The sequence below is a fragment of the Equus przewalskii genome, chromosome 19 (assembly GCF_037783145.1).
Source record: "Equus przewalskii isolate Varuska chromosome 19, EquPr2, whole genome shotgun sequence".
NCBI lineage: Eukaryota > Metazoa > Chordata > Mammalia > Perissodactyla > Equidae > Equus > Equus przewalskii.
The window spans coordinates 31,176,976-31,248,058 of record NC_091849.1 but is presented as its reverse complement, the minus strand read 5'-3'; the positions used below and the strand labels follow the sequence as shown (position 1 = coordinate 31,248,058).

General features: G+C 47.3%; 1 protein-coding gene, 1 long non-coding RNA gene and 2 pseudogenes across 7 annotated transcripts; all 4 read right to left on the bottom strand.

Moving 5' to 3' along the window:
• Positions 1-12,388: 12,388 nt before the first annotated feature.
• Positions 12,389-29,678, bottom strand: LOC139077190 (patr class I histocompatibility antigen, B-2 alpha chain-like; annotated as a pseudogene).
• A 2,210-nt stretch (positions 29,679-31,888) lies between these two features.
• Positions 31,889-48,008, bottom strand: LOC103545592 (MHC class I polypeptide-related sequence B-like). 6 transcript variants are annotated; one of them, XM_070585655.1, is made up of 7 exons: positions 47,595-47,946; positions 37,940-38,203; positions 37,383-37,670; positions 36,928-37,032; positions 36,531-36,809; positions 36,267-36,410; positions 31,889-33,609 (listed from the first exon to the last, which is right to left on the bottom strand). In XM_070585655.1, the coding sequence occupies exons 1-7, from the start codon at positions 47,809-47,811 to the stop codon at positions 33,515-33,517; spliced, it is 1,392 nt and encodes a 463-aa protein (XP_070441756.1). In that variant the 5' UTR covers positions 47,812-47,946; the 3' UTR covers positions 31,889-33,514. The 6 variants fall into 6 exon arrangements, with proteins under 6 accessions (XP_070441756.1, XP_070441759.1, XP_070441753.1 ...); XM_070585658.1 differs by lacking the exon at positions 36,928-37,032 and having other exon boundaries at positions 47,595-48,008; XM_070585652.1 differs by lacking the exon at positions 47,595-47,946 and having other exon boundaries at positions 37,940-40,741.
• An 18,185-nt stretch (positions 48,009-66,193) lies between these two features.
• On the bottom strand, positions 66,194-70,420 carry LOC103545729 (class I histocompatibility antigen, Gogo-B*0201 alpha chain-like; annotated as a pseudogene).
• Positions 67,439-67,844, bottom strand: LOC139077474 (uncharacterized). The gene is made up of 2 exons (XR_011530041.1): positions 67,718-67,844; positions 67,439-67,631 (listed from the first exon to the last, which is right to left on the bottom strand). It is a non-coding gene; the product is annotated as an uncharacterized lncRNA (long non-coding RNA).
• Positions 70,421-71,083: the final 663 nt, after the last annotated feature.

Here is a 71,083-nt window from a genome sequence, read left to right as displayed (position 1 = left end):
TTACAGCCTACCGGGAACATCTCTTCCAAAGGCCTGTGAAACGCAGTTTCTTTGCAGGCCTGATCTGGCTGAAGTAGGACTTCTGCTCTGGGTGTGCTACTTTGCCCTAGAGCTGAAAGGCACAACGTGCAGGCTTCTTTCCAAAGGGCGAGTTGGGCCCCACAGCATCTTGCTTCCAGCTCTTTGGGAAGCTAAGAAACAACTCGCTCTGCACAGTGCTCTTACAGCCTACCGGGAACATCTCTTCCAAAGGCCTGTGAAACGCAGTTTCTTTGCAGGCCTGATCTGGCTGAAGTAGGACTTCTGCTCTGGGTGTGCTACTTTGCCCTAGAGCTGAAAGGCACAACGTGCAGGCTTCTTTCCAAAGGGCGAGTTGGGCCCCACAGCATCTTGCTTCCAGCTCTTTGGGAAGCTAAGAAACAACTCGCTCTGCACAGTGCTCTTACAGCCTACCGGGAACATCTCTTCCAAAGGCCTGTGAACGCAGTTTCTTTGCAGGCCTCATCTGGCTGAAGTAGGACTTCTGCTCTGGGTGTGCTACTTTGCCCTAGAGCTGAAAGGCACAACGTGCAGGCTTCTTTCCAAAGGGCGAGTTGGGCCCCACAGCATCTTGCTTCCAGCTCTTTGGGAAGCTAAGAAACAACTCGCTCTGCACAGTGCTCTTACAGCCTACCGGGAACATCTCTTCCAAAGGCCTGTGAAACGCAGTTTCTTTGCAGGCCTGATCTGGCTGAAGTAGGACTTCTGCTCTGGGTGTGCTACTTTGCCCTAGAGCTGAAAGGCACAACGTGCAGGCTTCTTTCCAAAGGGCGAGTTGGGCCCCACAGCATCTTGCTTCCAGCTCTTTGGGAAGCTAAGAAACAACTCGCTCTGCACAGTGCCCTTACAGCCTACCGGGAACATCTCTTCCAAAGGCCTGTGAAACGCAGTTTCTTTGCAGGCCTGATCTGGCTGAAGTAGGACTTCTGCTCTGGGTGTGCTACTGTGCCCTAGAGCTGAAAGGCACAACGTGCAGGCTTCTTTCCAAAGGGCGAGTTGGGCCCCACAGCATCTTGCTTCCAGCTCTTTGGGAAGCTAAGAAACAACTCGCTCTGCACAGTGCTCTTACAGCCTACCGGGAACATCTCTTCCAAAGGCCTGTGAAACGCAGTTTCTTTGCAGGCCTGATCTGGCTGAAGTAGGACTTCTGCTCTGGGTGTGCTACTTTGCCCTAGAGCTGAAAGGCACAACGTGCAGGCTTCTTTCCAAAGGGCGAGTTGGGCCCCACAGCATCTTGCTTCCAGCTCTTTGGGAAGCTAAGAAACAACTCGCTCTGCACAGTGCTCTTACAGCCTAGTGGGAACATCTCTTCCAAAGGCCTGTGAAACGCAGTTTCTTTGCAGGCCTGATCTGGCTGAAGTAGGACTTCTGCTCTGGGTGTGCTACTTTGCCCTAGAGCTGAAAGGCACAACGTGCAGGCTTCTTTCCAAAGGGCGAGTTGGGCCCCACAGCATCTTGCTTCCAGCTCTTTGGGAAGCTAAGAAACAACTCGCTCTGCACAGTGCTCTTACAGCCTACCGGGAACATCTCTTCCAAAGGCCTGTGAAACGCAGTTTCTTTGCAGGCCTGATCTGGCTGAAGTAGGACTTCTGCTCTGGGTGTGCTACTTTGCCCTAGAGCTGAAAGGCACAACGTGCAGGCTTCTTTCCAAAGGGCGAGTTGGGCCCCACAGCATCTTGCTTCCAGCTCTTTGGGAAGCTAAGAAACAACTCGCTCTGCACAGTGCTCTTACAGCCTAGTGGGAACATCTCTTCCAAAGGCCTGTGAAACGCAGTTTCTTTGCAGGCCTGATCTGGCTGAAGTAGGACTTCTGCTCTGGGTGTGCTACTTTGCCCTAGAGCTGAAAGGCACAACGTGCAGGCTTCTTTCCAAAGGGCGAGTTGGGCCCCACAGCATCTTGCTTCCAGCTCTCTGGGAAGCTAAGAAACAACTCGCTCTGCACAGTGCTCTTACAGCCTAGTGGGAACATCCTCTTCCAAAGGCCTGTGAAACGCAGTTTCTTTGCAGGCCTGATCTGGCTCGAAGTAGGACTTCTGCTCTGGGTGTGCTACTTTGCCCTAGAGCTGAAAGGCACAACGTGCAGGCTTCTTTCCAAAGGGCGAGTTGGGCCCCACAGCATCTTGCTTCCAGCTCTTTGGGAAGCTAAGAAACAACTCGCTCTGCACAGTGCTCTTACAGCCTACCGGGAACATCTCTTCCAAAGGCCTGTGAAACGCAGTTTCTTTGCAGGCCTGATCTGGCTGAAGTAGGACTTCTGCTCTGGGTGTGCTACTTTGCCCTAGAGCTGAAAGGCACAACGTGCAGGCTTCTTTCCAAGGGCGAGTTGGGCCCCACAGCATCTTGCTTCCAGCTCTTTGGGAAGCTAAGAAACAACTCGCTCTGCACAGTGCTCTTACAGCCTACCGGGAACATCTCTTCCAAAGGCCTGTGAAACGCAGTTTCTTTGCAGGCCTGATCTGGCTGAAGTAGGACTTCTGCTCTGGGTGTGCTACTTTGCCCTAGAGCTGAAAGGCACAACGTGCAGGCTTCTTTCCAAAGGGCGAGTTGGGCCCCACAGCATCTTGCTTCCAGCTCTTTGGGAAGCTAAGAAACAACTCGCTCTGCACAGTGCTCTTACAGCCTACCGGGAACATCTCTTCCAAAGGCCTGTGAAACGCAGTTTCTTTGCAGGCCTGATCTGGCTGAAGTAGGACTTCTGCTCTGGGTGTGCTACTTTGCCCTAGAGCTGAAAGGCACAACGTGCAGGCTTCTTTCCAAAGGGCGAGTTGGGCCCCACAGCATCTTGCTTCCAGCTCTTTGGGAAGCTAAGAAACAACTCGCTCTGCACAGTGCTCTTACAGCCTACGGGAACATCTCTTCCAAAGGCCTGTGAAACGCAGTTTCTTTGCAGGCTGATCTGGCTGAAGTAGGACTTCTGCTCTGGGTGTGCTACTTTGCCCTAGAGCTGAAAGGCACAACGTGCAGGCTTCTTTCCAAAGGGCGAGTTGGGCCCCACAGCATCTTGCTTCCAGCTCTTTGGGAAGCTAAGAAACAACTCGCTCTGCACAGTGCTCTTACAGCCTACCGGGAACATCTCTTCCAAAGGCCTGTGAAACGCAGTTTCTTTGCAGGCCTGATCTGGCTGAAGTAGGACTTCTGCTCTGGGTGTGCTACTTTGCCCTAGAGCTGAAAGGCACAACGTGCAGGCTTCTTTCCAAAGGGCGAGTTGGGCCCCACAGCATCTTGCTTCCAGCTCTTTGGGAAGCTAAGAAACAACTCGCTCTGCACAGTGCTCTTACAGCCTACTGGGAACATCTCTTCCAAAGGCCTGTGAAACGCAGTTTCTTTGCAGGCCTGATCTGGCTGAAGTAGGACTTCTGCTCTGGGTGTGCTACTTTGCCCTAGAGCTGAAAGGCACAACGTGCAGGCTTCTTTCCAAAGGGCGAGTTGGGCCCCACAGCATCTTGCTTCCAGCTCTTTGGGAAGCTAAGAAACAACTCGCTCTGCACAGTGCTCTTACAGCCTAGTGGGAACATCTCTTCCAAAGGCCTGTGAAACGCAGTTTCTTTGCAGGCCTGATCTGGCTGAAGTAGGACTTCTGCTCTGGGTGTGCTACTTTGCCCTAGAGCTGAAAGGCACAACGTGCAGGCTTCTTTCCAAAGGGCGAGTTGGGCCCCACAGCATCTTGCTTCCAGCTCTTTGGGAAGCTAAGAAACAACTCGCTCTGCACAGTGCTCTTACAGCCTACCGGGAACATCTCTTCCAAAGGCCTGTGAAACGCAGTTTCTTTGCAGGCCTGATCTGGCCTGAAGTAGGACTTCTGCTCTGGGTGTGCTACTTTGCCCTAGAGCTGAAAGGCACAACGTGCAGGCTTCTTTCCAAAGGGCGAGTTGGGCCCCACAGCATCTTGCTTCCAGCTCTTTGGGAAGCTAAGAAACAACTCGCTCTGCACAGTGCTCTTACAGCCTACCGGGGAACATCTCCTTCCAAAGGCCTGTGAAAACGCAGTTTCTTTGCAGGCCTGATCTGGCTGAAGTAGGACTTCTGCTCTGGGTGTGCTACTTTGCCCTAGAGCTGAAAGGCACAACGTGCAGGCTTCTTTCCAAAGGGCGAGTTGGGCCCCACAGCATCTTGCTTCCAGCTCTTTGGGGAAGCTAAGAAACAACTCGCTCTGCACAGTGCTCTTACCAGCCTACCGGGAACATCTCTTCCAAAGGCCTGTGAAACGCAGTTTCTTTGCAGGCCTGATCTGGCTGAAGTAGGACTTCTGCTCTGGGTGTGCTACTTTGCCCTAGAGCTGAAAGGCACAACGTGCAGGCTTCTTTCCAAGGGCGAGTTGGGCCCCACAGCATCTTGCTTCCAGCTCTTTGGGAAGCTAAGAAACAACTCGCTCTGCACAGTGCTCTTACAGCCTACCGGGAACATCTCTTCCAAAGGCCTGTGAAACGCAGTTTCTCTTGCAGGCCTGATCTGGCCTGAAGTAGGACTTCTGCTCTGGGTGTGCTACTTTGCCCTAGAGCTGAAAGGCACAACGTGCAGGCTTCTTTCCAAAGGGCGAGTTGGGCCCCACAGCATCTTGCTTCCAGCTCTTTGGGAAGCTAAGAAACACACTCGCTCTGCACAGTGCTCTTGGACAGCCTAGTGGGAACATCTCTTCCAAAGGCCTGTGAGAACGCAGTTTCTTTGCAGGCCTGATCTGGCTGAAGTAGGACTTCTGCTCTGGGTGTGCTACTTTGCCCTAGAGCTGAAAGGCACAACGTGCAGGCTTCTTTCCAAAGGGCGAGTTGGGCCCCACAGCATCTTGCTTCCAGCTCTTTGGGAAGCTAAGAAACAACTCGCTCTGCACAGTGCTCTTACAGCCTACCGGGAACATCTCTTCCAAAGGCCTGTGAAACGCAGTTTCTTTGCAGGCCTGATCTGGCTGAAGTAGGACTTCTGCTCTGGGTGTGCTACTTTGCCCTAGAGCTGAAAGGCACAACGTGCAGGCTTCTTTCCAAAGGGCGAGTTGGGCCCCACAGCATCTTGCTTCCAGCTCTTTGGGAGCTAAGAAACAACTCGCTCTGCACAGTGCTCTTACAGCCTAGTGGGAACATCTCTTCCAAAGGCCTGTGAAACGCAGTTTCTTTGCAGGCCTGATCTGGCTGAAGTAGGACTTCTGCTCTGGGTGTGCTACTTTGCCCTAGAGCTGAAAGGCACAACGTGCAGGCTTCTTTCCAAAGGGCGAGTTGGGCCCCACAGCATCTTGCTTCCAGCTCTTTGGGAAGCTAAGAAACAACTCGCTCTGCACAGTGCTCTTACAGCCTACCGGGAACATCTCTTCCAAAGGCCTGTGAAACGCAGTTTCTTTGCAGGCCTGATCTGGCTGAAGTAGGACTTCTGCTCTGGGTGTGCTACTTTGCCCTAGAGCTGAAAGGCACAACGTGCAGGCTTCTTTCCAAAGGGCGAGTTGGGCCCCACAGCATCTTGCTTCCAGCTCTTTGGGAAGCTAAGAAACAACTCGCTCTGCACAGTGCTCTTACAGCCTAGTGGGAACATCTCTTCCAAAGGCCTGTGAAACGCAGTTTCTTTGCAGGCCTGATCTGGCTGAAGTAGGACTTCTGCTCTGGGTGTGCTACTTTGCCCTAGAGCTGAAAGGCACAACGTGCAGGCTTCTTTCCAAAGGGCGAGTTGGGCCCCACAGCATCTTGCTTCCAGCTCTTTGGGAAGCTAAGAAACAACTCGCTCTGCACAGTGCTCTTACAGCCTACGGGGAACATCTCTTCCAAAGGCCTGTGAAACGCAGTTTCTTTGCAGGCCTGATCTGGCTGAAGTAGGACTTCTGCTCTGGGTGTGCTACTTTGCCCTAGAGCTGAAAGGCACAACGTGCAGGCTTCTTTCCAAAGGGCGAGTTGGGCCCCACAGCATCTTGCTTCCAGCTCTTTGGGAAGCTAAGAAACAACTCGCTCTGCACAGTGCTCTTACAGCCTACTGGGAACATCTCTTCCAAAGGCCTGTGAAACGCAGTTTCTTTGCAGGCCTGATCTGGCTGAAGTAGGACTTCTGCTCTGGGTGTGCTACTTTGCCCTAGAGCTGAAAGGCACAACGTGCAGGCTTCTTTCCAAAGGGCGAGTTGGGCCCCACAGCATCTTGCTTCCAGCTCTTTGGGAAGCTAAGAAACAACTCGCTCTGCACAGTGCTCTTACAGCCTACTGGGAACATCTCTTCCAAAGGCCTGTGAAACGCAGTTTCTTTGCAGGCCTGATCTGGCTGAAGTAGGACTTCTGCTCTGGGTGTGCTACTTTGCCCTAGAGCTGAAAGGCACAACGTGCAGGCTTCTTAGCAATACGTAACTGAACGAGTAGACAAACAGAAAGATTACTGGGTTAAGTGTATGAGACATAAAGATGAACCAAGTAAGTGTGCAGAAACATAAACGATGAGTCTTGCCCCAAAAGAAAAATTGGTTAAGTGTGTGTAGTAAAAAAAAATCGACCAGAGAGGACAGATGACCAAGTAGAGGGAGAAGAAAATGATGCGTGGCGAGTGTACAGAGCATGGCGAGGCTAACAAGAACATGTCCAGAGGAGCCATGGCCGGTGTAGGAGAGAGATGGCCAGAGATGCAGAAACATAAGCGTGGCGAAGAAGAATAAAACATTGCCCTGGCAGAAAAATATGGCCCCAGAAACATTTCCTTGGGGACATTGCCGAGGTGTAGGCGTGGCCGGTGGGCAGGCGGCGGGAGGCAGGCACCGCCGGTGAGGCGCTGCGAGTGGTGAGCAGCGACGTGTAGGCAGGCGTGGCGAGGCGAGGTAGAGAGCGCTGCGGTGGCGGGTAGGCAGGCGTCGGCGTGTAGGCAGGCGGCGGTGTGAAGGGGCGGCGAGTGGTGCTGTAGGGGTAGATGGCGAGGTAAGCCATTGCGCGGGGAGCAGGCGGCGCCTTGTGGGCGTGGCGCTGTGGCGTGCGAGGCCTAGGGGCTAGTTGCTGTGTGTAGAAAGAAAGAAAGAAAACAAAACGTTTCCTTTGGGTGCCTGGCTTTAAAAAAAAAATTGGGTTAGGTGTTGCAATAAAAGTTGGGTTGTTTCCCAGTAAACATTGCCTTTGTCCCAGTAAAGATGTCATTGCCCTTGTGTGTCTGGCAAAACATAGCCTTGAAGGAAAAGCTTTATTGCAAGGTTGGCATGAAAGGAGACAGGAGACAAACTCTCTCAAATCTGTCTACCTGATTCAGGATTTGGGGTGAAACTTAGAGGTCAGGGAGAACAGGCCAGTACACGGAAATGCTGCAGGGGCAGCTTCCGACTGGTGGGCTTTAAACATCATGGTAAAGCGCGGAGGGGGCTTGAATGCCTGATCTTCCTACACAAGTGATGCCTCACTTCTGATGAGTCCAGACTTTCAAGTTCTGGTCATGTCCTGGTTCTTTGGTTCTGTGGGGTGAGGAGAATCTTTAGTTCTCAGATCTTTTCTGGTCAAGATTTTCTCCTCTGTGCATGCTCTGGCTAGGTAACTTGCAAATTTTTGGCTTGCCCCTGAAAAAACTTCTGTTGATAAGAGGGGATAAGTTTGAACTGGTCCTAGAGGGCCCATGGTTCCATTTCCTTTTAGATGGCCTGCTCTTTCTTTTGGGATCATCGTATGTCTTTACCGTATGATGTTCCAGTGAAATATGAATCAATGTGGGTCTCTTTTTGTTCTTATTATTCTCTATATATTTGCTTAATCCTTAGCCATGATCTCTTTACAGAATACCTCCCTCCATTTACTCCCTTTTCAGCTTCTGGGACTTTAAGTAGACTAATATAAACCTCTTCATTCAATCACTGTATATAATGTGGTAGGTGGAATAATGGCCCCACAAATATGTCCAAAGCCTAATTTCTAGAACCTGTGAATATGTTACTTTATATAGCAAAAGAGACCTTGCAGATGTTACTAAAGGCATGGAACTTGGAATGAAGAGATGATCCTGATTTGGGAGGGAGAGTTAATCTAATACATGGGTTCTTAAAGGTGGAAGACACTGAAGAAGAAGTGTGAGTCAGATGGAGTGTTGAATTTCATCTGTATTACTTTCTACATCTTCTAAGCTATGATCATCCCTTGTCTTTGTTTATTCTTGAGTTAATTGGTGAGTTGCATTGAAAGATTTAAAGTTTAAATGCCACTGCATTCTTGGTATATGAACTTGGTCAAGGGATTTAATTGCTGTAAAGTGTATCTCTGGATACAGTCTACCTTTTTTCTCACGATTTTTTCATCTGAATTCTTAAAGGTGATTTTCCTATAGTGTTTTTTTCCTTATTGTTCCCTAACTGGTTTTAGGATCAATGTTACTCATGTCTAATCAAATCAGGTGTTTGACTTTCCCATTATTTCTCCATTTCCTTGAATATTTGATATAAGATCAGGAAGCCGCCTTGAAGGTTTGGTAGAACTTACCTGCAAAACATTCTGGATATGTCTGAAGTGAAGCAGAACTTTTACAACTGCTTTAACTTCTCTACTTGCAGAAAGTCTTTTCCAGTGCTGATAATTTCTTCACAGGTTTAAGACTGTTGAACTCTCCCCATATCTGCAATGACACATTTATCTCAGATAACTCTGTTTTCTTCTTAATTAATTTTGAATATTTTATTTCTCTTTTTCTTTTTTTAAAGATTGGCAACATCTGTTGCTAATCTTTTTTTTTTCCCCTTCTTCTCCCCAAAGCCTCCCAGTACATAGTTGAGTATTATAGTTGTGAGTGCCTCTGGTTGACGCCACCTCAGCATGGCCTAATGAGCGGTGCTACGTCTGCGCCCAGGATCTGAACTGACGAAACCTTGGCCGCCAAAGCAAAGTGGGCAAACTTAACCACTCGGCCATTGGGCTGGCCTCTTTATTTGTCTTTTGAAAGAAACATGTGGTATCAGCAGGCTAGGCGATCAGCAGTGGCAGGTGCCTGATCAGCCTTGGTAAGTGGAGAGCCACAGTACTGTGCATGTGCAGTCTCCATCCCAGTCATCACGGCCACTTTGCACAGGACTCCCTGAGCAAGCCCTGTCGTCTTGGGGAGAGGCTGAGTGACAATCTCCATCAAGTCACCTCCCCCGCTCGATTACAAGCAGCCCCTACCACCTGGATACCCTCTGCTGTAACACATGCACATCAATAGCTTCACCCACTCAGCCCTAGGCAAAAGGTCTGTGAAAACATTTCTCCTCCATCTCTCAATTTTCCACCTTTATTTTTCTCAAGTTCCTAACCAGCCAACCAACACATTAGCCACTGTCCATGACTCCTTCATGCACTGCTTACGGGAATCTTTCACATTCTCCACCTCCCAGGGGCCTGTTTGGGTTTTGATACCCAGTTCCTGACTTGATAACCATTCTCAAAGCTGTTCAGGTGTCAGCTCCTAGGCTTACTACTTTTGCTTTAGATTCTCCTGTTTATATCTGAATCAGAGGCACGTATTCCCTTGGACTTTTTAAAATTGCAGTGATTTTTCAATTTAGCATTTCTAAGGGCTTTCAGTAAGAAGTCAATGTCAGCTTAGAAAAAATTGTTTCAAAAATCCAGAAAAGTCAGGGGCCGGCCTGGTGGCAGAGTGGTTAAGTTCCCACGCTCCACTGTGGCGGCCCAGGGTTTCGCCGGTTCAAATCTTGGGTGTGGACATGGCACCACTCATCAAGCCATGCTGAGGGGCTTCCCACATGCCACAACTAGAAGGACCCATAACTAAAAACATACAACTATGTACCGGGAGGCTTTGGGGAGAAAAAGGAACAATAAAATCTTAAAGAAAAATCCAGAAAAGTATATTTTTATGAAGCGCCACACCCATAGAGACAGGTGGACAAATCATAAGTGTGCAGTGGATTTTCACAAAATAAACATTGGGATAAGCAACAACCACATCAAGAAACATTTCCAGCATCTCAGGAAACCCCCTTGAATCCTATTCAGTCATACACTAACCCTCTTCCCCAAAGGCATCATTCTCTTGATTTTTAATACCATAGATGAGTTGGGTCAGTTTTTGATAGAATGGAATTGTACAGTGGATGTCCCTCTGTTCTGGCTCTCTCACCCAACAATATGTCATGGGGCCTCATCCTCATTGCTGTGTGTGTTTAGTTTATTCACCGTCATGTTTATACGGTGTTCCATTGTATGACTAGACCATACTTCCCGTCCTCTACTGTTCATGGGCATTTGTGTTATAATCAGATTTTACAAATTGTGCTGCTATGGATAATTTTTTCATGTATTTTGCACACATACGTGTACAGGTCTCTCGGGTACATACCTAGGAGTGGAAATGCTGGGTCATAGGGTGAGCTAATGTTTGCCTTTAGTAGGTACCACTAAAGAAGTTTTTTAAGTATTTGAATCAATTTACTCTCCCACTAGCAATATCTAAGAGATCAAATTAGTCCAAATTCTTGCCAACAATTGACTTTGTCTGACTTTTTCATTTTAGCCATTCTGGGAGGTATACAGTGATACCACATCATGGTGTCGTTTGAATTTCCCCTCTGATTAAAACTGTTGAGCCATTTTTCATGAATTTATTTGCCGTGTAAATGTCCTCTTTTCTGAAACCCACGTACAAAAACATTGATCATGTTTCTCTTAGATTATCTATTACATTGTCTCTTAACTGATTTGTTGAGTTCCTAAACCTGTGTGATATTTTTAATTAGAACGAAGCTAAATACTTAAGCAGGTTACACTTTCAGAAAAATGTCTTTTCATCCAAAAAGAAATAACTTTATGGAAATTTCTGATTGTAATGCATTCAGGATCATTATTTTTAACGGTGATGCACATATATCAGTTCGATTTTTCACAATTTATACGGATAAAAATCTGGGGAATATGTGTGGGAATGGATATTAAGGGCGTAGGACAATGGTGGAAGAAGATAAAGTTGAATGAGGCTAAATTTTCTGTTATGAGCCCACTTAGCCCAGATCCTGCACTTAATGTTGCAGCTCCCCTCAGAAAGGGCTCGAGTAGTTTCTTTGGTTGGTTGGCTGAAACGTGGACCAAAACTTGGCTCACAGTGAGTGAGCTAGAAATGTTGGACCTGCCTTGGTTTACTGTAGAGGAAGGATTCAAAGACTTAGGGAGATTGGAATGTTAGAGTGGATTTGTCTTTTAAGACCTACCCACTCACCCTGGAGGGGTCTGGATGACACAGCTTTCATAATAAACAGTGAGAAAGAATTTTGCAAGGGGAGCCCTAGCATCCTTAAAGAGTCCTGGGATCTCTCTTCTCTTTAGGCCAGGCCTTACACTGATAACTGCAGCCACTGAAATGGGAAACCTAAATGCGATGCAAGTAATTGGATCCTAGTGTTGCAGGGGCCCGTTGGCACACTCAACTGCCAAACGTAAGGAGAGTGTAGTTAGCAGAATGGACAGCAGAGTCAAAGCAGCAATCAGAACAGTCTGACCTAAGGAGACCTATGGTGTTGCCTAGTTGATCATGGTGTTCCTAGAACTGAAATATAGGAAGCCAACTAAATCCTTCATTGATGTGTAGAAGCAGAAGATTTTAGGTCCAGTGAACAGAAGTCTAACTGAATCAAAAATAGAGTCATGGCTGGCCCCTCAGTCAATTCCCAGACTTGAACCAGTTTACAGGCTCAGCACCCAATGAATGAAGGGGAGGCAGGGTCAACAAGAACAGACATAATCCTCTATAGAAACAAAGAAATAACCAATAAACAACCAAAAGATGGGGGCTGAGCCCTCAATGCCCACGGTCCTGGAGACAAGCTAGGGGCGATGTCCCAGTCCCTGTGATCACCGGGCCTGGTGGCACAAGTTTCTACTGAATGGACAAGGACAAAGGAGCAGTGAAGATGACCCAGCTGAGGACTGACTACAGTAAAGTCCATGACACGCTGGGCACCGACTGGGCAAAGGTCCTATCTACACTCTGCTGCTCAGAGCTTTCTCCCGTCCCCACCTGCAACAGACTCAGCAAACATGCAGATTCTGGAAGGTTTCAGTGCTTCCATTTATTCCTTCTCTCAAATTTTAGAAATCTTTTCCTTTCACTGACCCATCAATTACTCACAGCAAGAATTTAAATACAAATATTGACATCCAGATTCTTATTTTCAGTGAGGAAGAAGTTGCAGCTCAGTGCATCAAGAAGTTAAGACAGGGATGGAGAAAACCCAGCTCCGCCTGTTGGAACAAGAAAGCTGATCAGGGAAAAAACAGGTCAGTGTGGGGAGGGGTCCTGGGGGAGACCAGTCACCCCACAGCCTCACATTTTACTAATAGAAATGCAGACACATTCAGATGCCCTTTGCAGAAAGAGAAGTCAGAGGTTCTTGAAGTCACAATGGGAGATGGGACATGAACAAATCTTGCATCACTCAGTTCCCAACAAGGCAGCTGTCTCACACTATGGAAGAAATAATTATGAACAAATTCACGTCAGTTGCTATAAGCGGTGACATTCTGAACAGCCCATTGCATGCTCAAAAGGTCTCAAAAACTCCCCATAACCCAGTTCTGCTCCTTCTGCCCCAACCTCTCTCCCTCTTCAGGCTTCTAGCATCTCACCTGCAGTGAGAGACACATCAGAGCCCTGGGCACTGTCGCCTGCAGTAGAACAAAACCAGACGTGGTCAGAGTCTACAGGACAGGAGACTAAAGAAGGAACTGTGGGGTGGGGGAGCTCCCGCCATGGGCTCCCATCTACACTATTCCAAGGGTCTCAGGGATCACATCCCGCCACTCCATACATACTTGCAGCCTGAGTGTGGTTCCCTCCATTTCTACCTGTGGGAAGAAAACATCCTGTGAGAAAACAGAGAAGAGTTTCTAAAGGAACCTCCTAGTCATGGACTCTAGGGAAATTTCCAGAACTGTGACTACGGACTTAGGGCAGGATTAGGAAACACGAGGACAGTACACGTGGGGGGACTGGACCAACTGCCCGCCTGGAGGTCTGTCCTCAACAGTGACCCTCACCTCTGACCTGTACTCCTTGGAATCACGTCCCCCTGACCAGATGCATCAAAGTGATAAATTTGTGCTTCATTTTCACATGTGCTTTACTAAAGAGTAAGTGTTAGCACATAGGAGCCCAGACCAGGAAAGCACATGTGGCTGTGAATGGGATTTCCCATTAAGAAGGCAGGACAAACTTTTGCCTGGGCCTAAAACCCCCCAGTGGGACAAAAATACTGAGCCCACCCCTTCCCTACCTGAACGCTTCTTCCTTCAGATCACAGCTCCAGTGACCACAAGGGGAATCAGGCCAGCAATGATGGCCACAATGGGGATGATAGACTGCGGAGGTGGTGCTGACAGAAGGGAAGGGAAGAGAAGGGAAAGTGAGGGCCCCGACCCTTGGGCCTCAGCCTTGACCCTGCTAAAGGTCTCCAGAAGGGCTCCTGATTTCCCTGAGAAGAGGCTCTGAGCCCACATCCCCCTTCTTACCCCATCTCAGGGTGATTGACTAGGGCAGCCCCTCATGCTGCACATGACATGTGTATCTCAGCTCCTGCCCTGAAGGCACCACCACAGCTGCCACTTCTGGAAGGTCCCGTCCCCTGCAGGCCTGGTCTCCACAAGCTCTGTGTCCTGGGCCAGGTCCTCCCCATCACGCTGCCAGGTCAGGGTGATCTCCCAAGGGTGGAAGTCCAGCACCCAGCACCTTAGAGTGACTTCATGGTCAGAGATGGGGTGGTGGGTCACATGTGTCTTTGAGGGGTCTGAGGAGAAGGATCAGAAAATTCAGGAACATTACATTTGTCTTGGGCCACTGAAGCAGCGCTCATGTGAACATCCTGAGAATGGACAGGACAATCTGGGTGGGGAAGGGAGCACAAAATCCACACACCAACCTGAAAACAGGAAGCTGGGATAGTCTGTATTCTTCGGAAATTTCTAGAATCAAAGAGAGCCATCCTAGGGTAGGAGGCAGGTTTCTGAAAGGGACAAAAGGGATTAAGGTCATGACCTGGGTAGAGGACAAGCGACTACAAAAGCTACAGTCAGACCCTAAACATATAGGGTGTGGGACAGAGGACAAAGCCTGAGAGATAAGGTCCCCCATGCTTCCCAGAGCTGTTGCCAGAGTCAAAGGGAACCACTGATCAGCTGTTTCAGGGACGGCTTCCTCCTCCATCCCCAGAGGCACTGCATCCTTTAATCCTCTACAGAGAAGGAGGCACTCTGGGCTAGTCGGGCTCTGGTAGCCAATCTGAACACCTGGGTGTATTCCTCACTCTCCCCACCCATCGCAGGGACAGTATTCCAGCTTAGATCCCATTTTCGTCCCCTACTAGGCAGACACTACCTTCAGCCCAAGGGGAGATCAGGAAGGCATCCTCGGCCTCTGGTACCCCCGCGCTGCAGCGTCTCCTTCCCGTTCTCCAGGTATCTGAGGAGCCACTCCACGCACGTGACCTCCAGGTAGTTCCTGAGGCCCTCTGCCTCACCGGCCGCCTCCCACTTGTGCCAGGAGATCTGAGCTGCCTTGTGGGCCGCGGTCCAGGAGGGCAGGTCCTCTTTCAGGGCGAGGTAGTCAGCGCCCTCACAGGCGAACTGACTGTACTGCGGGGGAGGCGCCTGTCCTGTCCCAGGGCGCATCCAAAAGCCACCGGAGGGAGGGTGTGAGACTCTGGCCCCGCCCACACAGTTAGCTGGTCCACTTAGCCCCGCTCCCTCGAGAGACCTATGGGCTGTGACTGGTCAGTGCCTTTTCAGCAAAACTCGAAAACAATCCCAAAACCCAAGCGAATCTCCGCGGGCTCTTCCCGGATCGAGGGCCCTGATGGCGTACCTCCGGGTGACCCTGGGGGATGGAAGTCGCGCCCTGGACCCCGGGACCCTCTCTCACTAGCCTTGCTTTGGGTGTAGTAGCCGCGCAGGGTGTTCAGACTCCCACGGAAGCTCTGTGCGGTGTCCTCATAGATGCGCATTTTCCGGTGCCAATACTCGGGCTCCTCCTGCCCCACCCACGGCGCCCGCGGCTCCATCCTCGGACTCGCGGCGTCGCTGTCGAACCGCACGAACTGCGTGTCGTCCACGTAGCCGACGGAGATGAAGCGGGGCTCCCCGCGGCCAGGGCCGGGACAGGGCGGTGTAGAAATACCTCCTGGAGTGGGAGCCTGGGGGCGGGGAGGGGCTGAGACCTGGCTCAACTCCCGGGTCTCCATGTCCAGGGTTGATGGGGCCAGGAGTGGACTGGGGGCGAGAGGCTTGTGAGACGGAGAAGGGGCGGCGGGAGACTCAAGTGGGTGAGAGGAGTGGGCAGGAGGCTAAGGAGGGACAGGGAAGGGGTCAGCACGGGGCCGGACCAAGGTTGTGGGGAGGCTTGCTTTCGGAGGGTGGAGATGTGCCTTCAACAGGAAGGGTGGGGAGGGGAGCCTGCGGGCTGTCCCCTCACGCTTTCCCCTGTGAGGCCATTTGGCCATGTCTTCCCAACGCCGCACTCACGGCCCAGGTTTCCCTGAGGGCCAGGGTACGGGAGAACAGCTAGAGGAAGGTTTGGGGTCGCCTGACCCAGACCGTGAGGGTCTGGGGACAGAGTTGGGCTAGTGGGTGAGGACTTTATAACCAGGCACTTCAGTGAAGCTGAAGGACTTCCATGGAAACCAGTGGGACTGAGACCCTGGGCAGCATCACGTGTGTCCAGGAAGAGGGACCAGACACAGTTGTGAGAGAGAAGTGAAACTCTGTGGAGAAGGGTAAAAAGTCATTAAATGATTTCAGTGCAGATGGGGTCTGGTTATTGTGCGGTCATATAACTTGAGACACGAATCTGGTCGTATAGATCGGCATGTAGGTGAGGATGCCCTGGGCTTCTCTCCCTGGGGCAGCCTTAATCCACATCACGGGGACTCCCCAGTACTTGGCGTCCCCAACCAACACACCATCCTTGGGGTCTGAGACCCTGAAAGCCATGCTCAGCAACCTCCTCCTGCATGAGGGCTCTTTGTCACACCGTTTCCCTGAGTCCTGGCCCAGGGGCTGTCTGAGGAAACCAGGGAGAGACCCCCAGGCTGGGCTCAACCCTTTTTCCTCCTCTCCTTTTCCTGGATTCCCTCTACCTGAGCTGGACTCCTACTCCTTAAGCCTTTCCCTGGACTTTTCTAGAAGAAAACTCGCCCCCAGGGAATATGTTGCAGAGAGTGAGCTGGTCTTGGTTAAGTGGGTGAAGAAACAGTGGTTTCCTCTTTAAAGCTGGGGCAGTTGTGCCTGGGGCACCACATAGAGATTCCCATAGAGACCAGTTTCCTTTTTGTTTATAAACTATAGTGGGTAGCACAATCTTGATAACCCCTGAGTGATCAGGAGCTTATCTGTAAAAGTAGTGATTTTACCCTTCACATGTAAACGTGTCTAAACAGCCCTGCAATAACCAAACAAAGCTCATCATTTTCACTTTTCAAACCGTGACTCCAGGTTCTTGTATTTTCAAAGGATCTTCATTCCATAGCCCTGGGTTTGCCTGTGTGAGACCCCACATATCCTCAGTACAGTGGAAGCACAGGGAGGCACTATTTGTTACTGTGTGTGAGCTGTACCTGGCCCTTAATTTATAAAGGTGACTGAGTCACGGTGGCAGAGGCTAATGCCATTGAAAGAAGGTTTTCTGTTTCTTACATTTCCTGAGAGGAGGCGCAGGGTGCACCACACAGGGCCACATGGGGAAGCACCAAGGTGGGCAAGAGGCAGAAGGAGAAGAAAGCATGGCTCAGAGCCCCTATCATGTTTTGCTTGAAAAGGGCAAGGTGGGGCTGGGGAAACATCTTAGAATTGACTAGTTTGAATAATGTCTTTGGTGGGCTCTGGGTTGTAGGGGTGGTCTCTAGCTGACTGGTACCTGGCTCTAGGTAATCAGGGCAGAGGAATATTGACTCCTGGAGTGTAAGAATCTGATAGAAGAGGTGGTTCAGAATATGGGCTCTGGATTGCTTAGTGCAAAGGAAAGGCATGTTCCTGGGCACGCCCTTGACTATCTCTGAGAGTTGGCTAGCCCTGGGAGGGGCAGACTCTCCCCAGTTATCACATCCACAAATGCCACAACATCAAGAATACAGAAAATAAGAAAGTGTCATGAATACAGTACATTTCAGGCAGACTGTACAAACTCTAATCACTTCAAAGTTGCAAGCATTCAGTGCAGTCAGAATGCCCTTCACCAATGCTCATGCATCGCCTGTGTTTGTGAATTAACACCTAAGGGATGTGCATGTTTTTTCTTGGGGCACTTGGCATTATTTCCTTTGACTGAATTAGCATAGGGAGGCAATTGACTTTTAGGGAGCTCCCCAGAATGTAGTCAATACTAGATGCAAAGAATATCCTGCTAAGCCCCGTAAAACTGTCTCTAACAGTGGATTTAAATCTGAGAATTCCACTGCTATAGAATTCTTTCCCTCTGCTTCTTCTCCTCACCCCTGCTCCTCCAGCCCTTCTCTCTGTCCTCTCACCCCTCAGGCCCTCTTCTCCCCTTAGTCTCCACCACCCCCACACACCTGAATTGTGGCACCAGCACCACTCCCTCCCTCACCGGCCACCCATGGACTATTCTCTCCACAGGAGTCAGTGATCTTGCTTGTGTGAGACAGGTGTTGTCATTTCTTCCCTCAGAATGCTCCAATGGCTCTATCTCACTCTTGGGAAGCCTCTAGAAAGTAAGGCACGTGAGCCCAGGGGCTTTGAGCTGTTTTGCTTAAAGCCGTGTTCCCAGCATGTAGAGCCATCCCTGGTACATAGTGTGAGCACTGAATTAATTGTTGAATGAATGAATAACAAATCTGATTGTATTAAAGGTTAATTGCATCACGTAAAATCTCAAAATGAAAAATACGAAAACAAAAATTAGAAAAGACTTTATTTCATGCAACTAGTGTGCATGACAATTCATAGATTCATTCCCGTGGAGTAAAAGCTTTTGTGCTTATCCGTTGTTGCACAGGTGAGCCTGTGTATTAGTTTCCTACTGCTGCATAAAACCACAAATACTGTGGCTTAAAATGACACCCGTCTATATGCTCACAGTTTTGTAGTTCAGACGTGCACGCGTGGTGTGGAGGGCTTCTCCGCTCAGCATTTCAACAGGCTGTGTTTGCAATCGGAGCTCCATGTCCTCCTCCAAGCTCATACAGAGCTGTTGGCAGAATTCTGTTTCTTGTAGTTGTGCGACTGAGGTCCCCATTTCCTTGCTCGATGTCAATGGGATGCTGCTCCCAGCTCCTGTGGCTGCCAGCATTTCTTGCCATGTGGCCCCCTCCATTGTCAAGCCCCCCCTCACAGTGAATCTCTCTCACTCTTCCGATCTGTTTTCTCAGGTAGAACATAGTCCTATTAAGGATTCACTTGATTAGGTCAGGATGACCTGGGATAATCCCCCTGTTTTAAATTCACCTGAAACGTGCCTTAATTACATGTGTGAAACCCCTTCACAGTAGCACCGGATTAGTGTTTGATTAAATGACTGGGAGAAGGGGAATAACCAGCAGTTGGTTATTGCAGGCCGTCTTAGAATCAGCCTAGCATGGCCTGGTTCTTCCTTTTCTGTTTAATTTGGTCACACTTGGAAACTGAACTTCAAATAAATAGATTTGTGAATGTTAATAACATTCATTCTGTCCACTTAGCCATGGACGTTCTTCTTATATCTTAAAGCCAAATGATATGTTTAATATCTCACAGTTAATTTAGAGCAAATCAAAATTAAAGCGCAAGAATTCATTCTCTTCTGCGGACTCTATTCGTCGTGTACGTGTATGGCTGTGTAACAAATTACGTAAATCTTTACAGTTAAAAACAACAAATGTTGGGGCTGGCCCCGTGGCCGAGTGGTTAAGTTCGCGCGCTCTGCTGCAGGCGGCCCAGTGTTTCGTTGGTTCGAATCCTGGGCGCGGACATGGCACTGCTCATCAAACCACGCTGAGGCAGCGTCCCACATACCACAACTAGAAGAACCCACAACGAAGAATATACAACTATGTAACGGGGGCTTTGGGGAGAAAAAGGAAAAAATAAAATCTTCAAAAAAACAACAACAAATGTTTATTATCTCCCATGGTTTCCCAGAGTCAGAAATCCAGGAGAAGTTTCCCTGAATGCTCCTGACTCATGGTCTCTCTCAAGGTTGCAGTCAAGTTATCAGCCAGCGCTGCTGCATCTGATGGTTGACTGGTGCTGGGAGATTCACATAAAACATGGCTCTTTCATATGCCTGTTGGAAGGGGCCTTATTTCCTCCCTAGATGGTCCCAGGAGGCTCAGTTCCTAGCCATGTGGACTTTTCCATAAGGTGGCTAATGACTGGGCAGCAGGCTTCTCCCAAAGCAAGTGATCCAAGAGAGAGAGCAACCAAGATGGAAGCTGCAGTGTGTTTTATGTGCTAGACCCAGAGTCACACACCATTCCATCAGCCTTACTCTGTCAGTTAGGAGTGAGTCACGAAGTGCAGCCCACACCCAGGAGGAGAGAATTGAGCTCCACTTCTGGAAGGGAGGAGTATCAAAGAATTTGCACACATGTTAAAACCAAAATTAACTTAAATATTGTCTCAGGATTTTATAAATCAAATGCCTCTTTTATTTGATTATTTTTCTTAAGTGCTTTAAATTTCTCTTTTGATAAGTAATTATTAAAAATTTGACCCCAGAGAAAGGAGATACAGAAATATTTGGAAGATATTTTGCAAGTTGAGAATACATAGTAGCTAGATCAAATAGTTCCATGACATAGGTGCCATAACAGTAATGCCTTTAAAATAATAACTGGTTTTTTTCCTTAAGAAGTTTCAAATTTAGTTTGTTAAGAATTTCCAAAGTATTGGCCAAATCCAATTTTCTTACTCAACATCATCTTCCAAAAGTATTTATCTAATGAAATTGCTTTTCAGTTAGAAAAATGTGAATCTCGGGGGCGGCTCCAAGCTAGTCTTCCCCACCCTCCAAAAAAAAAAGTGTTACTAGCTAATGTGAGAGCCTCTGCAGTGGCTTACAGAGAGGCCTTTATCTCATGTACAGGAAGCGCAGATAAAGTTGAATGGCAGCTGAAGACAACATGGTGAGGGCTGTAGAACTCTGGAGATGTCTGGGCAGTGAGCAAAGCAGGCTTGTTGTGTGAAAGTCAGGGACCAGGTGGAGAAACCCTAAGATTCTGCAAACTGGAACAAATTTATCTTGATGGATGCCCTCTGGACCCTGTGTGCATGCAGAGGAGTCTCACCCTTCTCTAGCAATGGTTAGCAATTCCACTATGCTAGAAGATGCTGCAGAAGTCCAACTCCTACGAGACAATGGATATCTTTGCAACAAGTAGCCAGCATGTACTTCTAGGAGCCCAAGGAGCACTTTGCAGATGGGATTTTTGTTTTTTCAGGAAGATTAGCCTTGTGCTAACATCTGCTGCACTTAACCACTCTGCCACCAGCCCGGCCCCTAGCCAGTAATGATTTTGTAACAATCCTTGGATTCTCATTATCCTTCTATAGGCCATCAATACAGTTTAGCAGTATCCAGCCAACTCCACTGTCTTTGTAGGCAATCCTCCCTCTCTTGATTTTTCAAAGGCTTCTATCTTCACATTGCCCTAGCAGTCCCTCAAACCAGGGCATTCTCTGCGGTCACCACCAGCGAACTCTACAGCAGTTCAGCTGCCACCATGAGCCCCACCTACCAACCTGGATGGCATCCTCTTGGCCATTGGGTGAGCTAATCCCCAATGCTTATCTTTTTGCCTGTATTCTTGGACTGTTCCTGATACCACTTGTGTTAGTGTCCTGTGAGGAGAAGACACTAATACAATGTTAAACAAAGGAGGATATTATTAGGGGAAAGACCTGTGGAAGACAATGGAGAGGGAGGAAGAAAACGTTGGGAGAGCCATCAAATCTTGATGTAAGTCTGAACCCAAAAGAAGGAGAGAGAGAAGGAAGGTGGGTGGAAGTGTCCTTGACCCAGTGCAGTTTAAGGAAAGTTCAGTAAAGGTGTCAGGGAGCCCTGGAGCCTAAGTCAGCCTTCAGAGGAGGAATGACACTGAGTAGTTTTCTTGCTCTTCTCAATCACTGACTGGGAGGAGCCCATGGGAAGTGTGGTCCCGGCATAATATGGCAATAGATTTCAGGCTGCCACAACTGGGCCATCAATCAATTGTGCTTCTTCCAGCTAAGAGTCTGGGATGTGCATTTTCATGGTGTCCACTGTGATGTAGTTGGGAACAAATAATTAATGATAATGGAGAGAAAAGGCGAAGAATTGTGGGACCAACCGCTTTAAATAGATGGGAGAGGATGAGGTCTGGGGGATAGCAGAGAGACTAGCTCTGGCTGGAACGTGGATGGTTCAGCTATGAGCAAGGACTAGAAAGCCCACCATGAGCGTGCAGATGCCAGTATGTGAGTAGATGGTGGTCAGAATCGATAAAAGTTGTCTTCCAATGTTTTCAGTTTTCTCAGTGAAGCAGGAAGCAATGTGATTGGCCTAATAAGAATGGGGAAGGAGCTGGAGCCAGCCCAGTGGCATAGCGGTCGAGTGGGCACTCTACTTCACCGAGGTGAATTTTGTGGGTTCGGATCCTGGGTGCGGACCTACACCATTCATCAAGCCGTGCTGTGGTGGGGTCTCACATTCAAAATAGAAGAAAATTGGCACAGATGTTAGGTCAGGGGTCAGGGCCAATCTTCTTCACTGCCCCCCCCACCCCCCCACAAAAAAGAAGGGGGAAAGGCTGTTGGATTTTTGAGCAGAGAGAGAAGGTGAGTAATCATCATCCAGGATACCAGGAGACTGAGTGGACCATGCAAAGATGGGATGATTGCTGGGAAATGGCAGGGGTTCCCCTTGTGGGTTGGGTCAAAACATTAAAGTGAGAGCAGTCAGTGTGGCTGTGTTGTCCTCCAGCCTCCCGTAGCTGCGTGGGGGCAGGTGCAGGGTAGGCAGAGGTAGAATCACCAGCTGTGTGGTTTGGTCAATCAAGTGTGACAAAGCAAGTGAGAAGCAAGGGAGGGATTCAAATGATCTTCTACAGACTTTACAATGAGTAAGGAGGGAGGACAGGACGTCATGGATGAGGGAAACTGAAAGATGGTAGGATCAACGGTCTGCAAACGCAAGTGTAGTCGAAGGATTGTCAGAATTGAAATACAACAGGGTGGACTCCAGTCCCGGAAAACAGGCACATTTGCAATCAAAGTTTTACTGATCTTACAATATATAGCAAAATAATAGTATCAGTGTCTCCTAAGCTTTGGCCACCCTGCAAGGAGACGAGTAGGAGAGGTGGAGGTCAGAGAGTGGGAAGCTGAAGCGGAGACCATGGAAGGGCTGGGTTATTGGCAATGACAAGGTCTAGGGGTACAAGGGAGTGGGGGCCCAGGGAGAGCAAAGTAGAAGGTCCTGGAGGAGAGGAATTCAGGGAACTGAGGGGCCAGGGAGTGAGAGCATCCTCTCTGCTGTGTGGGTTTCTATGGGGGCCATAAAGATTCCCACAGACCTAGTGGCTTTAAACAATGCCTGACGCGGGGTCGGTGAGCCGAGGAGTCGAAAGAAAGATTTCTTAGACTCTCAAGATCTGGCAGTAGTGCTCTTTTATTTAGAGAATAGTATAGAATAGCATGGGGACAGGACCCATGGGCAGGCAGAGCTGGTGCGTGGGGACAGGACCCACGGGCAGTCAGAGCTCCTGCTGCTGCCCCGAGTTGAGGGTTAGGGCTAATTTTATAAGGCATAGGTATATGATTCATCTCTTTACAAGACAAAGGAAAGAACATGAAAAAAAGTTAAAATGGTATCAGTGCGGGTGGGGTCTGGTCATTGGGTGATCCCATGACTTTTAGATAAGAATCAAATCGGATTAAGTAAAGGTTAGAAAGGTTAGACGCCACCATCCTAAACCAGTTACATGAGATTGCCAGACAGCAACCAACTTAAGTTCTTGCCTTCCCCATTAAGAGCTTCTAGAGATAAGACCATTCCCCCTTCTTCCTGGCACAGAGAGGGAGACATCTTCACAGATAGAGGTTTCCCTTAGAAATGTAAATGTTTCCCAACAAAGGGGCAAACAAATTCCACTCCTTGGAGCCTGAATCTCATCTGTAGTTTTAAAACTAACCAGCCTAAAAATCCTCATCATAAACTGTTTTAAAATTAAGCAGTCTAAAAATCCTCATCAATGCCCATTTACTATCTCATGGTTATGTAGGAAACAAGTCTGACATAATCTCACTGGGCTAAGATAAAGGTGCTGGCAGGGCCACGTTCCTTGCTGGGGGCTCTGGAAGAATCCATTTCCAAGCTCATTCAGGTTCTTGTCTGAATTCAGATTGTTGCACATGTAGCACTGAGGTCTTCATTTCTTTGCTGGCTGTCAACTGGAACCACCTTCAGCTCCTACAGGCCTTTGAGGTCTCACTTGTGGCCGTCAGCATCTCACAGCCAGCAGTAGTAACAATCCTTCCCATGTTGGACTTTCTCTGATTTCCCTTCTGCTGCATCTCTCTGACTCCAACCGGAGAAAATTTTTTGGTTTTAAGGATTTATGTGATTTGATTAGCCAACCCAGATAATCCAGGATAAGCTCTGTATTTTAAAGTCCTTTACCTTAAGTATAGCAGGAAAGCCTCTTTTACCATGTAAGACAACCTACTCACAGGTTCCAAGGATTAGAGCATGAAAACCTTTGGGGTCCATTCTCTATCTACCACATGTGCTTATGTTGAAATCACCCAGGATCAAGGTGATAACACTGCTAGAGAGCGTGTTGGTGAGCCAGGAGCTAAAACAGTGGAGGAATGAGGGGAATGGCCTGGGGGTCCATAGGGAATATCTTCAAGGAGGGGCAGGCAGGCTCTAATCTGATGACAGAAGATTCACATCTGAAGATGTTTGGGAAAGAGGGAGGAACCAAGGTCTGAGAGGGGAAATGAGGAGCAAGGACCCCACCCACCTCCAGGTCCAGAGGTAAAAGTTCTGTAGGAGAGGAAACACTCCGTGGGAGAGCGCTTCAGAGGGAGCCCTGTCCTCAGGGAGACCTAGATTTTTGTCTGAGCTGCGGCATGAAGGGAACCTCCTGAGGGAGTAGTTTGGAGATTTTGCTGATCATGGGCTGAGAACTGCAGGGGGCACAGTTGAAAGGTTTCAGGATTTGGGGAGGGCATGTGAGAGGAGACAGAATAAGGGTGTGCAGAGCCTTGTGGAGATGAGAGTGCAGGATATTTAGGGGACCAGGGGTGACTGACACAAAGAAGAGAAAGAACATAATGAGATTAGTCCTGGTGGATTCAAGGCAGATAATAGTGGTGAGTCTGTGAGAGATGAAGCAGGGAGGAGCAGGGGTTTGGGGCTCTTACCTGGGCTCTGTCAATGGAGGTGAGGAAGTTTGGTGTGATTGGGTCTTAGTTCCAGTCTGTGGACACTTTCTCTGCCCCCTGACTATGGGGTGCAGTCCCTGGGGGAAGAGGAGTATTAAATGAAGTCCATGGGTTCACTCTTGACGCTTGTGGGGTGGGAGTGCGCTCACGTCAGGTCTCAGGTCTGCCTGGCACCTACTTGAGGAGAAACTTCTGGGGCACCAGGTGCTTCCTCTGGCCCAGGGACTCTCTTCTGCCTTGATGACGGGGCAGGAGGCCTGGGGAGCTGTAATGCTCATCCCAATTGTGCCAAAGTGCACATCCACACTGTGGAATATTATATAGACTTCAAAAATCACTTCAAAATAAGAGATGATACTTTCAAAAACACTGATATGAAATTACAGTTTTCACATGACATCCTCATAGGGGGATAATTAAGATAATTTTATATGACGTTGAAATTTGACAATATTTATGAATTATAATTATTTTCCTCAATGTGATAGTAATATTATGCTTTGGAGGAAAGTGTTCTTATCTTTCAGAGATGAATGCTGAAATATTTAGGGATGTGCACTGTAATGCTTGCAAGTGACTTTCAAGTGATTTGGGGAAAACTATACAAATAATGTATTATACACATGAAGCAAATATGGCAAAATGTTAAAACTTTTGAATCTAAAGTAATCATTGCACCACTCTTTCAAACTTCCTATATATTTGAAAATTTTCCCAATAATATGGAAAACATTTAAAAATAGAATACTTAATGACATGGGAAATGAACACAACATAATGTTGAGATAAAAGCAGAATTCAATAGTGTGTATGTGTGAACGTGTGTCAGTGCGTGAGTGAGTCATTTTGCGTGTGTAATATTCGTTCACTAAGTCCCTCAAGAAAAGATTTAAAATCAACGACCAGGCACTTCCAGGGCAGTGGAAGTACAGCTGTGAACAATCAAATCCCCATGCTTGTCTTCATGAAGCTCCTATTCTAGAGGACGGACAATAAGCAATTAAATAATTACATGTAAAATGTGTGTTAGTGAACCGCGTGTGAACAAAGGCAAAGCGGGGCAGGGGTGGGGGGAGGCTGAAGGTGCCACGTGCAGGGGGGTGCAGGGAGGGCCTCTCAGTGAGGACGTTTGGAGAGAATGTCAGGGAGGGAAGTGCTGCCTGGGAGACACGTTTTCGGGCCGGGAAACAGCAGTGAAAGCTCTGAGGTGTGAACACCCTGGGCGTGCTGGAGGGAGCACACAGTGGAGGGCTTGTGTCTGGGCTCATCACACGGCCACATCTGAGTGAACCGGACATTAACTGGAAAGCGTCCAGCAGCTAAAAAGGATGCTTAGTGTAAATTATACTTTGAAAAGGTCACCCAGGCACACAGAAGCAAATTCAAAGATTCCAAAGGGTTTGGAGAAAGTAGAAAGTCTCCTCTCCACAGGCACCAGGCACCAGGTCCCTGCCAGCGATGAGCATGTTCCCAATTGTTTCCTTCCTGAGAAAAAGTTATAGAAATGCTGTTATTGTGGTCACGTCAAGAGAGAGCACTGAGAGAACTAGGGAATGGGGAAAATCTTCTACTTTTCAGTTATCCTGGTGGTGCAGTCAATGGACTGGAGGAGACGAGGTGGAGAAGAGATGGAAACCTCAGAAAAGGCGCAAGGCTCCTGAGAGCTCCCCTCCTGCAATCCCCACCAGACCCTGAGCGCGACCCCTGAGGAGTCCTGGGCTGCTCAGAAGCATCTTCATCCCCTCCTGGATGTCCAGCCTCAGGGTCAGCCATCTGCAGGACTCAGATCACAGCCCAGACCACACACACACACACACACACACACACACACACACCCCAACACTCTCCCCCACAACGTTCAGTGAATATCTGAGAGCAGAGCAGTGGCACCCCCGTGTGGCCACAGGGCTGAGAGTAAAGACCCCAGGTCCCCTTTAGCTACTCAGGCAGCACGTCCACTGTCTCCCTGGGCTCCCTGCAGCAGGACACGGCTCTGCACACAAGGGGGCGCCCCTGTCTGAGTCAAATTCGAATTCTGAAGTGTTTCCCAAAATCTACACTGACATAGATGTGTCCTCCCCATTGAGAGACCAGGGATTACGGCCTCCGGCAAGAAAGAGGTCTCCAGGCCATTAGAGCTGCTTCCCAGGTTCTCAGTGAGCCCCACAAACATACAGGATGCTCCAGTACATAGTCTGTCACTGTGCCTGAATGGGACCTTGGACTCCTGAGTCCCTGTCACTTGTTCCTGCTTCTGCTTGTGGGGCTGGAGGTCCCTCCTCCTGGGAATCAGTCCAGGGAGTCTCTGAACCTGGGATCTCAGGGAGGACCCCCTGGGACTAAGGACCAAGAAGGAGTGGATGCTCCTGGAGAAATGAAGAGAAAGAGGAAATAAGGACATGAGGGGTCTAGGCCAAGAGGAGAGGAGGGGAAGGAGCCAGGGAAGGGAGGGACGTGGAAAGGGCTGGCCTAGGGGACATCTGTGGGTTTGTGTTCGGAGAGGGTTTTCTCATTACTGGGCCATAGAGAGTGAAGGGCTGGAGCCTGTGCCGCCCCTGTAGGAACCAGCCTCATCCTGAGTTTCCAGGGTTTCCAGGGTCCCACACCCTGCAACCTCCTGGGTGATCTGAGCCCAGGCCAGAGCAGCTCAGAAATTCAGTTGTCCCTTCCTCATCTACCTTCCTTGACAATTCGAGGAGTCAAGGAGCTTAGGGCCCTGGAGGACAGTGAGCTGGGCACCATTCCGGCTCCAAGGATCTTGGCAAGAAGCCATGACACAGGAGACTGTCATCTCGTTTCTCAGGATCTGGAGGTGGCCCTGACCCCTCTGCTGCTCTCTGCCAGGGAATCTGGAGATCCTGCCTTTCCTTACTCATCAAACTGAGACCTCACAGCACACTTGATGATCGTCTAGATTTAAGTATATTAAAGAGTAGGGGGAAATAACTGGGATTCCTGCAACATGGGGAAAAGAAATGCCATAGCCCACCTCTCTGATTCCTCACCTTGTGGGTTTCCACTGGAATGTGGGTGCAGAAGAGCTCTGCCACTGGTGGTGGGGGATAGAGTCCTTCAGACCCTGTACATGTACCTGGAGACCCAGGCAGGGTCTCTTCACGGTCACTTTGCTTGGAAATGCAGCCCGAACTCAGTGTAAACTCCATCACAACTAACTTCCAAAACTAGACCAAATAATCAGTATATTCCGAAGGGGAAGCTGAGAAGAACTTTGAAGAGGAGTTTTAGGAGGGCTTAAACAGGCATATTCCGTGCAGTCAGCCAGGAGGATTCTGAGTTTTGCAGGTCTCTTACCAAAGAAGTGGCCACTCATCCAAGTGTGAGTGCCCTGGGGATACTGTGAGTGGGGTCATGTAATGAGGGAGACACACTTGCTTAGGTGGTAAAGCAAAGGTCCTAAGGTGCCCTGGGGGAGGGCAGAAGTCTCCCTTGGAGCAGAGGGGAAAGAGTTTCATCCTGAAAGATGTTCATTTAATAGGTGCGGTGTCATGATGCCTGTGATCTTTGAGTGTTAAGAAGCAGTGGTTGGGAACTTGCCTCAAGGCTACTGAGGTGGAAAAGTCCTCAGACTTCTGTCACTTTTTGATTGATGGTAGCTCTTCCTATCATTGGAAGGCAAAATTCAACAAATGTTTGATTTTTCCCTGCTGTAAGGAGCAGGAACTACGTTTAGATGGACTGATGCAATTAGGTTCGCTCCACTGATGTCCTGTTTGCGCGGTAATCCTACTCAGTCTAAGTCAAACTGAGGCTTCAGATATTCCATGTATGTGCTCATCTTAGGAGGCAAAGGGCTAAGAGAATGTCTGTGGGAACCCAGCAGAACGCGTTGAAGTCAGAATCCCATAGTGATTGAACAAAATGCAGTGTCGTATAGCTTGGGGTGGCCTCAGACAGGAGTCCCCCTCTGTCATGACCATGACCATGACTGCTGGCCTTGTCCATGTGGTTGGGTCTGGGTGCCCAGCAAGGATGCATTTCATGGAGTCTCCCCCTTCATTAGCTGGGGTGTGTAGCTGAAAAGAAGCCGCCTGATACTTACAACGCTCTGGAGATAAGCGGAGAACTTGGGATTAAATTCTTCTGAGCTGACGTATTTCATGATCAGAGTTTCTTATGTATCAAAGTAGCTCATTCATTGACCGATTGACAGGTAGCTCTCAACACAAGAGTTTGTGGAGAGCTAAAATTCATCTCCACGGACGGCCTGGGATGGTTCCCAGACTTGTGATGATACCTGAAGTCTTTGACCAAGGCCACCCCATGGCTGTTCTCTTTCATGAGATTTGCCCCACTCTCATCTCCCCTGGGGCTGTGGTGAGTTCTCATGCCTTTTCTTCCCGTTCCTATACCTCAGGGTGGGATGCTGTTGGCATGCTCCTCTCTAACCCTAGTGCTTTATAACAGAGCAGTGGTCTCATTCATCATCATGGCCAAAGGGACCTGCTGTCCTTTTCTATGGATGCCACTACAATCCTTCCCTCTGTCCTCTTTCCACTCCCACCCTCAGGATGGTCTCAGTAGCCTGGGCAGAATCCCCAACTCCTCAGAGGAAATGCTGAGGAGGAGGAGGGTGCTTGGGTCTCCTCTTCCCTCCTTTAGGGACACCTCCAGGAACCTAATTCCAGCCTCAGGGAGGTCCTGTGTGTCCCATAGCTCCCGGTACTTGTTCACAGGAGCATCTGTTTGCTGTGCTCCAGGGGTCTCAGAAGCCACTTGGTACAGTGACCCATCAGGTATGCCCTTGTGGCCTCCACCATTCTGAAGCTCTCCCAGCTGCGCTTGATCCTCAGAGCCCCGGTTTGTACCACCGATCACATCTGCAAATCCTCCTTTGGGGAGAGGCAGTTCTCACCATCTAGGCAGATTGAACATGTCCCCGAGGACGCCCTGGTACGGCATCGTCATTCAGCCACATACCATCTGCAAGGTCTGGGACTTGAGCAGGGGGCCCTGGTCCTCCTGTCCTGCCCACATCATACTCCCTCCTACCTCAGCCTCCTCCTCATGATTGCTCACAGTAAAAGTCAGTCACGATCTAGACTGAAAGTGAAACTTAAAGGAAAAAGTCTCCTTGTCCTTCTTATGTGTGAGGAGTCACTGTGAAGCTCTGCCCACACCACCAGGACCCATCAGTGCTTGGGGGTGGGGGGTCTGGGGGTCTGGACCTGTGCCAGGAGCCTGATGTCACTCACAGGACTTGCCCTGGCTGTCATACCTGCCCTGGGACCTCAGGTGGCTCAGCGATCCATCCCCTAGGGTCTTGGTGAACTTTGCCTCAAAGCGCAGATACTCAGGTCCCAGCATCTCAACCCACAACTTCAAGTCTGATCCCTTTCTGAGTTGAGGAACCAGGGAGAACCGGATGGGCTAGGCAGGAGGCTTGTTATCTGCATCCTAGAGGATCAGCAGTAATATCCTTCTCCCCACCTTGTGGCCAAGCTCTTTTACCATCTCCTGGAAGCAGGAGCGATGCTTCATCACCGCCTTGTGGTTGGTAGTCTTCCTTTCCCCAAATCAAGGAGGATTCTGAGATCAACCTGGAGGCGAGGTCTTCATGAACCTTCTAGTAAAGCAGAGAAGGCAAGAGGTGGGACTGTGCTGGGGGAGGAATTGTGTCATCTCCACCTCTGGGGAGATGTCTGTCACTGTGTTCAGGGGGAGGGCCAAGCCTCACTCTCCATGCTGAGAGGGAGCTCTGGGCCAGGACTAGCCTGTTGCAGAAGGGAGGACCTGCCCTCTCAAACTGATGGCCCCAGAGCCTGCAGACTGGGGGAGAATTCTCCCCAGCTGTGTACCAGTCAGGTCCATCCACCCCTCAAGGAATAGACCTGGAGGTTGCTTCAGGTGACGTGAGCAAGACGCACACCCAGAGATGAGGTGGCCCTGCCAGGGTCCTTGGGCCTCCAGTTATCCTGGGTGCTCTGTGCTCTGACAAGAGGTGGGTAGGAGGCTTTGTATAAATAGAAATTCTTTATAGCCCATCACTATGTTATTTTACCTCGAGTTTCTCATGGTTTGCATTGTGCTGATTACATCTCCAAAGTTTATTTGAATATGTATCTCTGCCATCTGTATTTTCATAAATTCGTGTTTGGATAAGGAGGCTTGATGATAGTCAGCTTTGGCGATTTATTTTTGGCAGGAGTACTTTACTGATGGTGTTGTCTTCTTCCATCAAGAGGCATTTAGTTTCTAGTTATTTCTTTTACTGTAATGTTAATGGCCATTGCTCTATAATGGGTAAATCTATTAATTTATTTGAGGTTGCAAAAGAGTTATATTGCCAGTCTCTCACTCCTTCTTCATTTATTAGCTCAAGAATTTTTTAAATTAGAGATTTTCCCAGTGTCCCATTTGGTTACTCAGTAGAAGCCTGTTTTGTGAGAGACTACTCTGAGTTAGTATCTGGCAGTTTCTGAGTATGTTGCTACCCACCTCTGGCCAGATGAGACTCCTCTGTCTGCTAGTCAGTCCCTTGGGATGGCATGCACATGGTGAGCTTGGCTCAAGGCCGTCTCTGGCCGAAAATACTACCATCAGTGTGGCAGGTTGCATAGAGCAGAAGCCTTTATAACTTGCAGGATGAACTCTTGGTGGATGCTGTTATCAGAAGAGGGCTTGAGGCAAGGCAGGGAGTGAGCTCTTCACAGATGCTGTGCCAGGACCTGCAGATTTCCATTCCTGTACTTACATTCCTGTGGTTCTACTCTGAGTGGATATTTTACCACCTCTGCTAGGGAGTCAGGTCCTCATCTTAGCATCCGGATAGTTCCTTTCTCTGACACAATATACAATGACTTTTCCTCAGAATCAGAAAAGAGAGATCAGGGAAAAGAACCTGAAAATGTGAAGTAGACCAGAAATAGAAATAAACCAGAACAGCAAAGGGCATACGCTTTGAAATTTGGGGAAAGAAGAACGTTTTGGGGAACAGTCATAATCATAAATATCCCCACCTCCCCAAAACCTTATCAACCAGCACCAGGACTGAGCTCCTGCCACAGGACAAGCACTGTGCTCCATGGCTTACTGTAACTCTAGGGATTATCCTAAGGGCCCCGGGGACCCAATGTGGGCAGCTGACCACCAAAAACACAGGGCAGCTTACGCGCAGTCATCCAATCCTAAAGTGGGAAAATGGATTATCTCACCACAAATATTTCTGACTCTGAAGCCCAAAGGAGTAAAATAGATTCTGAAAGGGCTGTTTGGACACTAATTAATAAATTACTACCATTATGTGAGGGGAAAAAAATCCTCACTCTTTGTTTCTATGACTGTGATTACATTTACCTTACAATTGAGACAAATTCTAACTGGTATATATGTGTACCAACTTTAAGAATAATTATCCTCAATGCATTTAGAATAATAAGTTTGCATAAGGTCCTTTCTGTTTTCTGAAAGTATAACTTGCTGAAGAACCTACCTTAATTTTAATTTAAAATACTAAATGATTTAGGAATTCAACACATCAGAGAATGGCAGATACTGCAATAGAAATGTGAACAAAATTCTTTTTTTCCAGTTTTATTGAGATATAATCGACCCACAGCACTCTCTGAGTTTAAGGTATACAGCACAATGACTTGACTACATAGATTATGAAACGATAGCCACACAAAGTTAAGATTCATCATCTCATAGAGATGAAAAAAGGAAAGAGAAAAGAAATGTTTTTTTCCTTGTGACTCAGGATCCACTTCCCTAGGAACTTTCGCACACACCCTACAGCTGTGGGAAGTAGTCATCATCTTGGACATTACATCCCCTGAACTGAGTTCTCTTAGAGCTGGAAGTTTGTGTCTTTTAATCGCCTTCATCCAATTCCCTACTCGCCACCTCCCGCCTCTGGTAACCACAAATCTGCTCTCTTTTTCTATGACACACCACCATCTGTGTGCCCCAAGACCAGAAGGCGGGAAGGACAGAGCATCCGGGGGACTATCTCACCTCCCCATCGGCCTTGCACAAATCAGTCTGAACTGATGGAGGCAGAGGCTGATGCTTGATTGATTCATCCACATTCTCTGCTCATTTATTCTCTCATCAACTCAGTCCACGTATCTTCAGCAGTCACTTCACCCCAGAAGCACACTGACCCGTAATCTTCTTAATCTGGAAACCCCAGAGCACTGTCCCTGTCCCCCTCCCCTGATGTCACACTTCAGCTTTGCTTCATCACCAGGTGTCACCTCTTCAGGCAGAATTTCCCTCACAAGCTCACCCAGGAACATTGGCCCCAGGTGTCCCATCCCAGCTCCTCCCAGCCCTTTATGCTTGGCTGTGAACCTGTCACTCACTGGGAGTTGGCGGTGATGGAGGTGGAGATTTTTTGAGGCTGTGTCCAGGCATCAAGACACACCTCTCCTTCTCCCCAGAACCTCACACCCTGTCCCTTCCCAGGCACGTAAAGTAAAGCACAGACCAGATATGTGTTTTCAAACAGCATTTAAACAGTTAACAATAGGAAATTATACGGACAAGGTCGATATGAAACAATGCATATACGAGTGTGATAGGGACTGAAGGGCAACTCAAGGTGCCAGGAAAGCTGGTATAAGAGTCCTTGAGTAGGGGCCGGCCTGGTGGTGCAGCGGTTAAATTCACACATTCCACTTCTCGGTGGCCTGGGGTTCGAGGGTTCGGATCCTGGGTGCGGACACGACACCACTTGGCACACCATGCTGTGGTAGGCGTCTCACATATAAAGTAGAGGAAGATGGGTATGGATGTTAGCTCAGGGCCAGGTTCCTCAGCAAAAAAGAGGAGGACTGGCAGTAGTTAGTTCAGGGCCAATCTTCCTCAAAAATGAAAAGAAAGAAAAAAGAGTCCTCGAGTAGAGCCATAACAAAGGAATTCACAGATAAGTCTCACTGATAATAATAGAATTATTAGACAGGTAATATCACAAAAAATAAAAATACTGATAAATAATGTAGTGCAGCTGCAAGGAACTTATATATATTAACACTTTTGATCCTGCAACCACAACTGGAAATAAATACTCTTATTTGTTCCATTTCTTAGATGAGGAAACCGAGGCACCAAGAGGGAAAGTGCTAGTAAGACCCGAGCAGGGAGCTGAATTCAGGCCTCCTGGCTGCAGATTCTAAGCGTCCTCAGTTGAATCAGTGGACTCAGGGGCTGACAGCAGAGACTTGACATCCCAGCGGCTCCGTGCCATTCAGGTCCGTTGGCGCCATCTGGTGTTGAGATTGCAGGCTAACGAGCTCTGGGGAAAGAGAAGCCAATAAGTGTTGAACTGGTTGCACAAGAGTCTTTTTTTATTCCCTCAGGAATTCTCCTTCAGTTGCTCCCAAATCAGGTTCTGCCTTTCTCTGAGGTAAAATAACACCCCCACTTTTTCTCCCTATCACCCCACCCCAGCCCTTGCTGATCTCCTCCCATGACTCCAACATCCTCGCCTGTCCCTGCTTCCACCACCCACCACGCAGGAAGAAGAAAGGGCCACAGGACTAAGGGACAACATCCAGGAGTGGAAAGCCAAGGCCCTCCCCTCCTCTCAAGCCCCCAGTCTCCCCAACACGGTGGGAGGCCTCCCTGAAAGAGAAGCCCCTACTCCTCGGTCCTCCAGGCCTGAGAGTGGTCACACACACACTTCCTTCTCAGGCCTCCTCACCTGCACAAGCATCTGCCCACCGGGGCCGGCGTCTGCTCCACTGGCCCTGCTCCACCACAGGCACTGACCTCCTGCTGCAGCTCAGCCTCCTTCCCTCCCCCAGCCCTGAGCCAGCAGCTCTGAAATGGAAAGCCCATCAGGAAGCTTAGCTGACCAGCAGGCAGAGTCTGTACCGACCTGACCCTGGAGCACCCAATGCTCGCGGAGGTCCGGCCTGGCCGTGACCTTCACACCTGACCCAGGCTCTCAGGTGGCACTTGGCCTTCTTTGCTCCTTCTTGGCCCACCGGCCCCTGGAATCTCAGCTTCAGCCTGAGTGCTGCTGCTGCACGGAGGCTGCCCAGGCCTTCCTGCTCCTGTTTCTAGCAGGGACTCAACTGGACACTGCTCTAACTGCCCAAACTAAATCTGCTTCTCAATGTGAACTCAGGGGTTCACTTTGTTTTGTTTTGTTTTGTTTTGTTTGCAGGGGAAGAGTCACCCTAGCTAACATCTGTTACAATCTTGCTTCTTTTTTCTTCATTCCCCCATGACAAAGCCCCAGTACACAGTTGTGCATAGTTGTAAGTTCTTCTGGTTCTTCTTTGTGAGCAGCCACCGCAGCATGGCTACTGACAGGAAAGTGATGTGGTTCCGCGCCTGGGAACTGAACGCGGAGATCCCCATTTGAATTCCTGTTTTGTTCTCTATGTATTGCAAGGATAGTACGGGAGGAAATCCTATTAAGGTTAGCCAGCTGACAACATAAACACTAGTTTTGGACAGCAAAATTTAAAGTAGGAATATTGAGAAATGAGCACGTCTTTCACACTATTCTTGACTAATGCCCCAGTGACAGGCGGAGGCAACCATTTCTGCCCCAAGGGAACCTAAACTGCTGTTCCCTCTCTGGGGGCCAGAGCAGGATACACCACAGACCCGCAATGCCCTCTGCTCTGGCTCTAACACAGACGGAGCCCCTTGCTGTGGGGAAGGTGACAAACTCTCCCAGTCTGCCCAGGACTGAGGGCCAAGTGAGAAGGATATTAGGTTCAAGGGTGAGAACTTATTTCCCTCTCAAGGGTCACATAAAACTGGTGGGAACAAAAGACCCAAATCCTGGCACCCCACAGCCCTTCACACTTTCAGGCATTGCTTTTCTTCTTTGCCCAAACACAAAACTCCCTCTTCCCCTTTCCTTGCCCCTCAAGCAAACTGGTAGCGGGGAAATTATGTTGACCGTCCCTTCCTCTAAAGTACAGGGCAGTGGCCACCATGGGGAAGAGAACTGGCTCAGGGACAGCCAGGTGAGGCCCCAAACACAGCCCCAGTGCCCACTCTGCATGCCCCCTTGGACTGGACCCCAAGGCGCTGGGCAGGAAAAACCTGCAGGTGGGATATAAACAGTGACCACAGCTGCCCTGAGAATGGGCTGTCCTCTCTCCCCACATGGTCCAGGGCAATCTGCTCTTCTGCTCTTCCATATTATCTTCAAGGAAACTCCAGGAACCATGAGGCCATGCTATGGGAACTGGGAAGGTGTAGAGAACAGGAGGGACCCAAAGGAAACAACACTCGGGAGACGGTTCCTGGAGGAGGAATTGGAGGGTCTACAAAACGGACAGAAGATGACCACCAGTGCTCAGGACCCAACTGTCTTTTGCAAGTGGGACCTCCCAACGGGACATCCTAGGCAGGGCTCAGGCACCAACCAGTGAGCCCCAGGTTGGGCCTCGTGGGTCTTCTACTTGGATTCCTCATAGTGGCTGGAGAATTGGGGGGAGCGGGTACAGGCAGGAAGGGACTACAGGTGTCCCCTCTCATTCCTATGCTTCCCCACTGGGTGACACTCCCACTAGGTCACCGATGCTTTTACTGCTTGCTCCTTCTGATTCCCTGAGCACCCCAGGCCTTTCCTAATGGGCACATGATCCCAACACATTGCCCCTGGATGAGCTGGTGAGCCTAAGTTACAGAGACAGAGGGATGAGGGCACAGCAGGGAGCCACCGTCCTCCTTGCTGCCCAATCCTTATCTGGAGCAAGGAGTGGCTACAGCTGCACACTCAAGGGCCCCAGCCTGGCCTTGGCTGTGGGCAGGACCAAGGGGTGTAGATGCTGATGTGGCCCCCCTTCCCCTCACAAGTACTCTAACCCTCAGCTCTCCTTACAGAGGCTTGTCATCCTCACTTCTATCGTGCATAGGGAGATAAGAGGGCCCTACATCCCAGGCAGAGCCCAACCATGTCCGCTCACTGCCCAGTTTTCTCACCTGTGCTCTCTGCAGCTGGTGTTGTCTTCTTCTTCTTTTTGTAACATAGGACACACACAGTCACGGCAATAAAAACACTACTACTACCACCAAGAGCAAGAGCCAGAATGACTGGCCATTCAAACTGCTGCACCACGGCCTTTCCTGAAAAAGAGCCTTATTACAACCTGCGCACATGAGAGCCACAGCCCTTCTCTCTTCTCTCCCACCCAGGCCCCTGATTCCACCAGGGTCAGGACCCCTCCAGGAGCACCCCAGGCTCACCAGAGGTCACAGGGTGTACAGTGTGGTTCCCGCTGTGTTCCACGTGACACATGAACCTCTGCTCTTCTCCTTGCGGAATCCTTATGGCCACCCAGGTCTGGTAGGTGCCATTGCCATCAGGCAGGACACCCCTAGACTGCTGGGCATCCTGGCTCAGGGGTTCCTCATCCTGAAGCCAGGTCACTGAGATGTTCCGAGGGGAGAAGCCAAAAGCCCAGCACGTCAGGGTGACCATGCCATCCGAGGCCTGGCTGCAAGTCACGTTCACTGAGGGGGGCACTGGGGAAGAAAGCACGAAGCTAGTGAGGCTGGTGTCCCAGCCCCACTCCCCTCTGAGGGAGATGGAGACCACAGGGCTCTCCACACCGTCCCAGCTCTGGCTGAAGCCCTCAGTGACCCAGGACCTTCCCAAGCCTGTCCTTCACCCTAAGGCCAAATTCCTCTAGACTGGCAGGAGGATGGGTGGGATTGAGGTTCACTCTCTTGGATCCACGTGGTGAGGCTGTGAAAGGAGATGAGGGGGTGGTTTGTCTGTGACAGGCAGGCAGGGAGTCAGAGGGACTCGCACCCCAGAAGGAGGCTTCCTCTCCTGCCTGATACCCACCTTCCCAGTTTCAGTGTTCTGTGTAAGGCCACACCGCTTCCCTGGATTATGGACACTGGAACGGTTCATTGCCCTGCCCACCTGTGTGGTTTCTTTATGCAGTGGCTTTAACACAACAGGCAAATCACAACACAAACCCCCATCACAACATATTTGCATCCCATAGTGCAGGGCGGTTTCCTTGGGCAGAGTTGGCGGGGAGGCTCCAGGGGCCTGGAGGACAAGTAGTTCCTGCTCCAGGGTCATACCTGTGTGGTCCATGAAGCCCATCCAGGATTTCTGATATCTCCGCAGTCTTCCACAGAGCTCTCCCTGCACACGGGCATGGTAATCCTTGCTTTGAAAGCCATCTGCTTCCCAGGACTTCTTGATCTCCACAGCCTGGGTCTGAGCCGAGGACTTGGCCACTGTCCACTCATTGGTCTTCGGGTTATAGGAGAGGAAGAGCTCCCCATCATAGCAGAAATGCCACAAGCCCCTGGCGCTGTTGTCTTCTTGGATCTCACAGCCCCGGATCTCCTGGAGGGAGTGAGAGTCTGCCCCCACCGAGCAGTGACTTCTCCATTCTCTGTGTCCCTCTGCCTTCCCTGCCCAAGTGAGAAACTCCAGCCAGGGGGCCCCTCCTTCTGTCCTCCATGTCTTCCTGTGCTGGCTGAGTAATGGCCACCTCCCTGTGGAACTCCACAGCCCCCATTCCCCACCCCCACTTGCCAACAATGCAGTGGAAAGACACAGGTCCTTGCTGTCTGCCCCAAACTTTCCTGGAAAAGACATCATATCACTTGTGTCTCCTCCCCACACTCACCTCCTTTCTGGTCCTGCAGGGCCATGATGTCTGCCAGAGTCATTTTGAGGTCCTTCACCTTCTTTTCTAAGTCTTTTGTCTCTGTGTTCCAGGTTTCTGCTCCAAGGACAGCGCCTGCCCACAGCCCACGGGGCTCTGCCCTGCCTTTCTCACTGTCATAGTGCAGGAAGGGCTGACCATCCAAGTATCCATCAGCAAAAAATCTCGGTTGCACAGATCCATGGTGAGACACCACTGTGAGGTTATAAAGAAGACTGGGGGATCCTGGGCAAGGAGGAGACCACACGAAACTGTCAATTTGTGGAAATTTGTGGAATTTACGGAAATAACTGCACGTAAGATGTTTAATAGAAAAGTTGTGCTGTCCTGAGTCTCTCAGGGTCTGGAGGATGCAGAAAATCCACATGTGCAAAGGCACAAGGATGAGCTTTCCAATGCAGGAAAGCAGGAAAGGGGAAAGGAGGAGAGGGAATTGCAGAAGGTGGGGGATGGAGATGGGCAAACAGGTAGGACAGGTGCCAGGAGAGGGAGGCAGGGGCTGCCTAAGGAGCCAGGTAGCAGACAGGCTGGCCTGCAGGGGGCAACGGAGAGGCAAGAAGGCCATAGTGAAGCGGAGGTCTCATTAGAGCAGAGTGAGGGGACGTGAGGGGCCTGGGATGGGAGGGATCCATGGTCAGGTTGACTGTGGTGCGAAGATGGGATATGGTGAGATGGGGAGTGGGGGTTGAGGGCTCACCATGGGTGGACAACTTGGGGCCCAGGGAGGGTGAGGCTTCAGGCCTCAGGCAAAGGGGTAGATTGTGACACAAGAGAGTTTAGGTTAGGCCATTACCTAAAGGGGTTGTGAAAGTGTGGACCTTGGTCCAGAGTTGAAGAGGCACGGCGAGGCCCCAGGTGGCAAGTTGGATGGACCTGCCAGGGGATGGACCTTTCCCATCCCCTGGGAAAGGCAGGTGGCAGGGTCTCAAAGAGTCAGCGCAGTGTGTCCAAGGGTAGTTGAGACTTAGAAAGGAGCGGGGATAGAAGAGAAAATAGATCTGAAATGCCAAGGAGCTCAGCCTGAGGAAGGAACTACATGGTTGGAGCAGGTCGGGTAGTGGGGCAGGATGTACTTCCAAAGAGGATTGGGTCAGACTTCCAGCACAGGAGGGGCGGTGCTGAATGAAGGCCCACTGTAGGGAAAGGACACAGCCGACCAAATGCCACCAACATGGATTTCAGATAAAGGGAGTAGGCACGAAAGCCCACTGGGGTCAAGGAAACAAAGGGGGCAGAAGGAAGGGCCAGGAGCTGGGCCTTCATGAGAATAAGAGCAGTGTCTTGTCATTGGGGGAGGGGAAGGCAAGACAGGGCAGGAGAGATAATGGTCAGGGCCTGGTACTGGGGGGTGATAGGTGATCCTGGGACAACTTGGGTTACTGTGCTGACAGGACAGGAGGCGTGCTCTGGGTGTGGGTGAAGGGTCTGTGAGAGAGGAGAACTTAGTGAGGACCCCCAGGAAGGTGAGCAAGGTGTGGGGGCAAGGCAAGATACCACATAAGAAGGAGTGATGAAGGACCAGGGAGAGGAGTCCACACCTGTGGGCTGGAGACTGGAGGCCTTATGAGTGTGAGGTCTGGGATGCAGGAGTGGGGTTGGGTGGTGCTAGGTGAAAGGCCCAGGATGAAGCAGGGCCAAGAGCAGGAGCCTGCACTGGAGGGGAGTTAGGAGGATGAAGCACCAAGACAGGCGCAGGTCTGTGCATGAGGGGCTGTGCACTATACCTCAGGGCTCCCCTTGGTGAAGATCCTAGGAGAATGGGGATAGAGGGAAGACTCTCTGGACAAAAGGCACCCCGGAAAGTTAGGGTCCTGGATAGTTCGGAAGAGCCATGCACGTGAAGGTGCCTTGTAGACAATGACCCATGAGGTGTGGAGGAAGGACTTGGAGTGGGGGGAAGTGGGGACGGGAAGCACACAGTAGAGAGGGGTCAGAGAACTGCGGAGAGTAGGGGATGACAGTGGGGAGAGGTTAAAGGACTGAGTGGGCACATGATATGGCAGGGCATGAGGCCAGGAGAGAATCTGGTGTGGGAAGCGGGCATATCAGAAAATTAGAGTTAACAATGGGAAGAGGGAGTTAGAGGGGAGGAGGAGAGCAGAGGCTAGAGAAGTCACAGATGGACTCCCTTAGCCAGAAGCCTTCAGACTCTACCCTCCCTCAATATGAGAGTCAGGAGCAGCCACAGTGCCCACAGCAGGAGCAAATGTGGTTAGAGCCTGGACACCACGTAGGACTCCTGGTCACTAGAAAAAGGCCCCTAACTCTTAGGACTGAGACCCTTGAGAGTTGCCTGCCTGGATTCTCCTTGCTGTCCAAAGCAGGAATTCGGACAGCAGCAGAGAAGACAGTGCTCAGGGCCCTGAAAGGGCAGTGCACAAACTGGTGGGAAGTGTGGTCTGAGCCTCAGACCTCCATGGCCCCCTGAGTGCCATTCAAAGCACTGACCCAAGAAGGAGTTGCAGTCCCAGAGTCGTCAGAAGAACTGAGATCGTCGGACAGGAAGAACAAAATTGGACGGCACACTTAAGGGTAATGGGATATGTCACCCCAAACTATGTCTTTGGTGTCGTGATCCTTTTGAGGGGTATGCACTTGAAAAAAGGCATGTGGGGAGTAACGTCAGCATCATGGCAGAATGAGTTGTTCCCTTGGTCTCTTCCCTCTAAGTTATAACTAAACAGATATTCATGAACCAACAGAGGATTCCCTACACAGCACAAAAGGACACCTGAGAGACCCACGCTGCCATCCATATGAAGGTGGGTGGACTAGATGCCCAGAACGCGGTGGAACTAGGTGAGGGCACCTTTCCACCTCCCCAGCAGCAGTGATCCCAGTCTCAGAATCTCACACAGTGGCCAGGCAGGAGCGTAAATGGAGGCGGGGGAAGCCCAGCCCACGTACAAACGCTTTCTGAGTGGTAGCCTGGCCCGCAGCAGCATCCACAGTGCTGTCATGGCCTCACCTGTGGCAAGGCTCCCCAGTGAGGTGTGCATCTCAGCCACTACATAGGTGCACCTCCCATCGAGCACTCCAACTCAGCTGGCCCCATCAAGCACAGCGACCTGGCCCACCTGAGTGCAACCTGCCAAGTGGTTGCAGCAGCCCTTGCAAACACAGAGTGTCTCTACCACCACAACTACAACAGATACGGCAGGATCAGAAAACACAGCTCCTGCCCCCCTACCCAGTGGTGGCAGGTGGAACCTGTGATGTAACACTACCACAAACGCACCGGCGAAGGATCAATCATCAAACACCAAGAAGAACCACAGGAACATTTCAGAGGAAAAGGAAGATGATGAGTCTCCAGAAACCAAGCCTGAAATCATAAACGTTTACAATCTTAAATGACAAACAATTCAAAATAGCTGTCACAAAGAAACTCAATGAGTTACAAGAAAACTCAGAAAGACAGTGCAATAAACTCAGCAATAAAATTACAGAACAGAAGGAATACTTCACCAAAAAAATTTAAGCAATAAAGGAATCAAAACACAATCTGGCATGAAGAGCACAATGAGATAAAAAATAGTCTAGAAACCATCAAAAGTAGAGCCGAGGTTATAGAGGACACAATTAGTGAACTAGAGACCAGAAATACAGAAATGCTTCAGGTGAAGGAGAGAGAACTAAGATTTTTAAAAAATAAAGAAATTCTTTCAGAAATATCTGACTCAATTGGCAAAAGCAATATAAGGATTATAGGTACTCTAGAGGGAGAAAGGAGCAGAGAGCTTGTTCAAAGAAATAAGAGCTGAGAACTCCCCAAACTGAGGGAAGAAACTGGACTTACAAGTACATGAAGCCAATAGAACTCCTAATTACGTCGATGTAAAGAGACTTTCTCCAAGGCATATCAAAGGAAAACTGGCAGAGGTCGATGACACAGAAAAAATATTAAAAGCAGCAAGGCAGAGCAAACTAACCTACAAAGCAACCCTTATCAGGCTTTCAGGGGATTTCTCACCAGAAACTTTACAGTACAGGAGAGAAGGGAATGATATATTCAAAATACTGAAAGACCAATCTTACAGCCAAGATTACTCTATCCAGTGAAACTATTCTTCAGATATGATGGAGAAATAAAAGCTTTCCCATATAAACAAAGGTCGAGGGAGTTCATCGCCACCAGACCTGCCTTACAAGAAATGATGAAGGAAGCCCTCCTAGCTGAAACAAAAAGGCAAAGGTTTACAAAGCTTTGAGCAAGCAGATAAATAGACAAAATCAGAAATTGAAGCTATCAGAAGAGGTTAGCAAACACTTAATTATGACATAAAAGATAAAGGGAAGAAAGCATCAAAAATAAATATAAACACTTCAATTTAATCATGCACTCCCAACACAAAACAGAATGTGTGACAACAGTAACTCAGAAGGGGAAGAGGAAAGAGGTCGAACCTGCTTAGCCTAATGGAGATTAGAGGCTAGCAGAAAACGGAATATCTTGGCCGGCCTGGTGGTGTAGTGGTTAAGTTTGCGCACTCTTCTTCAGCGGCCAGGGGTTTGTGGGTTCGGATCCGGGGTGTGGACCTAGCCCCACTCATCAAGCCATGCTTTGTTGGCATCTGACATAAAATAGAGGAAGAGTGGCACAGATGTTAGCTCAGCGACAATCTTTCTCAAGCAAAAATACGAAGATTGGCAACAGATCTTAGCTCAGGGCCAATCTTCCTCACTAAAAAAAGGGAAAAAAAGAAAATGAACTATCTCGTCTATGAGATGTTTTATACCACCCTCATGGTAAGCACTCAACAAAAAGTCACAGCAGAGCCACAAATCATAAATAAAGAGAAAACTGAGAAAACCATTACACTGAAATGGCAGTCAGAAATACAAGAGAAGAAAAACAGTGGAAATATAGAACCGCCAGATAAAAAGAGATAAAATGGCAGTATTAAGCCCTCATTTATCAATAATCACTCTAAATGTAAACGGATGGAATTCCCCAATCAAAACACACAGGGTGGCTGGAGGGATTAAAAAACAAGACCCAGTAATATGCTGCCTCCAGGAAACACATCTCAGCTCTAAAGACAAACATAGGATCAGAGTGAAAGGATCAAAGATGATACTCCAAGGAAATGGCAAGCAAAGGAAAAGAGGTGTTGTCATACTTCTAACAGACAAAGCACATTTCAAGATAGAAAAGACAATGAGAGCTAAAGAGGGGCAATATATAATGATGAAGGGACATTACACCAAGAGGACATAGCACTTATCAAGATATATGCACCTAATGCAGGAACACCATAGTATATAAAGCAACTACTAGCAGACCTAAGGGCAGAAACTGACAGCAACACAATAACGGTACGGGACCTCCACTACCCACTTATATCAATGGCTAGATCATCGAGACAGAAATTCAACAAGGAAACAGTGGCCTTAAATGAAATGCTAGAGCAGATGGGCTTTATATACATACATATGTATATATATATATATATATATATATATATATATATATATATAAACATTCCATCCAAAACAGAATATACATTCTTCTCAAGTGCACATGGGACATTCTGAAAGAGAGACCACATGTCGGGAAACAAGGCAAGCCTCGACAAATTTAAGAAGACTGAAATCGTATCAAACATCTTTGCCCACTACAATGCTATAAAAGTAGTAATCAACTACAAGGAAAAAGATGGGACGGGCACAAATATGTGGAGATTAAACAACATGCTACTGAACAACCATTGGATCAATGAAGAAATCAAGGAGAAATAAAAAATATCTGGAAACTAATGAAAATTAAAACATAACATACCAACATTATGGGATGCTGCAAAAGCGGTACTAGGCCTACCTCAACAAACAAGAAAAATCTCAAATACATAATGTTAAGCTACACCTAAGAGAACTAGAAGAAGAAGAACAAAGCCCAAAGTCAGCAGAAGGAGGTAAATAATAAAAATCAGAGCAGAAATAAATGAAATAGAGACTCAAAAGCAGTACAAAGCATCAATGAAACTAAGAGCTGGTTCTTTGAGAAGATAAACAAAAGTGACATGCCCTTAGCCAGACTCACTAAGAAAAAAAGAGAGAAGCCTCAAATAAGTGAAACTAAAACTGAGAGAGGAGAAATTACAATAGTTATCACAGAAATGCAAAGGATTATAAGAGAATGTTATGAAAATCTATAAGCCAACAAATTGGATAGAGAATACACGGATAAATTCTTAAAACTCATACAATCTCCAGAAATTAAATCAACAAGAAATAGACAATCTGAAGAGACCAATCACAAGTAAAGAGAGAAACAACTATCAAAAACCTCCTAAGAAACAAAAGTCCAGGACCAGCTGCCTTCTCGGGAGAATTTTACCAAACATACAAACAGAGTTAATACCAATTCTTCTCAAACTATTCAGAAAATTTGAAGAAGACAAACACTTCCTAACTCATTCTATGAGGCCAATATTAGCCAGATACCAAAACCAGACAAGGACAACACAAGGAAGCAAAATTACAGGCCAATATCACTGATGAACATACATGCAAAAATCCTCAACAAAATACTGGCAAACTGAATACAGCAATACATTAAGAGGATCATACACTGTGATCAACTGGGATTTAGACCAGGGATGCAGGATGGTTCAACATCCACCGATGAATCAATGTGATATACAACCTCAACAAAATGAGGAATAAAAATCACATGATCATCTCAACAAGTACAGAGAAAACATTTGACAAGATCCAACATCCATTTATGATAAAAACTCTCAATAAAAAGAGCATAGAAAGAAAGTACCTCAACATAATAAAGGCCATATATGACAAACCCACAGCCAACATCATACATAACAGTGAAAAATCGAAAGCCAACCCTTGGAGAACAGGAACAAGACAAGGATGCCCACTCTCACCACTCCTATTCAACATAGTACTGGAGGTTTTGGCCAGAGCAATTAGGAAAGAAAAAGAACTAAAGGGATCCATGCTGGACAGAAAGAAGTAAAACTCTCACTGTTTGTGGATGCCATGATTCTACATATAAAAAACTCTCAAGAATCCAACACAAAATTGATATAAATAATCAACAACTACAGCAAAGCTGCAGAGGAGAAAATCAACCTACAAAAATCAGTTGCATTTCTATACACAGAGAATGAACTAGCAGAGAAGTCAAGAATACAATACTACTTACAATCACAACAAAAAGAAGAAAATATCCAGGATTAAAATTAACCAAGGAGGTGAAAGACCTATACACAGAAAACTATAAGACATTATTGAAAGAAATCAAAAAGACAAAAAGAAATGGAAAGATATTCCATGCTCATGGAGTGGAAGATTAGACATACTTAAAGTGTCCATATTACCTAAAGCAATCTATAGATTCAGTGCAATCTCAATCAGAATCCCAATGACATTCTTCATGGAAATAGAACAAAGAATCCTAAAATGTATGCGAAACAACAAAAGACCCCGAATAGCCAAAGCCATCCTGAGAAAAAAGAACAAAGCTGGAGGCAGCACAGTCCCTGACTTCAAAATATGCTACAAAGCTATAGCAGTCAAAGCAGTATGGTACTGGCACAAAAACAGACACACAATCAATGGATCAGAACTGAAAGCCCAGAAATAAACCACACAGCTATGGACAGCTAATTTTCAAAGGAGCCAAGAACATACAACAGAGAAAGGAAAGTCTCTTTAACAAACGGTGATGGGGAAACTGGAAAGCCACATACAAAAGAATCAAAGTAGACCGTTATCTTGCACCAAACACAAAAATTAACTCAAAATGGATTCAAGACTCAAATGTAAGACCTGAAACCACAAAACTCCTAGAAGAAAATAGAGGCAGTACACTCTTTGACTTCAGTCCTAGCACCATCTTTTCGAATATCATGCCTACTCAGGCAAGAGAAACAAAACAAAAAATAAACAAATGACACTACTTCAAACTTTTAAAAAGCTTATGCTAGGCAAAGGACATCATGAACAAAATGAAAAGACAACCCATCAACTGAAAGAAAATATTTGTAAATCAAATAGCCAACAAGGAGTGAATTCCAAAATATATAAAGAACTCATACAAGTCAACATCAAAGAAACAATCTGATCAAAAAATGGACAGAGCATAGGAACAGACATTTCACCAAAGAAGATACACAGATGGCCAACAGGCACATGAAAAGACGTTCAACATCGCTAAGAAGTAGGGAAATGCAAATCAAAATTACAATCAGGTATCACCTTACACCTGTCCGAATGGCTATAATGAACAAGACAAAAAATGACAAATTTTGGAGAGGATGTGGAGAAAAGGGAACCCTCATTCACTGCTGGTGGGAATGCAAACTGGTACAGCCACTATGGAAAACAGAGATTTCCCAAAAAATACAAAATAGAAATACCATAGGATCCAGCGATCCCACTATTGGGGTTCCATAGTGGGATACCATAGGATCCCAAAAGACATCCAGTTATCCCAAAGAACATGAAATCAACAATATGAAGAGATTTATGCACTCCTATGTTCTTTGAAGCATTATTCAAAATAGCCAAGACATGGATGCAACCCAAGTGCCCATCAACTCATGAATGGATAAAGAAAATGCGATACACATACACAATGGAATGCTACTCAGCCATAAAAAAAAATCCCATTTGCAACAATATAGATGGACCTCGAGGGTATTAAATTAAGCAAAATAAGTCAGACAGGGAAAGACAAACACCATATGATTTCACCCATATACAGAAGATAAACACATAGATAAGGAGAACAGATTAGTGGTTACCAGAGGGGAAGAGGGTGGGGGGTTGGGCAAAGGGGTAAAGGGGCACATATGTATGGTGACAGACAAAAACTAGACTATTGGTGCTGAGCACGATGCAGTCTATACAGAAATTGATATATAATAGCATACACCTGAAATTACACAATGTTATAAACCAATACAACCTCAATGAAACAATTTTTTTTCAAAAAAAAAAAAGCAAATGCAGGGAGAAGCTTTGTCTGAACTCCCCTTATCTATCTAAAGACAAGTCTTCCAAAAGGAACTCAACTGGCACAGATCTCAGGCGAGTTTCATTAACCAAAGATGACTGATTCTTATGACAGGAGAGGAGACACCATGCCCTAACTTTGTCACAAACTACCAAATCCCCCATCTATTCTTCTAAGGGCCCATTCATCTTTCCTATATCATCTACTCTCCTTACAGACCACCTCCCCTTCCCTATTAAGATGGATGTGATCCTGAATTCTGAGGCACTCTTCAGATTAAGGGATCTTCCTGGGGGGGGGGGGGGCTCTCCTGGATACAGGAGGTACACCTGTTAAGAAACTTCGGTTTGTTTTTCTCTTCTTAATCTGTCTTTACAGTGGTCTCAGCTAAGAACTCAGAAGGGTAGAAGGAAAATTATTTTTTCTCCCCTACAACCCCAAGTAGAGCAAAGAGATTAAGGTGAGGCCAGAAAATGGCGGGGTGGGGTGGGAGGTCGGGGGAGAATGCAAGGTCCAGCAAAGAGTGGAAAACCAGGGTTGAGGCGGTGGAAACCAGCCTCCTCCAGCTACTCTCCCCACCCCAAAGGCCCGGTGGCTCCACCCTCGATGCAGACTGGAAACAACCCCACTCACCAGTGGCGACATCCACGGGAGCAAAAAGGGCAATGCTGGCCAGGAAGGGCAGGACAGAGCACAGCCACATGGCTGGGAATTTGTCAACCTCCGGCCGGTCCACAAGCCTCAAGCTCAGCTGAGGCAGGAAAGTGCCGGAAAAACTTTTTAACTCTGCCCGCCCCAGCTCTGCAGGTTCCCTCCCAGAAAACATTGTCATATCACACGGTCCAATCATGAGCAAGGAGTGAGGGCTACATGCGAAGAAACGTCACTTCCTCTCCCAGGGAGCCCAGACAAAGCCAAAACAGCCACCGGCAGGAATGGACAACATTGCCAAGTCAAGGGCTATGAAACGCCTGAGATTGAGGACCCCTGTGTAGGTTAAAGGCCAAGTGAGCACAGCCAAATAGCAGGGACAGGCTCTGGGCAGCTGAGTGTTAGGGCCCCAGCCTCAGAGGCACCCAATCACTGCAGCCCTCCCACCAAAGCGGACTTCCTGCCACAGACCAGTGCTGGTCTCACTGAGCCCCTGTACAGACATGCCACTGGCCTCCCTTTCTGTGTCTTCTTCCTGCCTTCAGCCACCTCTGCCTCCCAGAAGTAACTTCCCCAGTTGAATCACTCAGAGTCGAAACTCACTTAGATTCCAGCCATTAGAATCTCCTCCTCTTCCTCCCAGTGACTCCAGATCCAGTCAGGTCCTCTTTCATGGGGCCACATCTTGCAAGTGTCTGAGCGCTCCCAGGGGACCTCTCTGTTCAGTCCCTGGGGGTCACAAGCCTAATGAGGCGGCTCCCCACTATGCAATCCAACACTCACCTCTCTCCAGATTCCCCTTTCCAACCTGCCTCAGGACATCTGCACCTCTGCGAACATCTGCCCCTCAAATCCAAGAGGTCTACAAGCAAACTACACTACCCACCACACCAACCTCTCCCCATCTCCTAGTTCCCTTAGCTTCCTTGGTCCCTTCTGATCCCCCTTTCCCCTGCCTCATGGACTCAAAGTCAGCTCCTCCAAACCCTTTTCAATCCCACAGCCACTACCTTAGTCCAGGCTTTCACGTACCTCAGCCTAGAAAACTGCAAAGGCTTCCTGAACACTGTGCCTGTCCCCAGGTAGAACCATAAGGCCCCATTGTGTGTGTGAACACACAATGCCTCCACTCCACCCACAAAACCCACAGCTGCCACAACCTGCTGTCTGGCAGCACCCCCATTTCTCTGGCGGCATGTCCCCTGGGTTACTGTAAGAGTGGACTCCCCCCATCTCCTCACTCTGTCCCACCAAGATGCCACTGCTGAAGCATCTCCCTCCTCTGCATTACTCTCACCTCTGCCTTCCAACCCATCAGACCTGCACATGCTAATAGATCATCCCAATTAGATGGTGGTCATGGTGGCACAACCTCAGGCTTATACTAAAATCCACCTAACATACACTTTACAGGGTGAAGTATGTGATAAATGAACTATGTCTCAATAATAATCACAATAATGCCATCCTGAAAGACTCCTTCTACTGAAAGCTGTGTCTTACCCACAACAGACATCTCTTGGTCTTTGGAACATCTCACCCATGCTCCTCAACCTTGGCAGCTTCCTAGAACCACCTGGAGAGTTTCTACTATCCATATGCCCAAGCCAAGGGCAAAACCAATTGAATCAGTATCCCTTGGGTTGAGCCTAAGCCTTAGTATCTTTTCAAGCTCCCTCGGCGATTTCAACGTGTAGGTGACTTTTAGAACCACTTGTCTAGCCCAGGGTGTGAACCTCTCTCATGCTGCCAAGCGAGTCCTGCCTTGAACCCCATCCTACCAAATTATACTCCCCTCACTAGATAATCAGCCACCCAGGAGCAGGAACTATGTTCATTTCACCTTTGTCTCCCCTCAAAACGCTTTTTAAGTTGAAGTATACCCATCATTAATAACCATTCCACTAAGACCCTTCCCCTACACTCATCTGTGGATGGAAATGTCAGGTAACAGAAAGTTTAACAGTTTCTTGGGTTTCACAGCCATTTTTATGAATTAATTTCTTTGACCATCACAATATATTTAGCTAGACAGGAGATGGGTCCTGTCCCATCTCAGAGAGATTCTTTCGATTGCTAAAGATCACGAGGGGAGTGAGAGGGTAGAGAGGCAGATGGAACCCAGCTCTCCTGCCAGCTGGTCTCAAGCCCTTCCCAGCAGGACATCAACCCTCCTTGAGGACTTCTAGGTGTGCCAGCTCCAGCAAACTGGCCCATTTAGCTCATCCCTCCCCACCAAGAAAAGACTTTTAATACTTTGATAATATGAATATGAATAAGAATATGTTAGGTTTCTTTCAAGGCATTTAAAGATGTTTGGAAGGGAGATGAAGCCACAGGCATTCTTTCTAGGGGGGAGGAGAGGCTCTGAAGTTCTAGGGCTCCGGGTTTGGGGTGCTCCCTGCGAACTAGGCATGGCTGCCCTTCCCCCAACAAGCCACCCAGGTCGTCTTCTGAACAAATCGTTTCCCCTCCACCCCGCCTTGCTTCCAGCCCCCTGCTTTTCTGTCCCATCAACTACGTTTTCTCATCCACTCTCGCCTTTGGACCCCAGACTCACAAGCAAGGCTGAGTCTTCCTCTTCGCAGGTTTTCGGCGCCACTGCTGCATCAGGAAGAGAAACTGAAAAACCCAGAGCGGATGCTTGCATAAAGGCTGCGTTTCCCTAGGCGGCCCCTGGGCTCATTTTCAAGTGGGCTGGGCCGGAGATTACAGGGCTGATTGACACCCGCCCTCCCGCAACCCTGGCTTGAAGGAAAGAAAAGTTGCTCATTGTTCTAAAAGCAGAATAAAGGCGCTTATGGGCAGAGTGGGAGGGGAGCCAGCTGCACTTCGGTTTCTGGCTCCCAAACTCCTGGGAGGTTACTCCTGCCCATTGTGAAAATGCAGCCCTGCCGGGGTCCCCAGAAATTCGAAGTCAGAACGGGGATCTGGAATCTGGCTTATTTTAAACAGCATCAGAGGTGATCCTGAGGCAGCCTCCTCCTCCACAGTGCCTGGACCTTCGATTCTCACAGTAGAAAACCCTTCCTACGGCCTGGCTTCCCCCCGGAAGGAAAGTCTCCACCATGAGACCTTCCTGTTTGAATCCAGCTCCAGCCGGCCCCGGTAGCACTTTACAGCTTACAAAATCCTCAAGCAAAAGCCCACTCAGGTCTTCGTACCTGACCTCTGCAGATGGAGGCAGTGATGCGGGTTGACCACGGGGCTGACATATGCAGGGAATAAAATGTAAAGGACAGAGTGGGGAAAAAGAGGGGGAAGGGAGGAAAGTGTTGAAGAAAGGAAGAGAGAAGAAGAAAAAGCATGGAAGAAAACTAAAGGGGAGAATAAATTTCAAAAGATTTAATACTATTATTTCTAACCTTTATTTTCCCCCTCTGTGTAGTTTGTCATTTAACACTTCACTTCAGCTGTTTGATCCATCTCTGAATGCATGAACAGATGGCTGCTGTTGTTACTGCCAGACCATTTGAGAGAAAGTTGCAGAGAAGAACGTTTTCCCTCCAGATGTGTCAGTGTGAGTCTTTTAGCAACAAGAACAAAGTGTTTTGTTGTTTTTACATAACCAAAGTACAAAGTTCAAAGAGGTTAATATTTTTAAAACGAGCTTCATTGGGGCGTACTTTACATGTAATACAGTGCATCTATTGGAAATGCACAGCTGGCTGAATTTTGGCAATTGCACACACCCACGTCACCACTCCCACAGTGAAGATGTAGGTCATTTCCATCCATGGTTCCCAAAGAAAGGTCATGTGATAAAATGCTTTGCCGCTAATAAAAGGCATAAGCTAGATTTTAATGTGTTGCTATGAAAAAATGTGTCCAACACACTGTGAAGCTCTTGTCAAAGGTTAAGAACAAGCAGGATTTTAATGCCACTCATCGCACTTACATAATATGGGTTTGAAATGGGGGGACCTAGAAGATACCTCACCTAAGGTCTCTAGGAAGTGGGAGTGGGACTTTGACTTTCTCTGAATTCTTGGAAATTTATCTTTAGTGTAATTTTCCATTTGCATGGGAGTCAGGGAGAGAATATCTCACTTTTAAAATATTGTAAAACTAAGCCCTAAAACTCAGTAAGTTACAGATTTTTGAAAACCAAAATGTTAATTAAAACCCAGCACTAGATACTTCCTCCCCTAAGACAATCCTTCACCTTTCCATAGTGCTGGATCCTTCTTAAATTGCTTCTGAAAGGAATGATTTTAGTGCAGTAGACAGACAAGTCACAACTAAGATAAAAGGCAAGGGCTAGAAACAAAAGAAGGGAAAAATTAATTGCAGGCACTGGGGACCCTGTCACAGTGACACTCCACCACATTCGAACCCAACCCTGCGTTGCCAAACTGCCCTCGGGTCTTCGACAAAGTCAAGGCAGATCTTGTTCCCTGAGCATGGATTTGCCCTGGAGAGAGGTCCAAGGCTTCTGGAGCAAGTCTGAAGAATCACACTGACTTCCTGATCTCAAGAACTTTCAGGGCCCAGCCCCATGGCCTAGTGGTTAGGTTTGCAGGCTCCACTTCCCACGGCCCAGGGTTTCGTTGGTTCGGATCTTGGGTGCAGACATGGCACCGCTTGTCAGGCCACATTGAGACAGCATCCCACGTACCACAACTAGAAGGACCTACAACTAAAAAAAATTCACAACTATGTGCTAGGGGGATTTGGGGAGAAAAAAGCAGAAGAAAATAAAAAGAGGATTGGCAACAGTTGTTAGCTCACGTGCCAATGTTTAAAAAGAAAAAAAGAAGTGTCTGGCTATAGGTTGCTGAAAAAATGACAACAGAGGACCAAAAAAATCGCACCCTTAAAAACAAAAAGGAGAACTTTCAAGACTGCGCAAAGGCAGTGTCTGTAAGAGGATCCAGCCCATTTGGGTGAGGCTCCCTCGTTGGCAGTGGCCTGAAGCAGAGGACTCAGAAGAGATGTACAGGTGGATGTGAGGCCATGAGGGGCTTCCTAGACAGCTGTGCTTTGCTCAGGTGAGGGGTGGGGTGGCAGCAGGGAGGCAGGAACTCAAGCAATAACCTCAGAGAAAGGGAGTGCAGAAGGAAGTGCCGCAAGCCTCCACACTCCTCCTTCCTGCCCACACCTCCCACTCCGGCCTCCCTCAGCCCACCCTGTAGGGGGAAGTACAGAGACCCCAGCAGAAAGCGCAGGCTTCATGGGCCTTGTGATGGTGCCTGGCTCCCTTCTTCAGGAGACTGCTGGTGAGGTCAAACTGGGAGAAGACTGCAAAAGTTATCCTTGAAAAGGAGGCCCTGATTTCCCATCCTGGTTTATTTACCAAATTCACCTTAATAGCATACAAAAACAAAACAAAACAAAATTCCCCTGTGATTTTTCTGGGCAACAGACGGTCCTGTACTCTCCCCATGCCTCATGGGCTTCCGGCCTCACTGCACTGAGGCTCCAGGCTCCAGACCTGCTGCCATCAGGCCGGGTCCCTCTCCTCCTGGACTCTTCACCTCCTGTCAACCTCACTCTGCTTATTTCTGCTTCCTCATCCTTTTTCACTCCCTAGACCTGGCTCCTGAATATCTCTCACCCTCTTCAAAGGCTTTCTCTTCCTGCTTACAAATTCCTTAAACTTCAGGACAAAACAAACCACCAATGGAGAAATCCTGCAGGTATCCTGGGGCTCCCAGTCTGGACATCAGCCCCCACTTCCACTCACCCCTCTCTCTGTGTAAATGGAGAGTCAAAGGCCCTAATGTGGCATCTCAGAAACCTCCCCACTTTGGCACTGCATGCAACCATTGGTGTTATGAGGGTAAACAAATTTTTGGGACCTCTGTCCCTGGTCTCATAGGTGAATCTAACAAGCAAGCTGTGGAGGCTTAAAGTCAGTACAAAATCCAGGCTGCACTGTGAAGCAGCCATGCAGGCCATCTTAAGCCTGTGTTAGAATGAATATGCAACCCCACATCTCACGACTGAAGATGCCCGCTGGACAGATCCACAACAGAAAAGGTAAAGGGTACCTCGCTCTCACATTTCCCAGCAGCATTTCTTAAAGATTGAGGGAAAAAGTAAGACCATGGTCGTCGCCTCCCTCCACACATAGACAACACCAACACTCCAAACTTTGTTTGATGCATAACCAGAAAGTTCTTGTTTGTATTATCCTCGAAGTATATGACTATCAGATGCATAAGCCCTTTCCTACACATACACTGCTTTGCTAGAAAGTATATACACTGCACTCAGATCTGTAGAGCTCAGAGCAGTTCCTCAGAACACTCAGCTGGGCTGTTTCCTGGGACTTGAGCTCCTCACTTTGATTGTCAAGTGAATTCCTTAATTAACCTTTACCTGGACTCCTTATTTCAGCTGACGTGTGCACATGTGCTTTTATTTCAGGACATGGGACAATGATATTCATCAGATCTGCGGACTATGGAGACCCCCTGTCCCCCAGATGCTTAAAGCACCGTGCAGTAGAGAGGAGAAGAGAGTGGGGGGCGCCCCTGACTCCAAGTCTGCTGATCACTCCCAGCAAAAGGATACTGAAAAGAAGTTCAGGACAGTCCCTTCCCTCCAGGGACCAGGCAGGGATGTCAGAGCCGCCAGGAGAGGTTGTGAAAGTCCATCAAAGAAAAATCATTACAAGAAAATCCCTATATCACACTTTGAAACTCACGAAAATGATCGGAAAACCAAACCCCTAGCTCAGGTGACATCACTGAGGTTGGCTGTAAGGCTTTGTGAGACCTGTAGGGAGAAAGAAGGACATTTCTAGGACTGCAGCCCAATAGCCCCTGTGTCTTGGGGCCTCCAGAAAGGACCCTCTCTCTTTAGCAGTGCTGAAGAAGTTCTTTGGACTTCTGAGGTTTTTATTCTTATTTGTTGACTTTGTAGATGTTGAGTTCTTTGAACATCTTGGAGTTAATTTGCTTTGACCTTGTCTAAGTGTGAAATCTGAGACTGTGCCTGAAGCAGGAAACAAGGGACTGGCCCTGTGACCATGGCCCCAAGTGAAGGTCAATTTTCTGTGTCAACTTGCCTAGGCCACAGTACCCAGATCTTTGATCAACGTTTTTCTAGATGTTTCTGTGAACTTATTTTTTTAGATGAGGTTAATATTTAAATAGGTAGAGCTTGAGTAAAGCAGATTACCTTCCAAAATGCAAGTGAGCTTTATGCAATCAGCTTAAGGTCATAACAGAAAAATATAATCCTGTCCTCCCCCAAGGCAGAGGAACTCATGGGGAGACTGCTTTCAGACTTGAACTTCAGCATCAGTTCTTCCTGGGGTCTCCACTTGGTGTCCTACCCTACCCCACAGATTTTGGACTTGACGACCTCTGCAATCACATGAGCCAATTCCTAAAACTAAATATCTCTCCGTATATATATATATTCAAACATATGTTTTAGATACATAAATGTACATATAAAATATGTATATTTTCATCTATAAGTACATATTGTGTATATTATATAATATAATATAAAATAGAAATGCTCTATAAAAGTAAATATGCAGATAGTAAATACATTTAATATAAGTATATATTAGAAAGTAACACACAAGCACACACACACATAAATATATCGTCTAAAGCACTCTCCCTAAATGTTTCAAATGCTCCAGCTTGCCTAGTAATATTCTAGCTTTAGCCTTAACTAAATGTTAGTTTAGCCTTCACATCTAAATATTTATATTTTCCTTGGTGTTGACTTTTATAATTCCTGTATGTTGCATTGGTTTGTTGCAGTAAGCCAGCTTCAATCAGTTGTGGAATTCAGACAAGGAAGCAAACGGGTGGTTTTCCAGTGAATTACTGCTAACACCATCTTAAAAATGTACCAACACTGAATCCAGTCACTTCTCGCACTTCAACTGCTTCCATCCTGGAACCATCGTCTACGACAGTGAACAGGTAGGCCTTCCAGCTGGGCTCCTTGCTGACCCCCACGCCTGCTGTCCATGACCCATGTAACAGACAAAGTGTCACATCTCTGAAATTGTGCCTTAGAACATATCCTCTCCACCACATCCCACAGAACACCCCAGTGTGCTCCCTTCTTACGCAGAATGGAGCCCAGTCCCTCACATACAAGGCCCTCAGGACAGGGCCCCTCTGACCACTCTCGGCTCATCTCATCACTCTAAGCCTGGCTCACTCGTCTGTACTCATATCAGTCACTGGACACTGCCCAGTCCTGTCTCAGGGCACCTGTTCCTGCTGTGAATCCCCATGTGTATCTCCTCCCTAAGGCTGCTCCTCGCACCATTCAGGTCTCACTCACGCATCCAGTAGTCAAGTCCACAGAAACATCATGTCCAACACAACTGTCTGAAATGTAATGTCCTGCCATCTCCCCTCACCAATCTTCTAGCCCAAGCATATTTTTCTCCACAGCAATTATCACTAATTATATGTTTATTGTCATTACCACTAACATATATGTTCTTTGAGCAAGAGGTCTTGTCTGTTCCTTCACCGCTGTATCCTCAGCATCATCCCCAGCACACAGTTGGGGCTCAGTAAATGTGTCAAATGAATGACTATGTCAGTACAGCGATTCGGAGAAGAATTTGACCATGTACATGAAAAGGCTTAAAAATCTTTGAACTCTTTGACCTAATACGTACCATTTGAGTGGCCTATGAATTTTAAACATCCCAAGTATAGAGGAATCTTTATGCAAAACAGTGCTTGCCAAATCATTATTTACAATAAGAGGAGACAAAAATAGATGGATACAAATGGGGACTGGTAATATCTCTTTGCTTGAAATGGTATGAAGCTTGTAAAAGAGGTGCAAAATTTATGCAGAGTTTATAACACGGAAAAATATTTGTTGTATAACAACAAATTTCATTTCATAAAGTAACATTCAGAATAACCCATAACATGTGAATGCAACTTTGTAAAATGAACAAACACACACACATCTAATTGTATTTTATATACTATTATTTATATAACACATAAATGATAATTTATAAGTTATGTAAGTATAAATTATAATTTATGTAATATACAAATTATATTTACATAATAGTACATACCATACTATTTTATTACTACTATATTACATATGTATATTTCATATATGTAACACATATAAAACCACAGAATGAAAATCAGGACCGCTACAAATAGCAAGTCCAGACAGCACCTTTCACACTGGAGTCTATGAAGTTTCAACAATGCAACACTTAACAGTGATTTTCTGAGGACAAACCATATTTCTATATTTCTTCTCTGCATTTCGAAGTTTTCTATGATTGAACAGGTTTTTATTTTCTAATATAAAAAACATATTTGAACTTTCAAAAGAAAACATTTGAAGTAAAGTGATAAGGAAAAGAAGTCCAGATCTCCTTCCTACCTCAACCTGACACAAATCTCTGCTTTGGACTTCACAGGGCGGAAATCCCTACAGATGGCTCCTCAGAAGAAGGAAGGGACTCTTCCTCCACAATCCACCATCCATCCTGTGGTTAAAGAGATGGTTAAAGAGCTGAGCAATACAGGCGATATTAAGAATAGCATCAATTTATAGGTTACCGTTTGTCGTATATATATATATATAAATGTATGTATCTATTTCTACACGTGTACATGTATGTATATTTTTTATCCCATCACACCTGAAGGAGTTGGATGGATTCTTCCCTTTCTAAGCTTCAGAATCTGAGACCCTGAGAACCTAAGCCTTGGATCATAGAAAATGTTGGTCTTGAGAATTAAAGGACACTCAGGACCTGCACAGCTCACATGGGCATCAGTCATATGGGCAGAAGCTTCTCAAAAGCAGGAAAAGCAACTGAGATCCCAGGATCTTTCACACTCACAGTCTGTCCACACCCAGTGGAACACAGCTGAAGGACAGGCCAAGGTAAGAGTTCCAGTCTTTCTTCAGTTGTGGGTGGCAGATGAGTGAGTCGTTCAGCTAGCAGCGGGGTGCCTGGTGTTCCTACAGCCATCTTTAGTTCCTCTGCTGAGGATTCCAGCTGCACATACCACTGTGTATTGATTTGTGAATAGGCTTCTCTTCATTAACGTACACAGGACACCTCGAACATTAACACCCATCATTGTTAACTGAATCCTACTAATTGGACACTCTCCTAACACCCACTGAAAATTAGCCTCAGACTGGCATCTGACACTTTGGATCCAAAGCAGGAAGTCATTTAGGGGTTTAGATCTTGTCGATCTGACAGGATGTTCTGAAAGGCAGCTTTCCACAGTCAGAAGACCAAGAGTGAGCTCTAAGTGGGAAATGAAGTCCTGAGGAGAGAAGAAAGATGAGCAGAATCTAAAGCAAACCTTCGCATTTACTATACAAAAGTTTTTGGAATATATTCCCCAGCCTTTTAAAAAAGTTGATGTAAAATACACAAAACTTCCATTTTAACCATTTTCAAGTGCACAATTCAGTGTCATTTAGGGCATATGCAATATTGTTCAACCATCACCTCTATCTAGTTCCAGAGCAGTTTCATCACCCAAGAAGGAAGTTGCTTAGCCTCAAGCAGTCACCCCCTATTCCCCTCTACCCCCAGCCCATGGAAACCACTAATCTGCTTTCTGTCTCTATGCGTTGGCCTCTTCTGGATATTTCGTATAAAGGGAACTGTATAATATGTAGCCTTTTGTGTCTAGCTTCTTTCACTCATCATATTGTTTTCAAGGTCCATGCATGTTATAGCATGTATGAGTATTTCATTCTTTTTTTATGGACAAATAATATTCCATTGTATGGATATCCCCTTTTCCCTTAGCCATTCATCAGCTGTCGGACATCTGCATTTGCAGTTGTCTTTTAAATCATAGAGGGAGAAAAAGAGGAATTGCAAACAAACAGAAAAAACAACAATACTGGCTTTTACATTTAGCCATTTAGTCATCTTTCCCAGTGTTCTCTATTTCTTTATCAAGCTTGAAGTTACTTTCTGATGCCCTTTTACTTCAGCCTAAAGGGCCTCTGTTAGCATTACTTGTAGGTCAAACCTACTAGAGATGAACTCCCTCAGCTTTCGTTCACCTGGGAAGGTCTTAATTTCTCCCTTATTTCTAAAAGATACTTGTGACAGATAACAAGAGATTTTCACATATTGAGGTATGTGAGGTAGCTACTCAAGTTCAAAACTGATTAGGCTTAAAATAAAAAGCCTGACTTATGTCCTATCAAACATACATTGTACATCTGCTTATCCTTATGTCAAGAATGCACTCTCTTAAGATAAGAATGCATACCTCCTCTCTTACAGCCTACTGGTAATGCCCTGTTGATAACGTGGATTAATCCCTTCTTGGACAACTCAATACCTCTTTGCAACTGAGTACCTCTGAAATTTGGATGAAAATGTATCCTAGGTGTGTTTAATGTATGTCCTTTGTTCTAAAAACATATAAGACTGTACTGGACCATATACTTCTCCTTCTAAGGCCTTCCCGGGTTAGAATCCTCACTCTGGCTCATGATAAACTCACCCCAATTCTGATTTATAGGTTGGCTATGGATTATTTGCCTCAACACAGATATAGAAGTTTTGGTTGACAGTTTTTTTCAGTCTTTAGATTTGTCATCACACTGCCTTCTGGACTACATAGTTTCTCCAGATAACTCGAGTGTTAATCGTATTGAGGATGCCTTATGGGTTCCTAGTTACTTCTCTTTTGCTGATTTCAAGATTGTTTATTTGTGTTTGGATTTGACAGTTTGATTAGATTAAGTCTCTGTGTGGATTTCTTTAGCTTTATGCTGCTGGAGTTTGATGAGCTTATTGAATGCGTAGATTCATGAATTCCATTCAATTTGGGAGGGCTTTGACCATTATTTCTTCAAATACTCCTTTGATGTTTCTCTCTCCTCTCGCATGGGGGCTCCCAACATGTATCTTGGTATGCTGGATGGTATACTGCTATCTCTGCGGCTCTCTTCATTTTTATTCATTCTTTTTTCTTTCCGCATAATTTCAATTGTCCTACCTTCAAGTTTGATGACTCTATTTTTGCACATTCAAATCTGCTGTTGAACCTCTCTGGTGAAGTTTTCATTTCACTTATTACACATTTTAGCTAAAGTATTTCTATTTGGTTCCTTGAAAAAATTTCTATCTCTGGGGCCGGGCTGGAGGCGCAGTGGTTAAGTTTGCACATTCCGCTTCGGCAGCCCGGATTTGCCGGTTCAGATCCTGGGGGCAGACATGGCACGACTTGGCACGCCATGCTGTGGTAGGCGTCCCACATATTAAGCAGAAGAAGATGGGCACGGATGTTAGCTCAGGGCCAGTCTTCCTCAGCATAAAAGAGGAGGATTGGCAGTGGACGTTAGCTCAGGGCTAATCGTCCTAAAAAAAAGAAAATGTTTCTATCTCTTTATGATCATCTCTGTTTGGTGAATCATAATTCTTCTGGCTTCCTTCAATTCCTCGTCCCTGGTTTCCTTTAGCTCTTTGAGCGTATTTAAGATAGTTGTGATGTACGCTTGGTGAGCTGAGGAGTTGAAAGAAAGATTTCATGGACTCTCAAGGTCTGGTAGTAGAGCTCTTTTATTCAGAGAACGGCATGAGGACAGGACCAATGGGCAGTGAAGAGTTGCAGTGTGCTGATGGCAGGGTTCAATTTATAATGCATAGGTATGTGAGTTAATTTTTACCAGACAAAGGAAAGATCATGTAAAAACGTCGTTAAAATGGTATCAGTGCAGGTGGAGTGTGGTTACCGTGTGGTCATGTAACTTTAGATATGAATCAGGTCAGGATGTTTATACTTCCGGGTCGGTGATATAGATCACATGTAATCCAGAATGCCTTGGGCTTCTCTCCCTGCAGCAGCTTGATCCATATCAGTTGATTTAAATTCTTTCTCTAGTAAGGCCAACGTCTGGGCTTCCTCAGGAATAGTTTCTGTCAATTTATTTATTTCCAGTGAATGGGCCATACTTTCTGGTTTCCTTTAATGCCTCATAATTTTTGCTGAAAACTACACGTTTAGAATATTATAATGTGATTACTCTGAAAATCAGATTTCCCCCTACTCTGGTGCTATTTGTTGTTACTTGTTGTGGGTTGTAGCTGTTTCTTTAGTGAATTGTCTTAGCTGTTTCTGTCTAGACTGTAGTCTTTGTTATCTGTGGTCACTCAAGTCTTAGATCTGTTAGCTTAGTGGCCAGCTAGTGATTTGACAGAGATTTCCTCAAATGTCTGGAGCCCAAAAGTAAAAAGCAAACAAAACATTTTCCAGTCTTTGGAGCTGGGATCTGAGTTTGCGTGTGTGTGTGTGTGTGTGTGTGTGTGTGTGTGTGTGTGTTGGGGCATGCCTTCTACAGTCATATGGGCAGTTTACAACTCTGCCTTTGCCTTCCCTTCCTGCTCGTGTGGAGACTGAAGAGCAGCCAGTGATATGATCTCATGGCCTCCTCAAGTCTTTTCTGATCACGTGCCCCTACCTGGGCATTTGCATGGCCTTCTAGATTCCCGGGAACTTGTGGGAAGTTTTCACAGCCCCTATTGCCCAAAACACTTCACTCTCCAGCTTTTCCTCCCAGGCTTTTCTACATGTCTATTATGTGCCTCAACTGATGTCTTTTGCTCCAGGTGACAGCTGCTGGCTCACTGGCATTTACATATTTTTGTGAGATGCCCTTTTCCTTAGCTCCTTCTCTGCCCTGAGAGAGTTCTGAGTGAGGGCAATTAAAGACAAGCTGTTTACCTTCATCCTAAAGATCATAACAGAAAATCATCAAATTCTTTAAGAACAAGGTCCACTCTGACTCCTCTGGCATCAAGAACCCACAGAAGGGGCCAGCCTGGTGGTGCAGCAGTTAAGTGCGCATGTTCTGCTTCTCGGCAGCCCAGGGTTTGTAGGTTGAGATCCTGGGTGCAGACACGGCAATGCTTGGCAAAAGCCATGCTGTGGCAGGCATCCCATGTATAAAGTAGAGGAAGATGGGCATGGGTGTTAGCTCAGGGCCAGTTTACCTCAGCAAAAAGAGAAGGATTGGTAGTAGTTAGCTCAGGGCTAATCTTCCTCAAAAAAAAAAAAAAAAAGAACCCACACTAGAGGCACAGGCTGCCATTTTCAAGATCACAGCTGAGCTGAGGCGCAGGATATGGGCCAAGGCTAAGTGAAGATACCACAGAGCTCTCCTACTGAGTTTCTGTTGCCTTTTTCTATTTTTAGCATTTTCTGGGTAGCTATAAAAACTCTAAATGATATTCCAAAGTACTGATGAAGTTGATTCTGACAATTTTTGCTAGTTTTTTCATTGTTCTGTGTGGGGACAAGGCCCTTAAAGTTCCCTATGCCACCATATTCTCTGATGTCACTCCCTTCAGCCTCTTTTCAGTTGTACTTATGCATCACACATTCTGGTCTTCTAACTTCCAGGGAACTCATTCATTTGGTAAACATGTGTTAAATGCTTACTTTATTCTGGGTACTATGTATAAGGAGTGGAGTCTGAATAAAAAGAATCAAGCTCTCAGCCCTCAGAGATGACACAGCCTAGATGGAAGTGGGAAGACAGGGAAAGAAACTCTAACAACACGTTAAGTGTTTTAATTATCTTATTTCTGTGCTTTGAACTTCTCATTATCAATATTTATACAGACAGTATTAATTTACCTGTACCTATCATTACCAATTAATTTTTCTGCTTACTTTCTCTCTTATATGTCTGTATGACCTTGTGAATATATTTAGAGTAGATATTTTGCTAATAAATGAAGTTATATTGATATGAAAATGTCTTTTTTAGTCTTATACATGCCAGACAGATTTCCCAGCCCCAAATTCCTAGCGTGACGTGGGTTCTCCCTCAAGCTCCTGCGATGTTATTTCACTGTCTTTTGGCTGCCGTTCCTGGCTGGGAGAATTTATTTATTTGTATTCTAAGTGTAGTTGTTCCTGTTACCACAAAACATGTGGTTCTCTTGCCTGATTCTCCCAAAAAGCCAATTATTATGGCATCAGCTTCTAAAAGGAAAAAGCTTTATTGCAAGGTTGGCATGAAAGGAGACAGGAGACAAACTCTCTCAAATCTGTCTACGCTGATTCAGGGTTTGGGGTGAAACTTAAGAGGTCAGGGAGAACAGGCCAGTACACGGAAATGCTGCAGGGGCAGCTTTCGACTGGTGGGCTTTAAACATTTATGGTAAAGCGTGGAGGGGGCTTGAACGCCTGATCTTCCTACACAAGTGATGCCTCACTTCTGATGAGAGTCAGACTTTCAAGTTCTGGTCATGTCCTGGTTCTTTGGTTCTGTGGGGTGAGGAGAATCTTTAGTTCTCAGATCTTTTCTGGTCAAGATTTTCTCCTCTGTGCATGCTCTGGCTAGGTAACTTGCAAATTTTTGGCTTGCCCCTGAAAAAACTTCTGTTGATAAGAGGGGATAAGTTTGAACTGGTCCTAGAGGGCCCATGGTTCCATTTCCTTTTAGATGATCTGCTCTTTCTTTTGGGATCATCGTATGTCTTTACCGTATGATGTTCCAGTGAAATATGAATCAATGTGGGTCTCTTTTTGTTCTTATTATTCTCTATATATCTGCTTAATCCTTAGCCATGATCTCTTTACAGCAATACCTCCCTCCATTTACTCCCTTTTCACCTTCTGGGACTTTAAGTAGACTAATATAAACCTCTTCATTCAATCACCATATATAATGTGGTAGGCGGAATAATGGCCCCACAAATATGTCCAAACCCTAATTTCTAGAACCTGTGAATATGTTACTTTATATAGCAAAAGAGACTTTGCAGATGTTACTAAAGGCATGGAACCTGGAATGAAGAGATGATCCTGATTTGGGAGGGAGAGTTAATCTAATACATGGGTTCTTAAAGGTGGAAGACACTGAAGAAGAAGTGTGAGTCAGATGGAGTGTTGAATTTCATCTGTATTACTTTCTACATCTTCTAAGCTATGATCATCCCTTGTCTTTGTTTATTCTTGAATTAATTGGTGAGTTGCATTGAAAGGTTTAAAGTTTAAATGCCACCGCATTCTTGGTAGACGAACTTGGTCAAGGGATTTAATTGCTGTAAAGTGTATCTCTGTATACAGTCCACCTTTTTTCTCACGATTTTTTCATCTGAATTCTTAAAGGTGATTTTCCTATAGTGTTTTTTTCCTTATTGTTCCCTAACTGGTTTTAGGATCAATGTTACTCATGTCTAATCAAATCAGGTGTTTCACTTTCCCATTATTTCTCCATTTTCTTGAATATTTGATATAAGATCAGGAACCCGCCTTGAAGGTTTGGTAGAACTTACCTGCAAAACATTCTGGATATGTCTGAAGTGAAGCAGAACTTTTACAACTGCTTTAACTTCTCTACTTGCAGAAAGTCTTTTCCAGTGCCGTAAATTTCTTCACAGGTTTAAGACTGTTGAACTCTCCCCTATATCTGCAACGACACATCTATCTCAGACAACTCTGTTTTCTGCTTAATTTTGAATATTTTATTTCTGTTTTTCTTTTTTTAAAGATTGGCACCTTTTAAAGATTGGCAACATCTGTTGCTAATCTTTTTTTTTTTTCCCTTCTTCTCCCCAATGCCTCCCAGTACATAGTTGAGTATTATAGTTGTGAGTGCCTCTGGTTGACGCCACCTCAGCATGGCCTGATGAGCGGTGCTACGTCTGCGCCCAGGATCTGAACTGGCGAAACCTTGGCCGCCAAAGCAGAGCAGGCAAACTTAACCACTCGGCCACGGGGCTGGCCTCTTTATTTCTCTTTTGAAAGAAACATGTGGTATCAGCAGGCTAGGCGATCAGCAGTGGCAGGTGCCTGATCAGCCTTGGTAAGTGGAGAGCCACAGTACTGTGCATCTGCAGTCTCCATCCCAGTCATCACGGCCACTTTGCACAGGACTCCCTGAGCAAGCCCTGTCGTCTTGGGGAGAGGCTGAGTGACACTCTCCATCAAGTCATCTCCCCCGCTCGATTACAAGCAGCCCCTACCACCTGGATACCCTCTGCTGTAACACATGCACATCAATAGCTTCACCCACCCAGCCCTAGGCAAGAGGTCTGTGAAAACATTTCTCCTCCATCTCTCAATTTTCCACCTTTATTTTTCTCAAGTTCCTAACCAGCCAACCAACACATTAGCCACTGTCCATGACTCCTTCATGCACTGCTTACGGGAATCTTTCACACTCTCCACCTCCCAGGGGCCTGTTTGGGTTTTGATACCCAGTTCCTGACTTGATAACCATTCTCAAAGCTGTTCAGGTGTCAGCTCCTAGGCTTACTACTTTTGCTTTAGATTCTCCTGTTTATATCTGAATCAGAGGCATGTATTCCCTTGGACTTTTTAAAATTGCAGTGATTTTTCAATTTAGCATTTCTAAGGGCTTTCAGCAAGAAGTCAATGTCAGCTTAGAAAAAATTGTTTCAAAAATCCAGAAAAGTCAGGGGCCGGCCCGGTGGCAGAGTGGTTATGTTCGCACGCTCCACTGCGGCGGCCCAGGATTTCGCCAGTTCGCATCTTGGGAGTGGACATTGCACCACTCATCAAGCCATGCTGAGGAGCATCCCACATGCCACAACTAGAAGGACCCATAACTAAAAACAGACAACTATGTACCGGAAGGCTTTGGGGAGAAAAAGGAGAAATAAAATCTTAAAAAAAAATCCAGAAAAGTATATTTTTATGAAGGGCCACACCCATAGAGACAGGTGGACAAATCATAAGTGTGCAGTGGATTTTCACAAAATAAACATTGGGATAAGCAACAACCACATCAAGAAACATTTCCAGCATCCCAGGAAACCCTCTTGAATCCTATTCAGTCATACACTAACCCTCGACCCCAAAGGAATCATCTCTTGATTTTTAATACTATAGATGAGTTGGGTCAGTTTTTGATAGAATGGAATTGTACAGTGGATGTCCCTCTGTTCTGGCTCTCTCACCCAACAGAGATGTCATGGGGCCTCATCCTCATTGCTGTGTGTGTTTAGTTTATTCACCGTCATGTTTATAAGGTGTTCCATTGAATGACTAGACCATACTTCCCGTCCTCTACTGTTCATGGGCATTTGTGTTATATTCAGATTTTACAAATTGTGCTGCTATGGATAATTTTTTCATGTATTTTGCCACACATACGTGTACAGGTCTCCTGGGTATATACCTAGGAGTGGAAATGCTGGGTCTTAGGGTGAGCTAATGTTTGGCTTTAGTAGGTACCACCAAAGAAGTTTTTTAAGTATTTGAATCAATTTACTCTCCCACTAGCAATATCTAAGAGATAGAATTAGTCCAAATTCTTGCCAACAATTGACTTTCGTCTGACTTTTTCATTTTAGCCATTCTGGGAGGTGTACAGTGATACCACATCATGGTTTCATTTGAATTTCCCCTCTGATTAAAAATGTTGAGCCATTTTTCATGAATTTATTGGCCATGTAAATGTCCTCTTTTCTGAAACCCATGTACAAAAGCATTGTTCATATTTCTCTTAGATTATCTATTACATTGTCTCTTAACTGATTTGTTGAGTTCCTAAACCTGTGTGATATTTTTAATTAGAACGAAGCTAAATACTTAAGCAGGTTACACTTTCAGAAAAATGTCTTTTCATCCAAAAAGAAATAACTTTATGGAAATTTCTGATTGTAATGCATTCAGGATCATTATTTTTAACGGTGATGCACATATATCAGTTAGAGATTTTCCCAATTTATACAGATAAAAATCTGGGGAACATGTGTGGGAATGGATATTAAGGGCGTAGGACAATGGTGGAAGAAGATAAAGTTGAATGAGGCCAAATTTTCTGTTATGAGCCCACTTAGCCCAGATTCTGCACTTGATGTTGCAGCTCCCCTCAGAAAGGGCTCGAGTAGTTTCTTTGGTTGGTTGGCTGAAACGTGGACCAAAACTTGGCTCACAGTGAGTGAGCTAGAAATGTTGGACCTGCCTTGGTTTACTGTAGAGGAAGGATTCAAAGACTTAGGGAGATTGGAATGTTAGAGTGGATTTGTCATTTAAGACCTACCCACTCACCCTGGGGGGGTCTGGATGACACAGCTTTCATAGTAAACAGTGAGAAAGAATTTTGCAAGGGGAGCCCTAGCATCCTTAAAGAGTCCTGGGATCTCTCTTCTCTTTAGGCCAGGCCTTACACTGATAACTGCAGCCACTGAAATGGGAAACCTAAATGCGATGCAAGTAATTGGATCCTAGTGTTGCAGGGGCCCGTTGGCACACTCAACTGCCAAACGTAAGGAGAGTGTAGTTAGCAGAATGGACAGCAGAGTCAAAGCAGCAATCAGAACAGTCCGACCTAAGGAGACCTATGGTGTTGCCTAGTTGATCATGGTGTTCCTAGAACTGAAATATAGGAAGCCAACTAAATCCTTCATTGATATGTAGAAGCAGAAGATTTTAGGTCCAGTGAACAGAAGTCTAATTGAATCAAAAATAGAGTTATGGCCCCTCAATCCATTCCCAGACTTGAACCAGTTTACAAGCTCAGCACCCAATGAATGAAGGGGATGCAGGATCAACAAGAACAGACATAATCCTCTATAGAAACAAAGAAATAACCAATAAACAACCAAAAGATGGAGGCTGAGCCCTCAATGCCCACGGTCCTGGAGACAAGCCATGGGTGATGTCCCAGTCCCTGTGATCACATGGCCTGGTGGCACAAGTTTCTACTGAATGGACAAGAACAAAGGAACAGTGAAGATGACCCAGCTGAGGACTGACCACATGAAAGCCCATGACACGCTGGGCACCGACTGGGCAAAGGTCCTATCTACACTCTGCTGCTCAGAGCTTTCTCCTGTCCCCACCTGCAACAGACTCAGCACAGCAAACATGGAGACCCTGGAAGGTTCTCAGTGCTTCCATTTATTCCTTCTCTCAAATTTTAGAAATCTTTTCCTTTGACTAACCCATCAATTACTCACAGCAAGAATTTAAATACAAATATTGATATCCAGATTCTTATTTTCAGTAAGGAAGAAGTTGCAGCTCAGTGCATCAAGAAGTTAAGACAGGGATGGAAAGAGCCCAGCTCTGCCTGCTGGAACAAGAAAGCCGATCAGGCAAAGAACAGGTCAGTGTGGGGAGGGGTCATGGGGAAGACCAGTCACCCCACAGCCTCACATTATGCTAAGAGAATTGCAGAAACATTCAGATGCCCTTTGCAGAAAGACAAATCAGAGGTTCTTGAAGTCACAATGGGAGATGGGACATGAACAAATCTTGCATCACTCAGTTCCCCACAAGGCAGCTGTCTCACAATATAGAAGAAATAATTATGAACAAATTCACGTCAGTCACTGTAAGTGGTGACATTCTGAACAGCCCATTGCATGCTCAAAATGTCTCAAAAACTCCCCATAACCCAGGTCTGTTCCTTCTGCCCCAACCTCTCTCCCTCTTCAGGCCTCTAGCATCTCACCTGCAGTGAGAGACACATCAGAGCCCTGGGCACTGTCGCCTGCAGTAGAACAAAACCAGACGTGGTCAGAGTCTACAGGACAGGAGACTAAAGAAGGAACTGTGGGGTGGGGGAGCTCCCACCATGGGCTCCCATATACACTATTCCAAGGGTCTCAGGGCTCACCCCCCACCACTTCATACATACTTGCAGACTGAGTGTGGTTCCCTCCATTTCTACCTGTGGGAAGAAAATATCCTGTGAAAAAACAGAGAAGAGTTTCTAAAGGAAGCTCCTAGTCCTGGACTCCAGGGAAATTTCCAGAACTGTGACTACAGACCTAGGGCAGGATTAGGAAACATGAGGACAGTACATGTGGGGGGACTGGACCAACTGCCCTCCTGGAGGTTTGTACACAACAGTGACCTTCACCTCTGACCTGTACTCCTGGGAATCACGTCCCCATGACCAGATGCATCAAAGTGATAAATTTGTGCTTCATTTTCACATGTGCTTTACTAAAGAGTAAGTGTTAGCACATAGGAGCCCAGACCAGGAAAGCACATGTGGCTGTGAATGGGATTTCCCATTAAGGAGGCAGGACAAACTTTTGCCTGGGCCTAAAACCCTCCAGTGAGACAAGGATACCCAACCCCACCCCTTCCCTACCTGAACGCTTCTTCCTTCAGTTCACAGCTCCAGTGACCACAAGGAGAATCAGGCCAGCAGTGATGCCCACGATGGGGATGACGGACTATGGAGGTGGCTCTGAGGGAAGGGAAGGGAACAGAATGGACAGCAAGGGCTCTGACCCTTGGGCCTCAGCCCTGACCCTGCTGAAGGTCTCCAGAAGGGCTCCTGATTTCCCTGAGAAGAGGCTCTGAGCCCACGGCTCCCTCCTTACCCCATCTCAGGGTGACGGGCTCAGGCAGCCCCTCATGCTGCACACAGCACGTGTATCTGTGCTCCTCTCCAGAAGGCACCACCACAGCTGCCCACTTCTGGTAGGTCCTGTCCCCTGCAGGCCTGGTCTCCGCAAGCTCTGTGTCCTGGGTCAGGTCCTCCCCGTCACTCTGCCAGGTCAAGGTGATCTCCGCAGGGTAGAAGTCCAGGACCTTATGGTCAGACATGGGGTGGTGAGTCACATGGGTCTTTGGGGGGTGTGAGGAGAAGTGTCAAAAAATTCAGGAACTTTTCACCTGTCTTGGGTCACTGAAGCAGCGCTTATGTGACCATCCTGAGAATGGACAGGACAGTCGGGGTGGGGAAGGGAGCACAAAATCCAGACACCAGCCTGAAAACAGGAATCTGGGATAATCTCTATTCTCTGGAAATTTCTAGAATCAGAGACATCCTAGGGTAGGGGGCAGGTTTCTGAAAGGGACAAAAGTGACTGAGGTCATGACCTGGGTAGAGGACAAACGACTACAAAAGCTAGAGTCAGACCTTAAACATATTGGGTGTGGACAGAGGACAAGGCCTGAGAGATAAGGTCCCCCGTGCTTCCCAGAGCTACTGCCAGAGTCAAAGAGAACCACCGATTAGTTGTTTCAGGGACGGCTTCCTCCTCCCTCCCCAGAGACACTGCATCCTTTAATCCTCTACAGAGAAGGTGGGCACTCTGGGCTAGTCGGGCTCTGGTAGCCAATCTGAACACCTGGGTGTATTCCTCACTCTCCCCACCCATGGGAGGGACAGTATTCCAGCTTAGATCCCATTTTCGTCCCCTACTAGGCAGACACTACCTTCAGCCCAAGAGGAGATCAAGAAGGCATCCGCGGCCTCTGGTACCCGCGCGCTGCAGCGTCTCCTTCCCGTTCTCCAGGTATCTGAGGAGCCACTCCACGCACGTGACCTCCAGGTAGTTCCTGAGTTCGCTCCGCCTCTCCGGCCGCCTCCCACTTGTGCTGGGAGATCTGAGCCGCCCTGTCGGCCGCGGTCCAGGAGGGCAGGTCCTCCTTCACAGCGAGGTAGTCAGCGCCCTCACAGGCGAACTGACTGTACTGCGGAGGCGGCGCCTGTCCTGTCCCAGGGCGCATCCACAAAGCCACCGGAGGGTGTGAGACTCTGGCCCCGCCCACACAGTTAGCCTGGTCCACTTAGCCCTGCTCCCTCGAGAGACCTATGGGCTGTGACTGGTCAGTGCCTTTTCAGCAACACTCGAAAACAATCCCAAAACCCAAGCGAATCTCCGCGGGCTCTTCCCGGATCGAGGGCCCTGATGGCGTACCTCCGGGTGACCCTGGGGGATGGAAGTCGCGCCCTGGACCCCGGGACCCTCGCTCACCAGCCTTGCTTTGGTTGTAGTAGCCGCGCAGGGTGTTCAGACTCCCACGGAAGCTCTGCGCGGTGTCATTGTAGATGTGCATTTTCCGGTGCCAATACTCGGGCTCCTCCTGCCCCACCCACGGCGCCCGCCGTTCCATCCTCGGACTCGCGGCGTCGCTGTCGAACTGCACGAACTGCGTGTCGTCCACGTAGCCGACGGCGATGAAGCGGGGCTCCCCGCGGCCGGGCCGGGCCGGGCAGGGCCACGACGGTGTAGAAATACATCAGGGAATAGGAGCATGGGGTCGGGGAGGGGTTGAGACCCGGCCTGACTCCCAGGTCTCCATGTCCAGGGTTGATGGGGCCGGGAGTGGGCTGGGGGCGATGGGCTTGTGAGACAGAGAAGGCGGCAGGAGACCCAAGTGGGTGAGAGGAGGGGGCAGGAGGCTGAGGAGGGACAGGGAAGAGGTCAGAATGGGGCCAGGCCAAGGTTGTGGGGAGGCTTGCTTCGGAGGGTGGAGACGTCCCTTCACCAGCAAGGGTGAGGAGGGGAGCCTGCGGGCTGTCCCCTCACGCTTTCCCCTGTGAGGCCATTTGGCCATTTCTTCCCGACGCCGCACTCACGGCCCAGGTATCCCTGAGGGCCAGGGTACGGGAGAACAGCTAGAGGAAGGTTTGGGGTCGCCTGACCCAGACCGTGAGGGTCTGGGGAGAACGAGTTGGGCTAGTAGGTGAGGACTTTATAACCAGGAACTGCAGTGAAGCTGAAGGACTTCCCTGGAAACCAGTGGGACTGAGACCCTGGGCAGCATCACGTGTGT

What these genes read in the sequence shown, in the direction of transcription:
- LOC103545592 (XM_070585652.1), bottom strand. Translation starts at nt 38,543, where the DNA reads ATGGCCTTCTTGCCTCTCCGTTGCCCCCTGCAGGCCAGCCTGTCTGCT. An exon ending in TGTACACCCTGTGACCTCTG is followed by an intron (nt 36,411 to 36,530) that starts GTGAGCCTGGGG and finishes GCTCTTTTTCAG; the next exon opens with GAAAGGCCGTGGTGCAGCAG. An exon ending in ACCAGCTGCAGAGAGCACAG is followed by an intron (nt 33,610 to 36,266) that starts GTGAGAAAACTG and finishes CTCTTTCCCCAG; the next exon opens with AGCTCGTTAGCCTGCAATCT.